We start from the raw sequence: 72,089 nt of genomic DNA, 5'->3' as shown, positions 1-72,089 counted from the left end.
GTAAGGCCAGCGCCTCTGCAGCGCTTTATGAAACGCTTAATAAACGCTCGCCTGGCTCGTGGTCCGACGGCGGCGGCGTCCGGCCCCCGCAAAAAAAAAGAAAAAAAACCCCGTCCTTTTACGATTTTTCGAAGGCGGAAAGTTGGGCTCGGAGTTGAAAACTGCGAGGGTCTGCGGTCTGTCTCTTCCTCTCTCCCTCTCTCCCTCTCTCCCTCTCCCTCCCTCCGTCCACAATTGGCTTATTTAGCAGCCCTTAATGAATTCTGCCCATATGCCCTGAGCAGCTGCCGTGGTGCCCCTTCCTCCCACCCCCTCCCGCCGAGCTGTGAAGTGCCCATCCATGTAGAGACAACCTCTAGCTGTCTCTCCCGAGATGGCAGCGCTCGCCTCGCCACTCCCGCGCTGGCACCCGTCGCCGGGGTTCCTGTCCCCCGGTTTCGAGGACGGCGGTTTCGGGGGCGGCGGTTCAGATTAAGCCTCTGTGATCTCGGGTAATGGCAGGCCTCAGACGGTTGGCCACAGCGGCCGCGCGTCTTAGTGGGGATTACAGAGAGAGAGAGAGAGAGAGAGAGAGAGAGGGGGGAGAAACCCTGCTCTCTGCTTGGCATATGCCCACATCCAGCTCCTCAAAGTGACCTCTCTCTCCCTCACGCACGCACACACACGCGCGTACACATATAGACACACTGGCACACACATACACACACACATACACACACACACACACACACACATACACACATACTCAAGCTCTCTCTGCGTATCTTGCGCTCGTAGGGAGAGAGGCTGCGGAGTTTGAATGACCTTTCACTAGCGGGTCACACAGGATTTATTCACATGGAAGCAGTTTAATACATGCACCCTGCCTGCTGGAGGCCTCTGCATTCTGGATAACCACAATTCCCCAAAATCACTAACGTCACTACAGCTGGTTTGACACTCCTTTTCAACCTTTAAATTAAAATACCTGCAATACCACTCCCGCCATTTTGGGAGACTATCAAGTATTCTCTAAAAATGCTACCCAGTGACAAGCTGAAAAATATTTGAACATATTGGGACTCATTCACAAAAACGTGTATGATCACATTTGATCGCAAAGTGCGCATAAGAACGTTTCCAAGAACATTTCGGCATTTGTTATTTAAAAAGAAATCTATTTGTTCATGGCTGTTTCCTTATGCAAATCACATGAACATGATTGCGCAAAAAATGTACAGCCAGCATTCATCATCCCATAGACCTGGGATATGCACAACAACAACAAAGGTCTGCACATTAATCTCATATTGTTTTTTCATAGGAATTTAAGAAATGTTTTGTGAATGAGGCCCATTGTCTTTTTTTCATTAAAAATAAAACACTTCTTGAATATTACAGCTTGAAGGAAGAAGACATTTTGAGAGTAGTATATCATTTAGGTATGTTTTTGGAACAATAGAGTGTAAAATTAAGCAATTAAATGTCTATGGTAAAGCCTGTTTGATGTTGTTTTCATTTTGGGATGCATGCATCGCTCCCAGTGACTTTTACATACCTCTCCTGCATTTTTCTGAAGATTTTCTCTTTAACAGTTATAGTATGATAACATTTCATTTTTTTGGTATGATTTTATTTATTAGTCTGGATTTATTGTAACTATTTGACTTATGAACCACTTTTGTTGTTTGGAAAATCAAAGTTGTTGAAACACAGGAGTGCAGACATTTTGTAATTCAAACACTGTCTGTGCCAGTTCTGACATATTGTAATCAAATAGCATGGCAGGAGTTAAAAGCTTTTAAGGAAAATGTTCCTGTCATGTGTGTCTCGCTGCTTCCTTTTAAAGTTAAGGCTCGCGTCCGCTGAAGTGTGCAGGTGGAATTTTTCACAAATGCAATATGCGCACAACTAAAAAAAAAAAGAGCCTTTCTCACGTGAATCCGTGTCGGTTATTTTTGAATCTGCATTTGAACTCAGAAAAACAAACATGCCTTAAAGCCAATCTGGGTCAGCTGACCGAGGCCCACTCTCGAACCCGAGCGGCCGTGGAGCTGAGACGGCCGTCTGTCCGTGTTTTCACTGGATCCCTGTGTGGAAACGACTTCTCATTTTGCGGCAAGGAAAACAAACGGGGGAAGTAATACATTTTTAATAAAAACATACTCTGGCCTCTCAAAAAGAAATGTCCCCCCCCCCCTTCCCCCCCAGAGGTCGGCGGGCACGTCTTAATGTATTCTGATACGGGGGCACTAATTGGATGGCGGAAAAGAGATAATATGCTTCCAGTGCCTCTAATATGCCGAGGTGCTGACAGAAGTTATATATCTTATCTGGTCCTGATATCTGCCTTCCATATGGCCCAATGGCAATACCACAATGTTTAATTAAAGGCGCAAAAAAAAAAATCCGGAGATCTACAGATACCGGGGCCTGATAGCGGGACGCCGGGGCCAGTCAGTGAAGGGTGAGGAGAGACGTGCCGTGAACCCGCGGGGCACTGGGCCTGCTCGGTCCCGTGCCAGGCCGCGCTAACGTCAGGTCGGGGCTCTGAACCCCTGCCGGGGGGACTGGGGGGACCGAGTGGGTGCCGCGTGCTCAGACGAGTCCGAGGATGAAAGCAGGGAGGAGACCGTCTGCGCGTGCTGTATGAAGAGGAGCCCCCCCCCCACCTTCCCTCAGGAATGCTATTAAGGATTTGTCCGAGATGAAAGGGAATTGTTTTAATGGAAGATTATTAATGTTTAAGATCCTCCTCCAGTTCAGAAGAATCTCTCTCTCTCTCTCTCTCTCTCTCTGTCTGTCTGTCTGTCTGTCTCTGTCTCTGTCTCTCTCTCTCTGTCTGGCACACGCACACACTTACTTTCTCATTCTTAACTTTAATGAGCAATCCATTTCTGGAGCCTCGACACTTGATAGCTGTCATTACTTAATGGTTTTTTATTGCGTGTGAAGTTACTGCACAGATACACAGTACTTTGAAATCAGGATTGTGTTTCCGTGCGACGCACACACTGAAGTGGTCTTACATTTGAAGTTAAATTCTGTGTGCTGAATTCTGGCACTACAAAGGATTAGTGATTAAACTCTTTTGGACATACAAGAGAGTCTTCTGTCAATCACTGTGAAAGTAAGATTTTAGAATGCTTGAGTCATGAGTCACCTCACTTACAATGATGCATTTATCATCTTCAAAGTTTAACTGACATTTCAGAAGAAATGATACAAAAAATTGGAATGCTCTGACTGCATAATCAGTTCAAATGATTATCTAAGTCTGATTTGCTCATACTAAAGGACAAAATTTTAAATATATTATATGTAATGGTTGTGGTTGCCGTTTATATATATTAAACAAATTATAAAGGCAGTTCAGACTTCTAAAATGTTTTTAGAATGAATAAAGTGATTTCTAAGTTGCAGTATCATTTTGCATTTGCCTGGATGATGGTGTATGTTCTTTTACATATTCATTGAAATGTAATAGGTGTACGCACAAGCATTTATTCAGCCTCTACATCAAATTGAAGAAATACAAGTATTTAAATGTATTTGAATGCGCTTTGAAACGGACTTGAATGAGAACAGGGAGAGCTGTTTAGCCCTATATTGATTTATTACTCTGCCTTTGTCTTTGTCAAATTTTGAGTTTGAAAGAAAAATCCCTGTTGTAGCTCAAAGCACAGAGATCAATATCATTCTTTGATCAAGTGGAGAGTTGGTTTTGAAATGTGCAGATAAAACAGATGTTTTTTTCCTAATTAAAATGAACCTTTTTAGCATTACAGAGAAACACAAAGCAATTAGAAGAAAGTACGTCAGGGAAAAGGGGAATGGTTCTGACTACCTTATAAACAAAGCGCACTGTTTTAAGAGCCGAAAGTTGCGAGCGGAGAAGTGTTTTCAGTTTGGCAGTGCTTTTTTTGTTAGTATCTCCTGGCTCTTCATCTTCACTTTTTTTTTTTAGTCTTCCCCAGGTGGGCCGGGACATTAAATGACTGGGAAAGTGGCAGCTCGGAATGCCCCTGGGCATCTTACCGGTGTCAGGTTGTCAAAGGCCTGGGAGAGAAGCGGAAAAAGAGGGGGGCGGGGTGTATGCGGTTGGGGGGGTGGGGTGTTGGGGGGGTGGGGGAGCGTCGATGAGCCGTTTTTTGAGTACAAACGAAACGGGGTAGAGAAAAAAAGCCTCTTTCTGTTTGTAACGCAGACATCCGCTGAATTCATTATTATTATTTTTCCTCTATCCCCCTCTGCTTTTTTCTTTCTCTTTTTTTTTGGAACGGGGGGGGTGGTGCGGGGGGAGGGGGTTTGAACATGAAATACGGGCGGCGTCCGCATTTGTCATGTATTTTATTATTTCCCCTTTTCTCCCCTCAGTTCCGGGAGCGGGGCCCTTCATTTTTCACATGAGTGGTTTTCTTATCACTGCGGCCCCTCTCCACCGGCCCGCGCGTGACTTAAGGGCCATAAAACACAAAACATTCTGTAAAACACGGCCGGCTCCCGCGTCGCCGAGGCCCCGCCGTGCCTCCCCGGGAAATTATGATAATAACTCAGCCGCGGTGGGCGGCGGGGCCGGGGGGCCCGGGCTGGGGGGCCGGGTTCAGGGAGCCGGCGTGGAGAGGGACAGGTCAAGGTGGCCTCCCGGGCCAACGCCGCTCCCCCCATAAACCCTCTCCATCACCGAGGCCGGTCGCAGCCGAGCGTGCAAGAGCACCTGTTTGTCTTATTGCCGGAGGCGATAAACAAGGGGGTGATGGGAAAACGGTCACGCGGGCCCCGCCGCTGCGGCGAGGTCAGGCGCTGGAGCTGACCGTTGCCGAGAGCGCGCCGGAAAAAAAAAAAAAAGGGCGAGAACCCCGAGGCGCGAGACCTTGGTGCGTTCGTCAAGGTTACCGATGTCCCGCGTCGGGGTGGACATTGGGGCAGTAGGACATTACTCCCTCCTGCTCGTCCAGCTCTTTGAATTTTTCACCGGGTCTTTTTGAACAAGCAGATGCTGAGTCTTCCAGTGGCTTCAGCTGCAGGTTTAGCCAGCAGCGCTACAGGGAGGAAAAGAGTTGTGTAGTCGGAGATGGGATGGATGACCGTCTGGCTCGCTGGGCAAACTGGAGGTTGGGCAGTAGGGTAAAGGACGCTAAAGGGGTGTGTGGTGCCTTGGAGCCCAGGTGCAAGATTTTTGGAAGGGGGATAGTTGACAGGCAGGAAGAAGGGGGACGAGGCTGACGCTGAGGCTTTGAAAGGGGTGAGGTGGGGGCGGGTTGGGGGTGCGGTGGGGGGGTGGTTGGTCGGAGCTCACAGCTGCTGCGGTCCAGCGTCTCCCAGCAGGGCTCTCCTGGAGACCTCCGCTTCTTCTGGCATCTGTGACGGGGTTACTTCGACTCCTGCTCCCGACTCTCTCGGCCCGTCTTCCTCCTCCTCCTCGCCTTCCTGTGGAAAATGTACCAAAAAAAAAAGAAAAAAAGAAAAGAGAGTCAACCGGCTCCATCTGCCGCGAGCCGGCGGTGGTCTCGCCGGCCGGCCGGGGGGAAGGGGCCCGGGGCTTGATGACGGTGCCACGGGGGTCTCGCAGCGGCAAGCCGGACCACTCGTCACACGCCAGCTGTCTCCCCTCATTTGCATCCAGCCGCAGAAATTAATGAACCCTCCTTTACCGCCACCTCGCCCACCCTCCTGCCCCCCCCCTCCCCAAATGGCCAGGCAGCACCTTTCGCGGGATGCAGGAGGGAGCCTACAATCATGGGAAAGGATGTAGGCTCAGATGGAGTGGGTCGGATGGAGTGGCCAGTTGGGTTCAGGTTCATTGGGTGGACGAGGATGAAGTCTCCCTTTGCTTTTGTTCATGTCAGCGGGGTCCTGTTGATGGAGCCACTTGACATTTGTTACAGTTATTTGATAAGCAGAGAACAAAGACCAAAATGTAGCTTTAGCCCCCAGTTTGACCTGGGGTAGCTGAAAAGAGAACCCACTTCACCATGTTGGATACATGTACCCATGCCTGACCACTTCGCCTCTTCCCATCCACCACTGTACTCCCAAAGTTTCTGAACTAACCCAACTCAGTCCAGAAATTCTGAGAGAAAGAGGGAACCAGAGCTTCTCCTCGTTCTCCTCCTGTGCCATTGCTTTGAAGGCCACGGGACCCTCTGAGACACTTTTCATGGCTCATGCTCTACGCAACGGCCCAGATCAGTGAGTATTATGTCAAATCCAGGCAGGCAGCAAAGATTTTGCTATAACATGTGGCAATCAAGAAGATGCCAAAGAAACCGAGACTTTGGGGATTGGCTTGATGATGGTGGACTAGAAGAATGGCATTATGGGTCCTACCAGGCCTGTGTTCCAGCCCCTGACTGCAGTTGCAGATGAGGCAAGAGTTGGGTGTAATTGACTGATTTTGACTATGTACTATAACAGCCCCTGGACTGGCTACCCTCTTCCTTTGTTGGAGATATTAAATGTGGACATATTACTGAAAAGGAAACTGATTGGTACAAGGAGACACCGACTGAGATGCAGAGATAGGAGGGGTCAAGGGTCAAATTGATCCTTTGGGGGTACAAGAGCCTGCTGAGATCAGAGTGAAGCACACACTACGGAGAGGTCCCCTGCCGAAATAATGGCGAGGAGAACGCGGCTCTTGGAAATGATGAGAACAGTATGATTTTCCTCAGTATGTCTGAAATTTAATCATAATATACTTAACCAACAGATGATTAATTCCGCCTCCCCGTTAATGGTTTGCTATGTACCTTTTTATGCTTCAGTATGTTCAGTGTGATATGGTCATATAGTCTGCACTGCTCCGTTCGCTGTCCTCTGTGTATTACTTTTATAACGTAATGTAGGCCCCGGCGCCAATAAACAGCTATAAATATTGGCCAGGAGCTATAAATATTTATTCACACCTCAGTATGCTGAGGCTAAAATAAGACTCCTATTATAGGGGCAGTGTTGGATTGCTGTCAAGAAAATGTGCTGTGTGTTCTTGTCAGCGTGGGCTGATGTGATACTGCTGTCCTCAAGGGCAAAGAGAGCTGCATGTGCAGCCAGTGTGTTGAGGTGGGGCTCTGCACTACAGAATACACTCAGAACCACGCCAGGGTCAAACTGGGCATGCTCAGACTCACACTGGGCTTCCGCTAACAGTCTTCAGTCCAATAGTGGTAGCTACCAGAACATGCTCAGCAGTGGCTTATGGAGCGTGATCGATCCTGCTGTGGGCACTCTGCTCTTGAACCCCTTTCGTCACTGTATGAGCAGTGGTTTACTTTGTGGACATTGCAGTGACATCCTGTGCGTTCTCCATTTCCTTGTCCCTCCCACATGCTCTTGACCGATGAAAGCATTATTTGGATTTGATGTCATGTAAATTGTATTCATTGATTGTGTCTTCTGAAACACAACAGAGCAGAATTCACCCATAACATCCTGGAAAACCTCTTTAAAACCTCAGGTGTTCCAGAATGTGGTGCTAGGCTGAATTTAGCCTGTACACAACTGAAGAATCTGTGTGGAACCAGGGGATGTGTGTGTGTGTGTGTGTGTGTATGTGTGTGCACGTGTGTGTGTGTGTGTGCATGTTTGTGTGTGTGGGCCTGTGTGTTTCTGTGTGTGTGCGTGCGTGCGTGTGTGCATGTGTGTGTGCACATGTGTGTGTGTGTGTATGTGTGTGTGTAGCTAGCTTTCAGCTGAGGTTTTCAAAATTCCCTGTTGGAACACTTCCTGCTCTAAAATCTCTGATGAACATGGACATTGGGTGAGCTGGATTCCATCTGAGGTCAACAGGACATTGTACATGGTGCAGGTGTGTGGAATGGGTCCAAGTACAGTTACAGCATCAAGCTAAAATTAAAGCAAAAGGCTGCAGTGATGTCCCTCTCGGGTCTGGACATCACTGATTGTTCTCTGACCAGCAGCTGGGGTTAAGTACATCAGTGCCCTGGTCACTGTCCCCAGAGATAGCGATTCCCTAGACAGAGGGGTTTGAAAGAGACGCATAATACCAAGTCCTTTCTACTCTGCTCAAAAGTGACCAGTACGAGTGTCTGAAAATACCAAAGGGAAAAGTCCTCATGAATGCGCCTGTCCCAGCAGACATTTTGGAAAGTCTCATGGTCGTTCAGTAAACAGGGCTGCATTTGTCAGGTGACGTTGGGGCTTCACACATCTCTCCATACGTGCGCAAGGACGACGTGAAGGAAACTCTTCTCCTCGTGTCCCCGCTCTTCAATTTGGATCTCCTTGTTCTCCAGCTGCCCCGTGCTGTCTCTGAAGCTTACATTTCCCCCGAAATTATATATATTTTTCTGTTCTATCAAATTACGAATATTTTTAGTATATCCCCCCCCCGTACCAGATAATTTCATATTTCTTGCCGCCGCGCCGGGCGTCTCCCCCTTCCATGTCCACAACATACGCGTTTATATATATATGAACCTGAGGGACGAGATATGTGACATTGAGAAACAGGGAAAAAAGAGCCAACGGGTCAAGAGCTGCTGCTGAAAGGACTGGAAGAGGGCCCCACTGGCCCCACGGAGTGACTTAGCTTCATCTACAAACTCGCAATAAATATCTGGCCATCATTTATTTTAATTCACCACTTTCTTGTTCAGACGGAATGGATTCTTAACCTTGTAGGACAAGGACGCCCGCGTGCTGCCTGCCTAGCCTTCGCCGCTAAATTATTCTTCATTCTTCTGGGGGGAATAAAAAATAAAAAAAAAGAACTCCCGACATGAATATCGCAAACTGTCAGCTCCAATGAAAAGCTAGCTTGAGAACGTTGTCACTGAAACTCCGGACATGGGAAAGAGGGGGAGAGAAATGGAGTAAGAGAGAGCAAAAGGGAAAGAGAGTGAGCGAGAGAGGGAAAGAGAGAGAGAGAGAGAGAGGGAGAGGGAGAGAAAAAGAGAGAGAGGGAGAGAGAGAGAGAGAGGAAGAGGGGGGAAGAAAAAAAAAGAAAAGCCTCCAGAGTGATTTATTTGCCAAATCAGGACACAATGAGTCGATTATGAGTCCTCTAATAAGAGAGAGTGTTTGGGGACTCGCTAATTGGGCATGATTGAGTTGCAGGCTGGGAGCTGGGCGAAAAGGGAACCTGGTCGGCTGCTGTCATGCAATCATCAGCTAATCAGGGCTCTGAAATTAAAACTGCGTGGCTGGGGTGGAAGAGGGGATAAAGGCAGTGGAACGCTATGTACCCAGCCTCGCTGCGGAGAGTTCATAGACCTGTTCGTGTCCGTGCGTGTTTGGGTTGGAGGTAGCAAATAACCATGTGCGGGTTGCAAAGCCAGTTCAGGTGAACTTGCGTGATGGGGCGGCTGCTGGGCTCTGGTTCTTGGCCTGTTGTTGCTTCGCTCGCTGCAGCTCCCGATGAGAAGGACCAAAGACCTACAGTCAAGTCGCTCCCTGAGCCAGCTAATCAGAAGGGCTGTTGGCCCTAGTGCCCTGTCTCTCTCCAGAGAGTGCCTGTATATGGCTAATGGTGGGGGGGAGGGAGCAATGGGCAAACTGGATTTTTTTTTGTTCCTGTTTAATGCTGTCTGCAGTGCAATATGCTGCCTCATAAAGTTTAACCACACAAATGCGATGCAAAAATTTGAATTTAAACCTAACCTTAATTGAAGTTTCTCAGCTACTCCATGAAGGTTAATCAATACTTTGTTGTAGATGTATCTTTTGCAATGTATGCTGATATGGTCATAACTATTTTTAAAGAGCACCATTTTCTCAAGGAAGAGAATGTAGGGTGTCACACAACTGGACTTGGCCTGATAGAAGACTCGTGAGATTTAATTCTTGATCAGAGCTAATGAAGACCCATGATAAGCTCCTTAAATATATCGGACAACGAAACCGAAGATTAGGGATTGGTTAGACGTCCCAAACATGTAAGCACTGGCTGCAGATAATCTGTGAACGGAAATACTGCTCCAAATATCTAGTCACTTCAATTCAATTGATTCTCAGTCTTTACCATAGTGCTTATATGAGATGCTTGCCAACTTCTCGACAGACCTCCTCAAACTATACTTTTTGCCTTCCCCCCCCCCAATTCTGTAATTTCTTCTAATATTCTAGCCTCATTTGAAACCTTAAGTTTACTCCTGAGTCACTCTGTTTGACCTTTATTGCCTTAGCATCACTTTATTCTTAATCTAGTCTTTAGAAATGCTTCCTTGTTCATCATGATCACCCAAACATTATCATTTATTCTTAGATTGCATATTAATAACCTTTTGTTTTATTCCATCTGGACTATCATCTGATAGTTTGGTGTTTATTATTGTGGTTAGAACAATGTGCATTGTACATTCCTCTAATGTTTCTCATGACCACGTGGTCCCCTATTGGAATAAACTCCCAAATCCCTTTATCTCTTATAGATGATCTCTATCAGCAGTTGGAATAGCTCTGCTCATTCTGTTTAGATCCCAAGGTGGTGCCAGATTCTAATTAAAGGGTTGATAGTAACAAAGAACATTTTACTGTCAGTCAATATAAGTTTTACTTGACAGGAACATGTATTGCAGCCTTTCTGAATCAAAATTTGCAATGAATTTGTTGCCATTTTATTAAAGTGTCTATATTTTCATTGTACACAGCCACGTATGTACATGGTTGTGTGTGTGCACATGCATGTGTGAGCACAGGTACATGTGCGTGTTTGTATGTACTGTCAGTGCTTTGTGTGTGTGTGTGTGTGTGTGTGTGTCGCCACATGCATATGTGCCTCTGAATGCTTGTGTGTACATGCTTGAATACCTGAAGCATATGTGTGGGTCAGTGTGCACGTGTAAGTACATGTGTGATTGTGTCTGTGAGTATGTGTATGTATGCATTCTTGTGTGTGTGTGTGTGTGTGTGTGTGTGTTTGTGTGCTCATGCCATGTGCATTTCCACATGTTTGTGTATGCACACATGTGTTTGTGTGCATGTGTTTGAGTGTGTGTATGTATGCGTGTGTGTGCGTATATGAGTCTGTTTGTGTGTGCTGGTCACTTCCCTGCATGGATGCGGTGAGGTCAGGCTGTGACATCGTGATACAAACAGACACCTACAGGCAGACTAAATCCAGGTCCTCACAGCAGGGCTGTCATGACATGTCACGATACATGCCTGCAATGGTGAGTGACTCATCGGGCACGCACCAGCTTTGGGAATGACACTGTATGTGTCTAATTACGTTTGATGTATGATAAATGGCCAGCATAGAATTGTTTGCGGTTTTACCAATACTTCAGATTCTATGTGGTCACTACTGAATCGACTTCTTATAGTATCCTCATGCTTCTGGCTGTGCTCAACATTGGCAAAAAACAAGCTACACCTATCAGCTGACCAGCTAATTAATTCATCTATTGTAAGCTTACCACAATTATGACAATATACACAGCTATAAATGAGTGGAAATGTCTGTGTATATTCTTTACATTGAAAAATAAGAGTGAACGAATCATTTCATCTGTTGAAATCTAAAAATGAGTTACAGCAATTATTATGTCTGCTCTGTCGTTTTGACAGTACAGCTGCGGTTACCCATTTTATCACTAGGGGGCAGTGTTTATCTGTAATGCAGAACCTGGATTACAACGTTCAGTTCAAAGACGTTGTGGTTATTTGATCTGTTTCCTTTCCAAATAAACTTAGAACTCCGGTAAGTTTATTTCTGCCGTATTATTACGATACAAAATACGTGGAGAATGTTTCAGGTGCATTATATCTTAATCTGAGATTGTTTCATTCATTGGAACAATCGCTAAATATTCCGTTGGTTTTATTTTTGATGCAAAATGCATAATTACGCCATGTTTTGATCCTTAAATCGTTTTAATTGGATTTACGTTGAATATGTTGAGACATTGACACAAACCTTTTTTGAAAATAAATACTCTTCCCAAAAAGAGTGAATTAAAATATTCTTAAGTTATAAATGTTTGTTATATATGTTCATCGACAGTAACACAATTTCTATTGAATACTAACCTATAAATTAACTTTTTGAAAAATATTTGTGTCATTATTGTTTTTGTTGCATTTGAAATTCAGTTTCTGGCAAGTAGGATTATAAATGTGCTTCAGAGGATATCATGGATTTAAGAAATAACAAAATTCAATTGTAGTGTTTAAATATTGAATGAAATTATAGTAGGTTTTTCATTATCACAACATCATGTATATTCTTTGTGCTGAATAAACATTTGAATGTTACAAATTATGATCCAGAATAATTGAAAAACTTTCAGTAACATGCTCACTGTCATTTAATTCCAACGTATAAATACTGTTAACTGAGAATTATCTAAGCAGGTTTTAATTTATTTATATTTGCAATATTAAAGTTTTAGTCACAAAATAACATAGTTACAATGCTGGTTCTAGATACTCAGTAAGAAGTATAATTACTAGATGCCCTCATAATTCCACTTTAAGAAAGATGTTGTATCTTAATGATATTTACTTATAGTATAAAACCAGTTCCATCTCTTCAAACTTTCTATTTCCCTTGATGTTACCCTCGCCCCTTTCAAATATTTTGTGTCAACTTTCCCCGCACACAGAACTCTCGAAACCATGTGCAGATAATTGTAAATGCATCGTACATCTCATGAGTGCCTCGCCATAGAAATTTGGAGTGAGTTTCGGCATAAATGGGATTAATTCCCAAAGACTGCCCTTTGCTTTTCCTTCCATAATTTCATTTTCAAGGTCTACAAAATGAATAGCCAAGCAGGCGGAGAAGTGGAGCGGGAGGGCACGGCTGGCCAGACCTGCTTTGTAGCCTTCAGGTTATGTTACCTTGATGATGGCACAGCTTTGGAAGCAATGCCACACATACCACAGGGCACAGAAAATCAATTTACCCACCTTCCCAATGTGTTGGAATTTTATTCTTATGGACACAGGCTCCAGAATTACTCTATACCAGAGAAGAAGACAATTCTGAGGGGTCTCTGTTTAAAAAAGAAAAATTCAGTCCGCAGAGATTTTTTTAGAGGGGAGGGAGTACAATAATTTACTTACTTTGGGCTTTTTAGTAGTAATGGGCTTTGTTTGAAAGAAGACATTGTATTATGGTCAGTGCAGCATTAAATTGATAATACATTTGAAAAAAATATGCTTTTGTATAGCATAATGAAACAGAATATTGCAACCCACTCATGACAATCACACAAAAAAGCAAAAAACACTAGAATTATTTACATTACATTTCCCTTCAACATTTTGGGACAAACCAATATGAGCCTACTTGCAAAAATTAGATTCTTACTAGAGCTTAAAAAAATATAACTATCCATAACTTCATAAACTCCTGATGAAATTTTGATTAAATCTATATGTATTCATTGTAGATTTATTTTCTTAGTTGTCACATCCTAAACTTCCCACGGTTGTCTTTATTGTATACAAATAACAACTGAAACTATGTCTTTCACTGTCGTCAATTACTTGGATATGACGACAGATCGCTTCTATCGGAATATTAAAATCGGAATATAAGAAATATATTATACAAAAGAAAAATATTGATACACATTCACCTCACTCCTCAGCATTTTTTCCCCCTAAATTTGAATTTTAAAAAACGCTGGTATTTCTACACGAAAATCGAAAAGAGCATCTAAAACGTAACACTTTTAAAACTGCTGTCAAAGAAAATGAGCAATGCCGAGAGACGTGGAGAGAAATGAGAAGGAGCGTTTCGCCGTCGAAGGATCCCTACGGGCGGCCTTTTGAGGCTCCTTTGCAACAGAGCGCTCTACCTTTCGGAGCCCGTGGTGAGAAATCAGCGTGAGTAGAAAAGAGAACGCGGGACACTAACAAACGCCTAACCAAACAATGTCTCCGAGTTTGCGCGTTCTAAACTGCGCCAGTTTTGTCCGAAGTCACATCGTTTTTTGTTAAAGCGGCACGGGCTCGTCCACCCCCTCTCCTCACCCGCTCGCCCCCGACTGTTTTGATTTAATTAAAAGGAAGAGGGTGCATCAATTTCTCCGCTGTTGCGGGGAGATGACAGTACACAAATTGAAAGTGAGCAGCGCAGCAGGGCTGGGAGGGGGCCAGTCCATCATTAACATGGAGCACAATTCTGTGTGCCATGTAACAAGATTAGAAACATTATTATCATTCCACCCCCAGACATAAAGCCCCTGTCATTGAGAGAGAAGAGTGAGAGGAGATCCCCTCTGTAGGCCTTCAGTCCAGGACGACAGGAATACAGGAGGGGGTTTGAACATCATATCTACGTAGAACACCTAAGCATAGCAACAACAAATTCCTCAATTTTATAACGTGTGTCAGATAGTAAGAGCATTGAGATGCTCTTCTTGAAATGGTTGTTTTTTTAAGCATAGGGCTTGTTTTATGATTTGTGAAGCGCTAGTTCAATGGAAATGGAAAGCAGAACGTGTGAAAAAAAGTTGTGAAAAGCTCTAATTCAGAGTGTAACATCTGTATGATTAAGCCATGCGTTAAAAGTGACTGTTGTCTGACTGCATACTCTCAGCCATAGCTTCAGAGTACCTTTCTGCTTTGGCATTCTTCTATCAAAGGGTCAAAGGTCAGAAGGCAGACTGGGCTCTGCTTTGCGATACTTGATCTGAAGTGAAGATTTTGGATTTTGTTTGAATCTGATTGGTCAAACATATGGTGGAATTATAGCCAAGAATTTTATAGACAAAAAACGTCAGCATCGCAACGCAGCTCTGGGGATGGGGTTGAGGGAGCGGCTGTATTTCACACCGGGCTGTTCCGCCCCAGTCAGACACGCTAGACTCGCAGCGGCGCGCGCACGTCTGAGACGGAAGTCGCCGTGGAGACGTGCCTGCGATTATCAGGATTGGCCCGTTTACAGACGGGCTCCTATCTTGGCGCGGGGCGGAGCGCTGCCGGGGCGTCGGCGGCGATGGCAGGCCGGGATTAGGCCTCCCGCTCCACTCCCGGCGCGATTAAATCGCCTTCCACACGCTTAAACATGGCGCTCGCTCAGAACTCCGCTGATACGCTTGTCACTGTCAGTCTGACTGAAAGATTTCTCCATCGCAGAGATTCTGTAAGGATATTTTTTTTTTTTTGTTTTGTTTGAGAGGCGACTTTGTCAGCCCGGGTCCTGAGGAGCACATCATTCAGGAAAAATGACCTCACTCACCTGAACCTTCGAAGAAGGTGCATCGATTTCAATTCATTGTGTAAAAATATGGATTTGTTACCATGTTTTGACATTCGTGACTTACAGTCAAATTTACATGAGGCTGACGTGAAATGTGGGGTTTGGAATTTTAAATAAGTCTATAAACAAATCTTAAGAATAGTTTGAGTCCCCTGGGGCTCTGTTTCTGAACAGTTAAGGCAAATTATTTAAATGATTGGAAGTGGGCAGTTTTTCTGCAGAAGACACAAGTCTACCTTATATATAATACCCAGTGTGAATGAGCGATTGTTCAAATCTTACCGTAGAAGCATGTGCAGTTTTGAGCATTTAAACGCTTGCATGGCAGAGCACTGGGGTAAAGTGATCATGCCATAAGAAGTCTGCAGCAAAGACAATGCAGTTTGTCAAGACTTGTCATGCTTAAGCAGCAGAAGGATTTGGCAGTTGGAGCGTTTGCCCTGGTGTGGCGGCAGGACCCGCTCTGATTGAAAAGCCCATATCGTGCGCTTAGCAGGCTGACGTAATGTTTAGCATCAGAGCCGCGCGGGGCCCCCAGCGGAGTGTGGGGGGCCCCCCTGTGCTGCCCCATTCTGCAAATTGACAGACATGGAAATTCTTCCTGGGATATTATTAATCAAACGGGAGCCCAGCAAGTGGTTTGGAGAAGAGAAGGCGCATGATAGATATAAAAGGTTGTGATGTATTGGAGCAGATGAGAATCGTCTCTGGCTGACAGATGACTGACACCTCATTTGACAGCCCCAGGAAAGTATACTTGTAACTTTCAATCTCATTTAATGTAAAAAAAAAAGAAAAAAAGAAATCTGATTTCGCTGAGAGATTTTGCTTTTCTTGAATATTCCGCCTTTTAATAAAAATAGTAACGGCTAATAAAATGACTGAAAATGGCGGCATTAAAAAAGGTTTATTGACTATCTGGTTCTACATTCTGTTCCCCACATTAGGTAAGTTATTGAACCTGATTCTTTGTCTGTTGGAGCGGGTCTGTACTTATCTACTGCTGAAATCAAAAGTTTAATTACGAGCAAATCCGGACAATTAACAGTACAAAAATACAGATGTAACATTTCTATTTGCATTCAATCTGTGTCATATATAATCAATTTAATTGCCCATAGAGTGCTCACCAGACAGACTGTGATATTCAATAGCTGCTGAGTAAGGATAAGGCCCACTTGAAAGGGGATAGCCGCAAAAACAAACATAAATATTAAGTGTGCGGTATCAGTGATCACTGGCACTTCAGGGCTAACGTCTATCCAACTCTCTCTCTCACTCTCTATCTGGACAGTCTATCTGCCTCTGTCTAGTCACCGTCCATCTTCTTGCCTCTCTGGCCTTCTGGGAAATACGGATGTTATAATACAGTGAATGAATTTATATTTATTACTGCATGTAGAAAGAGTAGACTCATTTCACCCCGCTCCGGTATTTGGCGTCAGCTTAGGATTCACAGCACCCAGTCATAACTGGCCTTAATTATCCGGCCCTAAATATAGGCTGCAGTCCAGAGAGATTTTAAGGCTAGGCGTTAAGAATGAGTTTGATTAAAATTTCAATAAACATGTAAACCTGTTATGTATATGTCATACTCTGTAACTTTAAGTGTCCTGTGTGACAAGCCATCTCAAAGATTTAGGTAATAAAAAAAAAAACTATGTTTGTCTTGGTTGAAAGACATAGCCCCCTTTTAATTGTGAGAATAAAATAAGAGAGAAAGATTTTCCCTCTCACTGTTCCGTTAATATTATATGGATACCATTATATAAATATCTATTATGCTGTAGTCCACCTTAATCAGAGTACTGTAGGTGTTCATTTCGAGCTTGGCTTCTGCTGGTGTTGGTTGGAGCAGAGGGTCAATGACTGCACCCCCCCCCCCAAGCTTGCCAAGCCCCTCCCCCACCCCCAAACACATACACATCCTCTGAATGAGGTCAGCGCGGCCGCGGGGCGTAGAATGTCAGCGGCTGTTTTTCCGTGCTTGATCCACCAGCTCCGGTTCCCGGCCCTCTGTTTACACTCCTGACAGCCCCGACACCGGGATGTCACTCCCCGGCGAGCCTTGTGACCACAGCCCGAACCCGATCCCGGCCGCGCGGGGGGACGCGTCCGCCGCGTCGGCCCGCGTCTCTCTTCCCGTGGACGCCTGTCCCTCCATCTCTTCTTTCCCTCTCTCCCTCTCTCTCTCTCTCCCTTCTTCTTGGGCGTAATCGTTTGTGGAAACCGGACTGCATGTCCTCCATATTTTTTTTTTTTTTTTTTTGCGTTAATGCAATTGAAGCTGTGCGAATGTCATTATCGTCTAAGTGATCATTAAAATTTATGGTGAGCTGACTTCATCCAGCTTGCTAGGCCGGGTTGGTATAAGTCATAATTATGCAGTGACAGTCTGTGACAGCGGCCGCACTGGCCCCTCGTCCAGGCCAGTTAAATGATATAATTAGCCCAGTAAGAGGTGAGAGCTCCAGATTGGATAAGTTATTAAATGTTTGGATGAACCTGATTTCCATTTTCCTAACTAGCTCTCTCTCAGCCCATTAACAGTCATGTGACTCTGTACTGTATACTGAAACAGGAGTGGGGATTGAAATTGGGTGAATTGAATAAAAGCCACATAACCGTATATGGGATCTTTGTCTCCTAATAGATTACACTACGATATGTATGTAAAGATAAGAAAATCCAAATGATTCACCATTCAAACCAAGGTTATTATAGTTTCGTATTTTCCATTAATTTTAATTTCCATGCTATTTTCAAATTTCATTTTCAATTCAATTTAGTTTCAGTTCAAATTGAACTATTTTTATGTTTTTATTTTAGATTCATTTTGAAGATCCATGCCTATTTATTATATTTCATTTATTAGGTTTAAATTTAACTTTCAGTTTAAGGAGAATGCATGTTTAAATTATCATGCTGTTGGAATTGAGAACCATTGCATTAACATAAATAAAGGAGAAAGCTAAATAGAAAATGTACTTGTAAGACATTTTTCTGATTTAAATTGTATGGTGTATATATACAGTATTTTCTGAAAGTACTAACATTTCTTTAAAACGATTGCTATATTTCACAGACAAAAAATGACCAACCTCAATTTAAAAGAGGTATTGAATGGCTAGATTTTCATTTTAATTTCAGTTTTCATTTAAAAAAATAACGTTGATTTATACAACCAAAAACAAGCTGAATAAAAGTCTGTGCCTCATCTTCTTTGTAATGCAATTTATTTGTTTCACTGTATTATGGATATGATGTGATTGCTACCACTGTAAAAATACTGATCTTATACCTATAGCTTACACACAGTATCTTAATCCTGTTTTTGTCCACTTCACTGTCTCTGGGAAACAGTCAAGAAAAACCATGTTGCTTTAAAAAAAAAATGAGAATGAAAATGTGTTTGTTAACGGACACAATTAATTTGTCTTATTCTTTATTTTGTTGCATGTAAATATAGTGTATGCAACAAAATATGTACATGGATATATAATAACACAATGCATAACAATTTATTGTATATTGTGGTCCCATCTTGGTGCTGTGTTGTGAGGAAGCTTGTCTTTTACCTGTCTGAAATAGACAGAGCTGGGAGGTTTAATTATGATAAGAAGATATAAGAAGATGGGAAGCGTCTCAGTAAACCTAAACTGTTTGAAAAGAAGGAAACAGGTTTTTGTGCTCAGGATTTATACATACTTAAATTACAAAAAGTAAAAAAAAAGTCATAACGTGTTTTTGTTTCTCTGATGTGTGTACTGTGCCATGCTATTCCATTAGACCTTTCATGCATCAAAATTAGGACATATACTATTCCCCACAGAAGCTGCGCTATGACCTGAAGGCCAGTGACGGCAGCAGCAGCGCCACACCTTTCTCATGCAGGGGGAGGGAGTTGTGGCTCCAGGCGGAAGGACTTTGGCCCCGTCCAATGAGGACACCTGTATTCCAGTCGTCCCCGCTCCGCTGGTGGTGACGGAGGCTCAATTTGTCCCTGGTTACAGGCTAATGGAAGCGTCGGGAGCACGGCTGACACGCTTCATTCCGCCTGCCGCCAGGCTCCCCGGGCCCCGCGACACGCGCGCGCACGCAGACGGAGAGGGGGGCAGCGAGCGTGACTGTGCCTTATTCACACTGACGAGTTTCGCTGTTCACTGTCACCTCTCATTTTCAAAGTAAATAAGCCCCAGGAAGGAGCGCCGGGCGGGACGAGGGGAGGAGGGGAGCCGGCGAAGCCCAGGCCCCGCGGCGCGGAGTAGCGTACCCCGCCGGGGGCCGGGGGGCCGGGGGCCGGGGGGCCGCGGGATCGACCGGGGGCCGCTCAGAGATGGGGTCCCGGCAGAGAGCTGGCCCGCTTTGGGACGGAGAGGAGGGCGGAGCAGAAGCGGCCGGGCTGCCCCAGGATGAACCCCGCGTGTTCGGGGACAATAGATCCATTCTATCGACAGCAGCTGCAGGCTGTGGCCCGACTCATCTCCAGCCTCCTCTCATTGAAGTGGGGCCAACTGGACTTTGCGCGGACATCCAGCTCCGTAATGTGAGTTGAGCTGATGCAACTGTTGCGTCTCGCGGTTTATTTGCTTTCCATCGCTCCTAATAAACGCGCTTTGTTTTTAATTGGAGCGGTATTGTTGTGTCTGCTAGCAGAGTCTCGCTGAGAGGCAGCCAATCGACACAATAGGGTAGTTGGGGGCTTTGTGGCATTTTGTCGGGTGTGAAGATTGCCCAGCAGGGGAAACGCCCTGCCCTGTGGGGTGCCCCTCACACCACAAACCTTCGACACCGTCCTTCCTGCTGGGGGGCCTTGCGCGTGGCAGTGCCAGCAGACCCCCCCCCCCCGCCCACGCCGCACGGTCTGCGCCGCAACCGCGGTACGGCTGAGGTCACCGGGCGGCGAAGCTCCACTCCGCCAGCCCCTCCGCCTCAGAAATAATCTCGCTTGCTTTATTTTTGTGCTCTCGCTCAGACAAGTGGACTGGACTTCGAACAAAGGAAGACGCTCAAGATCATGCCGCCCTAAAGAGTATCCTGGGCCGGGGGCCGGTGATTGGAAAATTACGGGGCTTCTTCCCAAGTGCTGTCAGTCTCCGGCGCGCATAAAGTTGATGAGAGTAAAGTCCTGCTGGGCTCCTGCCTGTTCATGCTGAAAGATATCAGCTGAAGGGCCTCCACATGCTTTTTAACACCAGCGCACATCAGCCCGCGAGCGGTAATTGTTTTCGGTCGTTTGCGGAGATGTTTGCCGTTGAACACCTGGCAGTCGTAACGAGTCTTCTTTCGTGCACCAATTGTCTCTGAGACAATCTGCTCCGCGGCAATTTACTGTGGGCAGGTATTACCGGCAATTACTGTATTGAAAAGTGCACGGCCAGCCCTAATGGGTTTCAGCACTCGATCGGTGGACAGCTCCCTTTAGAGGGAGAGACCCTGCCGTCCAGAAGTTGAAATCCTGCTTCCTGTGCACATTATATATATTTCATCATATTTCACTTCAATTATTGACAGGTGTATTTGGAAGCCCATTTATTTACTGGTGCTCAAGTTATAAAAAAAAAATCGAGTGTGTATTATTCTTCAATCGAGAGCCATTCGACGCTATGGCAACAGAGCCCTGTAGTCGCGAGCGGAAATTTGGAATTTTTAGCGCACTTAGTAACATCAGGCCGACGCGGCCCCTTAATGAAAGCGGCTTGAGGCACAGCAGTGGGAGAGAGCCTGGGCGTTCTGTAAAAATACCTGTTGCGTGGCCGGCGCGGGATGATGATAATGACAGCACCCCTGCCTCCTGCTCCGGTGGAGTGGTGTTGTCTGTGTGATTAAGGCTGAGAGGAGGCAGGCTGAAGCGCGGCCCTGACAGTGCCAGCCCTCCAGCGGGTTTTGAAGTCAATTACAGCTTGATTGCTTGTCTGTTCGTTTCAGCTGCGCCGGAGTCGTCGGAGCCGTCATCACGGTGGTGATCACAAGCGGGCACTGCCCCCACCCCCGCGTGCACTCGCACACACACACACACACACACACACACACACATAAACATACTCACACACACACACACACACACACACACATAAAAACTCGCACACACACACACACAACACACACACACACACACACACAACACTCACACACACACATACATACAACCACACACACACACACACACACACAAACATACTCGCACAACACACACACACACACATACACATAAACATACTCGCACACACACACACACACACACACATAAACATACTCGCACACACACACACATAAACATACTCGCACACACACATACACACACACATAAACATACTCTCACACAACACACTACCTACCACACACACACACATAACACACACCACACATCGCACACAACACACAACACACACACACACACACATCCACACACACCACATAACATACTACACACAAGCACACACACAAACATCCACACCACCTTCTCATTTTCTATTCCCTTCATTTTGTTTTTTTGCCTTTCTCTCTATCTCTGTTCCTTCCCTCTATCTTTCCTCTCTCTCTTTCCTCCCCCCTCCCTCTCTCTCTCCTCTCTCTCTCTCTCTCTCTCTCCTCCTCTCCCCCCTCTTTCTCTCCGCCGCTCTCTGTCCTGGCCCTCTGCCTGCTCTTCCGCTCGCCCCCATGTTCGCAAATCACTTCTTCCCGTGTCAGCAGGTAAATTGTTTTGTCCTCCCATTCCCTGCTTTCATTACCTTGTGTAAATTAAGCGATATGTCGTCCGCCGGTGCGAGCCGGGGCGCCCACCGCAGCGACGCCAAAATCATGAGATTTGGCATAATAAATGAAGACAAACTGGCGGTAGCACTGCTCCTTCTCCGCGCCGACTTGCCTTCATTATTCGCTTAACTTGCCGGAGAAAATGACTTAACCCTGACCCGCGTATTACGTCCCATATTCACTCCAGATAAAAGCCTTTTTATAGTGCAGAACAATTTATATTCCGGCAAAGAGGCTGCTTTTCTCTGTCAGTTTTCCAATCTCAGCTCCTGAACACACGTCATTAAACTTGTCTTGCCTTCCTGTATTTGTCCATCAGTCCTTCTTTTTACATAAAATCTGGCAGCATTACTCCGGGATTTGATGGCTCCCACTCATTTTTTCCCCTTGGAATGTTTGATTGGAAGAAATATAGCTGGGCTGGGGCTATCTCCTCTCCTCTGTGGAATCATGCACTTGATGAAATAGCATTCCCCTGCAAGAATAATAAAAACAGACTTGTGCATTACAGGGGGCCCTCAATCTGCCAGCTAAGCCAGGGTGCGGGTGCGTGGGGTGGGGGGGGTGAGGAGGGGGGGGGGGCAGAGGAGGGAAAAAACTCCCTCCTCTGGCCTTTGACAGATTTTTATTGTTATCCCGCCAGATAAATGGAGAGTGGCCGCGGCGTGGCGGACGGCGCGGCGAGCGGGGCGGGCTCCATTACCGCGCCCGGCCGGTCGCGGGGAGCCCGGGAGCCGCTGATGGAGAACCGCGCTCCTCTCCCTCGTCCTTCAGCTCCGGCGCGGGGAGATCCCCCTCTCCCAGATGGATTGGGAGGTGAAACGGGGGGCCCCCCTCGCTCCCCGCATGCATAGGAAAGCCGGGAAGCAAGGGCACTCTGAGAAAAATGGCACCTTGGCATATTGATATGCTAAACCAGAATGAATGGACGTACCCTTCATTGTGTTTTTGAATTGTTCTCTTTTATGGGGGGCTCGGCCTCACAAATTATACTGAAACTTGTGCTGGCCAGGTGCGCTGTGGGAAAGGAGAGCTTGTTCATCAATGCCAATCTCTACCCCATTGAGTCTGGGGAAAAGTCATGGCTGTTCCCCTTTGCGCTGCCAGAATCATCACTCATATTCATCAATCACGGCGGAAAATAACAGTGTTCTGACTGTTCGTAGCCGTGATGTGTTTACTCTGAATGCCCCGCATTATCAGCTCATAACTGACAGATGAATAAAATGTTTTGAGGGAGGCTCTTGCACGTGCCTTATGTTTATGCAATGTACAGTCACATAAGTGGCTCGTTTGAGGACAGCTCAAGACTGCTGGCTGACTTAATGTCTGGAGACACTGAGAACGTGAACTGTTATAGTGAAACTGACAAAAAAAATCAATTCAAGAATGGTCTTTGTTTGCTATGAAATAGGTTACCAACCAGAAATTATTTAATCAAATAAATACATATTGTAAAAAGACTATATGTACACTCACACTCACATTTTCTAGTTTTGCCACACATTTATTGGTTGCAATCTGAGATGGTACATGGACGAATATCTTAACCTGTATTTCCTTTGAGGGGCCTACCCGACCCACTTTTGTGTGTCCATCCATCTGCTTTACACACTCGCAAAGGCTTCTTCAGCGTCAGGCCTGGAACGCGCCGCTAACCGAACGCGAAGGCAGCCGGCACATCAAGAGAGGGAATATCAAAAGTGCCGGCCGCCCCTGGGCCCGCCTCGGTGCTGAATAAACATGTTAACCTGCCATCTTCACGCGAAGCTGACATCACTTAGCCGCGGCGGCAAAACAATGTGCCGGGAGTCTCCAGGTGCCGGGCCTCGGCAAACACAGTTATTATGCTTTCAGAGGCGCGGAGAAACAATGGCGCAGTTTGTGGGCCAGCTTGTTTGCAAATAATTGTGTCATTATTAGCCTCTGTCGTCTGGGAGCCGATAAACAACCCGTTTGAATCCTAATGAGAGAAGAGTTTGTGTTTGTGTGCGGTTTATTTTTTCATCTCGCGTTTTTCATGTTTTCGGTCTGTTGTGGTTTTTATGCTTTTTGAATTGATAAAAAAAAAGAATCTTGCTCCTGCTAAATTGTATTCATTAATCTTTATCAAAAGTGGTCATACTCTGCTTGCTGCCATTCTCTTACGCGAGTTAAGGGGCATTGGGGTGTGGTTGCGGCAGAACGGTTGAAGGAAAAAGCAGTGTTTTTCTTGAGAAAATATTTAATGGTGTGTAAGCGGTTGGATCATTTACTTCAGAATAAATTATTTTACAGGCCAAAAGATGCCAAAAATGTATTTCCATTTGAAAGAAATGGTAAATGGCAGAACATTGTTTGATGGATGAAAACTGCTTTGACCCTGATGTTGATTTTCCATGGGACCATACTACAAAAGGACCATACCATGTGAGGAATGCTCCCCCTCTAAAGCATAGCAGTGGTACATCTCACTCTTTGGAAGGCAATATTGCAGAGGCTGCTTGGAATAATGGACTCATAAAAGAATGGAATTTTGTCCAGAAGGTTTTTTTTTGAGGAATGTATTCTGAGGAACACAGTACACCACGTCCCTTTGAAATGGCTCCCCATGTCACAAATAATACTGTTTAAGGAGTAACATTATTATACTGCTATATTGTAAATTTGTGATAACTGGCGCCCATGCAAAGGACATGTCTGGCCAATGGAGCCGTTGCGGTTCTCTTCATGCTTCTGGTAATGCGTCCGATTAGCCTAAGTCTCTCTGCTGGAAAAGCACAGGACGCCAGGCCATATGCTGCCAGTGAAAGGAGGAGTCTGTGGCGTTCCGTGCAAGCTGGCAGGGACGACGGTGAAAAATGAGGGAAACGGCAAATAAAACAGCAACACGTTTGCTGCATTTATTACAGTGTAAAAGTTGTGCAAGGTCATTCAAGGGGACGTGTTAAGGCAGTACCCGATTACAGATTTGTTTCTCTGTTATTCGACTCAAGAAGCCGGGTCTTTAAGCGATCATTATTACCATACAAATAGACAGATCTATTTAACAACCTTCCCTTTATCACAGAACACTTATTCTTTAGTGTTGCGCCTTGAAAGGCATTGAAATGCGGCTCCCTTTTTTTGTGCGGGTGCGTCTGAGGGTTGATAAAGGCCGGGAGCAATAGACGAAGCAAGGCTGACATCTTCTTAAGAGATGATAGGAGAACCAAATCAAATAGGATGGAGCAGTCACTCTCTCCACAGATAGGTAGCTCATTTCTGGTGTCTGCGAGTTTGCATCCCCTGTGACACTCTGCCCGGGAAAGATAGCTCCCTCGGACTCCATTCATTATTTCCCTTCCCTTCCCCCGTAATATTAACATTTTTCCTTTTTGTTTTAAACGGAGCCCTAATTTTTCCTGTTTTGATGAAAATCTTGGGAATTTTAGTTTTGAGAGCTAAAGCCTTAATGACATTTCTTTCTCATTAACGCCAGGCAAGTAAAAATCAATTATTTTCATTGTGAGGCAAAAACGTTGGATTGCAAATGAACAGACGGGGTGTTGCCTTTTGAAACAAAGATGCCTTGGCTGTGGCAGATAAGTGTTTTTTTTCTTTGCTTTTTAGATAAGACAAAGAGACGTGAGGTTAGAATAATACACTTTTCCACCTAAAACTTCCTTAAAAACAAACACTTTCTCACAAAACTCTAATGGTGCAAGCAATGGAGTTGTGTCTGGAAAGGGATTCTGCCAAATGTGGATGATAAAAATGGATATTTGTGAGCACGTCATGCTCCAAACCCACCTTGCTGTCCATCTTCCTTTTATAATTGTAATTATATTTATGGTTAATTGCCACTAGTTTGTTCCTGTCATGCCTCTCTGTGCCTGCACTGGACAGGTGGCTCAATGTGCACGCTATAATGGGACTCCTCACTAAGATAATGAAATATGCAGTATGGAGCTCGTTAGCCCACCCTGAAAGCATATTCAGTTTAGGTGCCATTCTGTATACATGAGCTCAAATTAAAATGAATCAAACAAATATAATGTTATCAACTGAAACCTACCCACATGGCAGATGCATGGATGCCCTTTCAAAACATTAATAATTTCCAAAACATGCCATATGGTTCCAATTGGAGAACCTCTTAATTACTGATTCCTACTAAGTTCTGAAAACATTCTCAACTGCAAGTCAAAACACTGCAAAAAAACATTTCCCATATCACACTTGGAAGAAGAAGTAGTAGAAGAAGAAGAAAACAATAAGACAAATGTATGCATGTAAGAAGCTTCAGTTGATGATGGATGCAGTTTCATCCCAACAGCTTGCTAATTGCGTCATTTTTGGAGAACTTGTTGGTTGGAGATTTGAAGTGTAGCCTACCTGTGCAGCAGCACATTACAGACACCACAGCTAGGTGTATGGCACCATGGAAATCAGTGCTTCACTGAGATTTTAAGTTCTAATTATCTTTTAAACATTTGCTAATTTTATTCAATTTAACAACCGTCCACGATGAGCAATTATATTAATTCTGGTGATTTCTTTGTGGATTACACAAGTCCTGCCATGCCTTTTTCAAGGGCCACCAATAGCAGATCACTAGTGACAGACATATCCCTGCTCTTCTAGAAGGAGCCACAAGAGACCTGGACCGGCCATATGTCAATTACTTTCACAGCTACCCCTGTCTTCTATCTCTCACCATACTATTCAACACTCAAATCACAAGTGTGAAGGAGATACGAGCTTTACTGGAAGAAACCACACACAAGCCGGCACTACAAAAACACATGAAATAGCCCAAATGACTAAGCAAAGTGGAATCCATTTTCAACACGTGTCTAGAATCCCTGATGGACTGCCAAAGCCCCAACAGGACAACGCACTGACAAGGTGGCATCCCGTTAATGCAAGTTGCTGGAGGTGAAGCGTTTTCATGAGTGCCCTCAGTCCTCATCATTAAGGGAGGATTAGGCTGCTGGTGTTGCTTTGTTCTTTTCTGAAGAGATTATTTACACTTCTTAATTAGAAGGCCCACATGTCATAGGGGAAAATAACCTCCATCACCATTTCAAAAACGCGGGCGCCACTTCTCTAATTCCTGGAGATTTTTCTAATTAATCTCTCTTCATAATTAGGGCTGCTGGCTAATTGCCTGGCAATGTCCTTAAATGCCAAGCCTGGGCAGCACAGGCCTACAGTGGCTGGTGAAATGCAGGCCTTCGTCACCTCAATTGGTTCTATGTGCTATTAATGTGACAAAGCTCAGGCAATGGCATGTGGTTATTTATATTAGCGTCCTCTGCTTTCATTATCCAAACACATTGCTGGCAATATTATTGTTAAGGTTCATCTGTTCAGATGGCTGATGAAATGAACTTTCTGGGACCATTCACCTTGTTTACACGCACATTTTATATAAAACTGCTCTGATTAAACTGATGTTAGGTTTTACAGGAGTTTGGGGCATCGGCATTCGACCTCTTTGTGGGTTTTATTGATGTCTGTTTTTGTTTTTTAAAGATACATGTTTTTTTAATAGGAAACATAAACGGCGGGCAGTTTCTGCACATTAAATAAATACTTGGAGTCTGGAAAGTTCCAGTGCAAGACTTGCTTCCCCTACATAAAAATGGTCTTCTTTCCTGTTTAAGAACCTTAATGCTGAAGCAGGCTATGCAAGCCTCGAGTGACACTTCTGATAGATGTCCAACTTGAACTACTTGAAGAGCACTTTGCTATAATGCCCTGTGCATTCTTAACAAATCCCTTTGAAAATTATTTATAAAAATTAACTTCTCTTGCAAAGGGCTCATTGAAAGGAAGAATTACACGAAAGATAAAACACTTTATCGTCAGAGAAAGGCCGGACAATGCTTCTCGAGAACTTGGGGAGATGGAAGAAACAATGAATATTAAGTGCTTTGGAATCTAAAGCCATCCTGCTGGCTAAATTGAAACTGTATATCCTGGGGGGAAAAGGTTTCCAAATTGCTAATTATTGCCCCTGAAAAGGGTCTGTTTCTGATATGTTTGCTTCTGAAAGGCTGGCACTTAATGAAGCAGTGGCTGCTTTTTTATTTTTTTTTATTCCACCAGCTTTCAGTTCTCTCCCCGGACTCCCTCACAGGCCTTGAACAATGAGGGCCCAGGAGCCGTCCTCTCCCAGAGGCCCCAGAAAGAGGAGGCCGGGGGCAGGGTACTGAGGGAGCCGAGCGGAGCACAGAAATATGGAGAGGACAGATAAGGTGGCGGCGGCACGGAGAGCCCCTCTCCCAGGGGCTGAGGGGGAAATTTGCAGTTATTAAGAGGAAGATGAGAGAGATTAAATGGCTTTTGTGCTCGTTTCACTGGGCCTCTTTTTATTTGGCCTGGCTTCATCTCAGAGATGAAAGAAGTTATAAATGACTTTTCTCTCAATACTACCAAGCACCCGCTTTATGGAAACTGCCATTATTTGTGTGTTCAGTTAAATGTGAACACTTATGTGATATCTTTGTTTACGTGCTATGCAGAAACATAACAGGATCGAACTTACATAAAGAATGCAAATATAATCACTTGGTCATCAAAGCCAAACATGAAAGTTGTATTTAATATATCAGAGTGTGTACACACTTGATCCTTTCATCTAGTGGCTACAGTGGATATGTTACCAATTTAATTCATTTTTATTTCAGTCAACATATGTGTATATGTATTAATGTACACTTTAATACTTTATTAATATTAATTGAACTCATAGTTGCATTATCTGGGCTGAATAATTTATAATATCTGTGATAAGCAGAGCATATTGTTACCTAACCTGCTGGGATACACATTTTTTGCTTCATATTCAGTAAACAAAAAATAAACAAATTAAAGCCGCAAGCGGCGTTGGAAGGGGTCCAAGCAGTGGCAGCATCGCGCCCCCTATGGAGCGATTTTAAAATGGCTTTGTCCTCACGATCATACGCCTTCACCCAACATATCTACTGAATATCACGATGATCTTATGATATATTGATGACTTATGGCCATTTTTGAGCTAAGAGACTCTGTCGGATGACTTAGTTACGTCACCATGGATGTGTCCTGGCCGCTTCCCGTCAAGGCCTTTAATATGTCGTAACACTTAGATGGCATGTCGTAACACTTCGATGGTCCGGCGTGTGTGCGTAGCTGCAGTGTTTCTGCGCCGCAACTATAAAAAGCGTCATACTAGTGTTGTCACGATACCGAAATTGTTACTTTGATACTGATACCAGGTTTAGTATTACGATGCTCAATACTGAAATGATACTTGAAATTTAAACGATGCTAAAGCGATACTCGGTACCTAACGATACTGAAATTACCTTAATAGATCAGAAACGTAATGTCCACAAGGGTTGACCTCATTTTCAAATTCATGGTTTATTAACAACCTGGTTCATTAACAACCTTTAAGTTGAAGAGTCTTCAACATATTAATATGCATAGGCCTATAGTGTTACGACACTGAACAATGGAGAAATATGTTAAATATATTTCTGAAATTGAACAGTTGTAAACGAAATAATCTTTAAAACAGGTCTTTCACCTTTAAATAGATTTAAAAACAGCATATTGTAATAACAATACAGCATCTATCTATAATGAAATATTTCCAAATTGGAACACCTATTGCTACTGAAGTGAACTGAATCAAAGCTTGCGCTGTATCAGGGAAGAGAATGCACAAGCGCAGGTCACCTCACTTGGCAACCTTAGTTGCTACTGCCATCTAGCGAAAATTCTGACAAACCACACTTTTCATCCTCTAAATCAGTAATGCGGGAGACACATTTCCCTGGCTTTTACATTTGACGCAGAACTACCGAACGTCGGAAAATTCAAATACGAAACCGTTTTTTTTTTTTTTTTTTTTTTTTTTAAGTACCGAGAAAGTGCTGAAGTTTTGGTATACCGTGCAACACTACGTCAGACACATATTCCAATCCATTGCTCAGCTTAGCAGAGAATGGACATTTCAGAGCGCCACAGAGACAGATAGAATAATAACACATAAATACACATTTCAAATAATAAATACTACATTGAGAAAAAACGAAAAAAAAGAAGACAAATATCAACTCGCGATCTGCGTATTGGGCGCAAAGTAGCCTACCGTTTTATTTATTTAGACATTGGCAGATAAGAAAAAATTCGGTTATGCTGACCTATAAAACGCTATCCCAAAAGCAAAATCAGACATGTTATACATCGTTAGAAAGCTTATACTCTCACCTACTGAATAAATGAATTGTCAAATAGCCAAATCGCACTGGCCCTAAGCAACAGGTGTGGTATTACGCACAGCTGTTTTTGAAGATAGTCGACCCAGTCGTCACATATGCGCATATTTTTCACAAACGGATTGTGCAAGACAATATATGACCACTCAGTCGCAAAAGGGACATCTCTACGCGTAAAACCAATGGTAAGATTCTATATATATTCAATGTTTAGTCCCAGATATTGACTGTAGAATGACGTGGTATTTTTTTTTAAAACTTTGTCTCGTTTATTTCGTTATTCAGTGAGCAGCGTTTTTACTGCTGTATTGGCATATTTTAGGGCTAATGTCGGGTTTATCTTGTTGCTACGGAATATTGCATTACATGACATTACATTACAGGCATTTGGCAGACGCTCTTATCCAGAGCGACGTCCAACAAAATGTATAACCATAACCAGGAATAAGTGTGCCGAAAACCCTAGAGAGAAATAGCGTTCCAAGTGCAGGAAACAACCGCATAGTTCAACTTGGACCCAGTAGGTTAAACTGATTAACGCTAACACAAACAAGAACAGCAACAACGCAGTCTATGAGAACATTCAAGCAATAGTTAAGACGAGTTAAGACTAAGTCACCTACGGAACAACTACCTAGTTACAACCCTAAGCTTACAGTCAATTTAGAGATTAAATTGAGAATACGATTTCTCAGCACAATGACGGATTTAAAGACTAAACGAACTCACCCGATGTTGTCTTCAAATGGACCGTATTATTTATTTAGACATTGGCAGGCTACAGCGTAAAATGCGTCTTTTGTTTATATTCAATATTAGTAATTGCAGCGAGAAACTGCAGCTGTAGGTCGTTATGTTATGGTAGCAACGGAACGAAGCGGACTATATATGTATTAGGCTACCGTCATTGTTTCATAATACCAGCGTGTTTTCGCGCGTTTGCACAGAAACTCAGAACCTATCAATAAAATGGTTTAGCTGTTTCTCAGCATAATGACAGATTCAAAGACTAAACGAACTCACCCGGTACTGTCTTCCAATGCTTCCGACGGTCAGACCGTCCCCTCACTGATAAAAACTAGACCCTATGGCAATAGTTAAGACGAGTTAAATCACCTACGAAACAACTACCTAGTTACAACCCTAAATTTACAGTCGATTTAGAGATTAAATTGAGGATACGATTTACAGCATAAATTGCGTCTTTTGTTTATATTCAATATTAGTAAATGCAGCGAGAAACTGCAGCTGTAGGTCATTATGTTATGATAGCAACGGAACGAAGCGGACAATATATGTATTAGGCTACCGTCATTGTTTCATTAGACCAGCGTGTTTTCGCGCGTTTTCACAGAAACTCACAACCAATAAATAAAATGGTTTAGCTGTTTCTCAGCATAATGACAGATTCAAAGACTAAACGAACTGACCCGATACTGTCTTCAAATGGATCCATGCCAAATAAAAGTAATTATTCATCCTCTCAGAAAGCTTTTACTAAGAAACTTTGGGTAGCCGATCTTAGCATGCACGCTAGGTGGCAGTGTCAGACCGTGCTTTCACTGATAAAAACTAGCGTCGCCATGGTTGTCGCTTGCCGTAAAGAAGTTTACTCGATGTCGTAGTCGTTTGGATTTGGAGCTCCAGCTTTTCCGCACCCCACCTAATGAAAAAGTCCAAATGGTGTGCAAACCATATGGCGGACATAGGTGCTCCCAATAGGAAAGTTGTAGAGCACATTCAGATGCATCAGTCGATTAAGTTTTGTGTTGATCTGACTTACGGTGTGGGAGTTATGACCTTTTAAACTATGATCCTTTGTTATAGCGCCACCATCTGGCCGACATAGGTGATTTTTAGTGCCTGGGTAGTGGGGTGCCATAGGAACCCACCTACCAAATTTGGTTGGTCTACAGCTTATGGTTGCTGAGCCTCAGACATTTTTGAGGAGAAAACTGCCACGCCCCAACTAAAAAGTCTAAATGGCGGGCAAACAATATGGCGGACATAGGTGGGGCCAATGGCAAAGTTGTAGAGCACGTTCAGATGCATAGGTCGATGAAGTTTTGTGTTCATCTAACTTATGGTGTGGGCGTTATGGGCTTTTACGCGTTACCCTTTGTTATAGCGCCACCATCTGGCTGACTTGCGTGCTTTTTAGTGCCTGAGTAGTGGGGGGCCATAGGAACCCACCTGCCAAATTTGGTTGCTCCAGGACTTATGGGTGCTGAGCCTCAGACACTTTTAGCGGAGAAAAATAAGAATAATAATCCTAACAGATACAATAGGGTTCCACCAGCTTCGCTGCTTGGACCCCTAATAATAAATGGTAAAATATAAGATATGGACAAAATCATGAACATTAATAAAACAGTAGTGGAGCTTGCATTCCGTTTAGAAATGTGTAATTGCGAAAAAAAACATACTTATCTCATCTGTATATCAAAGTAATGGCCTTGTACCGCTACGTCCATTTCAAAAGGCAAATCATAAAGAAGCTGTCCGCGGCTGCTGCCAGAGGGGCGGAAATACATAAATTATTTTCACTGCGGGGCGGAAATACGTAAGGTCTTCAGCTACGAAAACAAAACAAGCAGGAACTGCGGCTGGTGAGTTTTGAAATAACAGTAGCAAACGTGGATAACGTTGGTTATTTGGCAGACGGAGGTAGCTAGATGGATCGACGGATTAACTATCCAAGATAGGGCGAGTAATATAAAACGTTATTAGACTGCATGAAATGCAGATGACCAGTGGCTAGAGTAAGTGCTTCCTTATGTTTCGCAAAGCTAACTAGCTTGCTAGCTTACTAGCGAGAATACATCATGTCACTTGAGGTCAGAGAGGATGGAGAAAGATATTAGAACTAATTTGAAATTCAGTTTGTTAACTGATAGCTTGTTTTATCAATTAAATCTACACCGGGTAATACCGCATAGTCTGTAGACTTCAATAATAACGCTAGCCAACGTCAGACTGAAGTGATAACAATGACCCTTACAATCGATAGTGCATTTTCCAAACAGTCCATCTATTATTGTTTATTGGCTCTGCCCAGCAAATGACGTTCTTATTTAAAAAAAAATAACTATTGATTTAGGTGGTAACTGTAGAACGAGAGCCTTATAGATTGTCAATGAGATTGTGTTGTTTTTGGGCCGTTCTTTTAACCCTTCGCTGTGTTGTGTCACTGAAAACAAACACGCCTGACAACATTGTATAAAGCGGCGCCATTGACATAACAGAATCATGGTTAACACCATATTAACTGGCTGGCTATAAACCTAGTATATTCGCTCACTCTCTTTTGCATGATGAAGTATTTCATTATTTCATGCTAAACCGGTTGCAAACTTGCTTAGCTACCGTGAGAGATGCGTGGTAGAGATTGATTGTGAATCGATATTAAAAAAATAACAAGCGACATGTTAATGAAGGTGTCTACCAAAAGATAGAATAGTTAGCGATATCGTGGACAAATATAAAATTATTGCACATTTGTTATGAGGTGGTAGTTTGCACATAGAGTAATGTGTCTTCTGGTGTGAGTTTATCATCTTTAACCAGTTCTCCCTCTTTCAGTGCTGAAAAACATTGGTAAATATGATTGAATCACATTGGGTTTTGTGTGTTCATCACTAACAAAGAGTTTTTTCAAGAAGTATGCTTAATTTTCATTCTCTCCTGTGGCACCCAACACACCTGTCCTCTTTTTTGGCGCACAGTACAATAGTGAGGACACGGAAGTGTCATTCCAGCAGACAGGCCGCACTTATCTGCCTAAACGTGGTCCTGCTCCACATCTCCCCCTGCAGGTGGGCGGGCGGCAGCGCGATGGACGAGTTGGTGCATGACCTGGCGTCGGCGCTGGAGCAGACCTCGGAGCAGAACAAGCTGGAGGAGCTGTGGGAGGAGATGGTGCTGAGCCCGCTGCAGCAGCGCCGGCAGATCCGCCGCAGGCGGGGACGCAAGCGCCGCTGCGACTCCTCCCTCCACCCGCTGGAGCACGGGCGCTGCCTGAGCGAGGCGTCCGAGTCCAGCCTGGACGAGGCGGCCAAGGACTGCCGCGAGAACGCCGCCGCCGCCGCCAACTTCAGCGACTCGGACGACATGATGGTGGCCAAGCGCCGGCCCTCCTTCACCTCCGGCACCGCCTCCCTCAAGACCAAGCAGCACTCGTGGCCCGAGTCGGACTCCTTCACCGAGAACACGCCGGGGCGGCCGCTCCGCCGGCGCCGCAAGGTCAAGCGCATGACCTCGGACGTGATGGTCAGCCTGCAGCAGAAGCTCAAGGTGTCCGAGCTGGACGGCGAGCGCGTGGGCAAGTCGGCCAAGAAGCAGCGGCTGTCCAAGCTGAAGAAGGGGGCGGGGCCCTGGGCGGGCGCCGGCCGCGACGCGGGGGCCGGCGGCGCGGGGCTCATGTCCGAGGAGTGCTGGAAGGACAAGATCATGTTCGAAGCCAAGGACCAGAGAGAGGCCTCGGATGAGAACATGTCCGAATGGTAACGTTGCCTTTTCATCTACTGCGCCGGGGTTTCAGGCAAACCAGCATCCTCCAGTGAACGCACACGATTTTGAGATTAGTTTTGCTACAGTCTTATCTTGGCTTCAAATGAAAAAAGTTGGCAAAGTCCCATGAAAACATTACCTACTTGATATCTACATGTTCTAGTCTTCCAAAAAAAGTGACAAACCCTGAATTCAGTTTAGTTATTCAAACTTGGTGTGCTGTCAGACTAATATGATATGTAAGGAGGCATGCATTTACGTGAAACTGGCATACACAAGACATGGCAATGTGATTGATATATGGTGCCAATTTTCTTTAAACTATCAATGCAAGAGTCTGGCTGCACTCTGAAGTCTTTCGGTTGTCATTATAATAGCACTGCTTCTATGTCTAATAATAATAGAATTCTAATTTCAATTCAGTACTGCAGTATCTTTCATGGATGTCAAAGCACTTGGATTAAAGGGTCGTGACCTGACCTGCACCAATCTGTAGGACTGATGTATTGATGGCTCACAGCTGTTTTGCTCTGGAATGTTTGCTAGGCATCAGGTGAGGTGGAGCAGGAAGAATCTGTTTAAATCAATTACCCTGGCAGATGATTCTGACTAGATTGAGAATTTGGACCAAGGGAAACTCTCTACTGTGATGAGGGTCAAAGGGTCTTTGAATATCAAAATAGAGCAGGACCTCAGTTTAAAATGTCATGAAAAAATAAAAATGGCATCTCAATCAAAAAACCCAAAACAAGCAAAAAAAAAAAAAAAAAAGTCACATTTGCTATGCAGAGGTGTTGTGCAGCGAGCAACAAGGGCTGTATCTATTTTTGGTTTTCATGCCAATATCTGGTTTTAATTACTTAATTAGCCCTAAAATTTGTGCCACCTGACATTTTAGCTACATTTCTTGATACGCACATGAATGACAGCCGAAGACTTCTTGTGTCCCTGTATGAAAACATTTCACTGTGATCTAATCTAAGAGAGAACCAGTGTTGGTGTATACAGCCAATTATCTCATTTAGCCAGAGTAATTGGTGGAAACAAAAACCTGCATACACACCAGCAGCCCTCCTGGACCAGAATTGCCCACCCCTGGGCTAGAGGGAAGACTGCCCCCTACTGGTCCTTCAGTACACCTGCCAGGAGTTTTCCTCAGAGATCTCCCATTTATCAGTGCATACTGGGCTTCACCCCAAATCTGCTGACTGCAGCTCCAGCCAAAAGTAGTCACAAGTTCTGCCTCCAGTGTGCACAACTGAGCCAAGAAACCATTTCCCCTCTCTCTGTTGTGTTTGAGCAACACATTATCTAAGACTGAGCCACAGGTTGTAACCTGGCATGCATCATTACTTGACATGAATCATCAATATCTTGGGCGCTCTCTTAAATGCTAATTAATTTCTGATGCTCGGTTAACTACTTAGAAACCCCCCTGTCTGTTTAAGTTACCCAGTCGGCTCAGCCCCTGGTATAAAAGTCATGGACATAACCAGACATGTACTGAGGCAATTAAACAAGAAGGCATGAAATTATCTACACAGGCCACCTAAATCTTATTGTCAATATGCAATATGGCTCCATTTATTACAAGGCATATAACATTGGCTCTACTTACCTCGTAGCATCTGACTGACATTAAAAATGAATGATTTTATCTTCTTGTATTCATCTTCTCAGCGGAGCTATTCAATAAGAAGGAAAATATAAAAGAATGGCCTTAAGGCACCAGTCGGTCTCATTATTTCCTTTTCAGAGACATTGTGATAAATAATCACTTTTTGAGCCTTATTGATTGGTTCTGAAATGAAGTTCAGTTTCGCACGTCCCGGATAATTAGGGTTTTGCGCTCCGCGAATCGGTGCGCGTCTGTTCCTGGCGTCCTGGTAGCCAGCGGGGGACGCATTCCGCGCGACGGTCGCCACGTTAGCGGGAAAGACCACTTGTCCTTAGCGCACCGCGGATCTGTGTATCCCGCTCCAAGGGGGTACGCCGCAGTCACTGTTCATCACTAGAACGAGGTGTCACCGTAATTGCAATGGTAATTACCTCTGTGCTAAATGGGGATGTATAGTGTGTTTTTTATTACAACACGCTGCAGTGCTGTTCATTTAATGCTGTATATCCAGCTTTGTTAGGGGAAATCGGAAAGATACGGACGTTTAATAATACGAGAAGCTGTGATGATCGTAATCACAGTTGGCTTCTGGGAACTAAATGAACCGTACACGTTGGTCCAGTGCACGTTAGCATTGGACCAATGAGTTCTTTTGTAGGAGCTACACTTCCTAATCGACCTCCAGAAGAGAATGCCTTGAGCCATTAATCCATTCCATTTCTGATGACAATGGAAAGTTCCATTTTTTCTTTATAAAAAATACCTAATTTGTTATTTATTTATTTCTATGTCATTTTAGTTTGTGGGGTTTTTTGTTCAAAGGAAGAGTGGTACACTCCTACCTGATACAACCTCAGAAGTTTATGTAATTTAGTGTGTTTTATGAGGGCAGAACCTCTGAAGGCCATGCCAAGTTTTCTTGCAGGTGGCACGACGTCTTGCCACATTAGGAAACATCTGGCAACCTGAAACAACTTTTCCATTGTGTGTTTCGTGTGTCAAAAGGCTGGAGTTCCCTCTACAGAGCGTGGTACAATCCTTGGTCCCAGATCCCCCCCTCCCCCCCCCCCGACATCCCCCCTCTACATACCTTCCGGTGCTGTGGCATGTTCTCCTTGATGATCTTATTATCTCTCGGACCATTTAAGGAACAAAAGCGGGGGGAAAAAAGAGAAAGAAAACCGGTCTACTGTAACCAACGATGGGGAGACAGAAGGCTGTACATCTTCTGGTTTAATTTGTGCTGACCTCTGTGGCCCCTCAACGACACTTGTTTTCTTATTTTATGGAAAAATCAATACCCGTTCTGACAGAAAAGAGCTCCAGAGAAGAAATAAATGGAAACGGCGTAGCGCGCTGTCAATCATTTTTCACTTACAAAACGCTACATTTTAAATGCTCCCCGGCCCGCGCGGCCGCCGCCGCAGAATCACTGGGTTAAGTCCTCGCGGAGCTAAAAAAGAAATAGTGCGCTAAAGCAGAGGGGGGGGGGGGGGGGCTGTTGACGTGGTAATGTAGTTGTGTTTAGACTTCAGGAATGCTGTGATCGGTTCGGCCTTTCCCGCTTTGAAGCCGATCGGTCTGCGTTTCTTTCTTAGAACGCCTCCTAATCGCCGAAATGCAAACGGCCCCCGTTCCTTCCGTTAACCCCCGCCTATTATGCGGCTAACCTTTTAAACGCCTCTGGCCTCAAGGTCGAGGTGCGTGCGCGGACGGGCCTCCCTTCGTGCCAAGCCAAGTGCGCAGCGAGCAGATGCTGGCGGCTCCAGCTGGGCTCCGCGTCCTTGATTGGGCCCGCGCAGGCCCGGCGGCGGCCTGCCGTTCGGCTCGGGTACGAGCGGGGGGCTCACCTGTGGCGGAGACACAGAGAGAGCAGGTCCTCTCCCCCTCCGCGTCGCCGTGGGCGACGACGGCCCTTCCAACCCCGAAAAAGCCGCTCTGCTCGTACACCTTTCTCCCTGTCTCCCTGCCAACTCCCGTTTTTTTCTTCCGCCCCTTACTCCCCCCCTCTCCCCTGCACTCTTTACTTTGTAATTTGGAAACTATGTTAGTTTGGGGAAAATCTGAGTGCTGAAGTTCATTTAGTAAAGCTCTGAGACTAATCCAATTACCGGAGCTCGGGGAGGGTTGGAATAGCCTTTTAATCAGGGGCACCCATGGAAGTGGGCCTGGATTTCGGCTGGGCTGGCTTGTTTGAAGAAAACTGCATCTCCTTTGTTATCGGCGCCTTGCCACCCCCCGTCCCGTCCCGTCCCGTCCCCCCCCCCCCCTCGGTTCCCCGCGACCTCTTTATTCTGAGGCTCGAATGAGCGGAGGTTCGGTAAATCGCCCGATAATCCTGCCGTGGCTTAATCTCGCTCCCAGGGGCGCGGGATTATATTCCCGCCGAGCGGTCGTCATCCGGGCCCGGCGTGCGGTTCACCTCTCGGGCTCGGACCGCGCCGCCGCCCGCTCGCTCGGATAATCGCCAATCGCAGGGAGGTCTGTCTCCTGTCAGCTGGGATGCCGTCCTGTTTGCTCAAGCCCAGATCAGCCCGCTGAATTCACCGATGAATTTCTCATCAGTGGGGTAATGTTTAATATGGTCTGTGGCATGGTTACACTATTATAGCCGGTCCAAAAATAGCACAGGTTGTCAAAAGCAATTAAGTATTTAGGCTTGCACTCAAAAAGTAATTGCAGTCTTATTTATTTGATATGACATGAATACAGCATTTTTTATGCAACAGAATAGCTGTATTATATATGTCAGATAAAAGCAAATCTTAAAAGCAAGTATTTTTCTAAAAAATTCTATCTCTGCATGATTATCTTTGTCATCTGTATTAGGCTTTATAAAAATAGGATGTAGGTGGTTTATTCAATTTAATTTTTATTAAAAAAAATTTTTTGCTTAATTTTAGTTTGCAAGAAACGATTTAAATTCCATTGAATGTATTTATAGCATCAAACAACACTTTTTAGTGTCATGTAATGCATGCCAGTTCGGGAAAATTGGCTGCCAGGCTTTCAAAGAGAGGTTCAGGCAGACAAAGAGAAAAGTTTATCGACTGTTAAAGACTCACAGGAAAATTGCTTGTTTCAATTATTCACCGCATTCATTAGACCGAGCTTAATGGAATCGGTTTCACGTTGGCAGAGAGTCGCTGTCACCAGCATCACGCTGCACCTTTAAGATGGATTAATAATTCATTTGTGTCTCTAATTAATTGTTTATACCTATTATTCGTTTTCAAACATAGCGCAAGCGCTCCCTAAGAGATCCGCACACATTTCTCAACAAAGAAACACCTCGGGAAAGCTGTAGGGTAGGTTGTACGTGTGCGCTGGCTAGTCTCTCCCCAGAAAGCAGTGCATCAGATTCCATGTTACTTGACGTTACTTGTTACTTCTTTTGACTAACAGTAACATTGCGCAGAAAGTATATTGTGGCAGTAGTTTTTACATGGAAAAAACTGAATTCTGAATGTGTCTAGAAGCCCCCCCCCCCAAAAAAAAAAAAATATAATAAATAAAATACACAAAACGCAAAACCAATTTGAGCAAGAGAAATGCGGGCTTGAGGCAGGAACAGCAGTGTGTAGCGGGGGCGATTAGCGCTCGTCGTATGAAGCGTGTGTGCTGGGCGGCGTGTTGGACGCTCTCTTCCTGCCTAATAGGGCTTTATAAAGGGAGCGGTGTGTTAGCGAGCCTCCAGACAAGCCGCCCCCCGCTTCCAGAGGTGGGCGGACAGCTGAGCGGTGTCCGGGGGGCGGGGCAGCGGGAAGGGAGTGGGAGGGAGGGGGGTGGGGTGGGGGGTGGGGGCGTCTCCCAGCTGACTCCCTGGAGACTTGCTGTGCCTGTCTTAGCCCTTTTCACATCTGCTTCTCAGGGGCAAGGGGGGCGACAGCGTGGAACCATCTGGCGGGGGGGGGGGGTGGGGTTCGGAGGTGGTGGTGGTGGCGGCGGTATGGGGGGTGGGGGGTTAACGCAGGCTGGCGGTCTGAGCCTCACGTCACCAGCATGCTCGGGCAATATGGCGATGCAACGCGTTAGCGCACATCTGACCTATCAGATGCGCTCTTGTTTTTTTTCCATCGCGGTCAACAAGGTCAGTACCATAAACCAGGAGGCGGGCTGCAGTGTGTCCAGGAATGTACATACAGTTGCATCGCAACAAGATGATAAACACTGAACACTCAGCTGTAATCTGAGGGCAAGTTCTTAATGCGCTAGAAATCGGATGCAGTTGTCCAGCTAAATTAAATTTGCAGAATTTAAGGGATATTAAATCAGTAAATGAGCGGCTATTGCTAATTCTTCAAGCAAATGTGCATGACAGCAGAAATATAACAATCTGAAGTCGCTAAGTGGCTTGAAAAGTAATTTAAACCACTTGACAGCAGACTCTTGTAAAAATTACTGTTTTGTTGCTCGATGATGGTTATCAATGCAAAACTGGCTTCTGTGAATGCTTTGTGGCACTGCTACCTCGCTACATTGAACATTAATGATGCGATGTACAGGTCGGTAGAATCTTAACACAGGTTCTGATTTACAATGCAAATCTTAGCGCGACTTCTGATTTACAATGCTAACAGTGTTAGAGTGCTGTCCTACAAGTGTTTTGGAGCAGCTTCATTAAAGGTGGATTTAGTTCGCAGGTGAGAGTATATAATCTAAAGTATAACATATTGTAGTATTCACATAAGTTATATAAATGATATAGTTTTTCACCTCTTTTTCTTCTGATTCCTTGGGAATGGTGGTTTCCTCCAGTATGGTACAGCATTGGTGTTGCTGTACAAGCTTTTAAAAGTATAGTGGATTGAATGAACTTGGTTAATTCTGAACATAGAAAGTATTTAAAAAAATTTAATTCACATTCATTTCCAGTACTTTTGCTTCTATAGTTTGACTCCCACTGCTGTGCGGATATTTTAAAATTCATGGGCTTTTACTTGACTAAGTTAAGTTGGCGTACTCATATTGTGCTGAATTATGGGTTACAAACTGGGCGTGCATAAAAAATGCTGCTGGAATCAAATCTGTGCATTAACAACATAAAAATATTACAAATATTAACTGAATAATTTCATAAAGTAGGGATCGCTTATGAAAGACCTATAAACTCCCTTTTGAAATAAAGTTTTACAGAGGAAGTGAGGATAACAGACCTCCCTCAGATTCTTGCAAGCTCTGGCATGAAAATAAGTTTTCTAATACCCATCTCTCCTGGTGTAGAGAAGTCATCCTCTCTGCTTCTCTACTTGTGAGTGAAGTTGACTTTTTTGAAAAGTCCTCCTGGAGCAGATACACTTCAGTTTGTTTTGTCCCAGAAGCCCCCTTTTTTCTCCCTCTGTGCGTGGGGGGGGGGGGAACACACTTTTCTCTTTTGCCAGTATGGCTGGTGTGCGCTCTGGTAACTGTTAACTTGCAGTTTGTCGCGGCTTCTCAATACCGTCCTAAACTACCTCAGTACTATAGAGGAAGCACCCAGGGGAAAGTCACTCTCTCTTATTCTCATTCACCCAGCAGGCAGGGGATCCTCAAACGTCTCCGCTCCGCCAAGCGGTGTGTCCATCAAAAGCGCGCGCGACGTCAGCCGTCGATCGCCTCAGAACGCGATCCGCGTGCGCCAGGGACAAAAACCCTGATGCAAGAATGTCGGAGGAGGAAGCTTATTTGCCTTATTTTTAAAAGTCTCGCTGTGTGTTAGGTAGATGGTTCCCCCTCCCCAACCTCAGTTGTGGGGTAGTATTTGCCATTGAGCGAGTGTAAGCAGGGAGCCTGGTGTCACTGTGAGGCTCCCCCCCCCCCCCAGGCAGAGAGAGGGTGGAGGATGGGGGACAGGGGATGGGGGGATGGGGGTGGTGGGGTTGCCAGCTTGAAACATCCTCTGGAACAGATGCTGTCCAGTTGTCGTGTGGTGGGGACCGGGGCGGGGGGCACGTCCGCGGGCCCCCGCTCAGCGGCCGGCTCGCAGCAGCATAAGGAGGGACGGCGAAGGAAATCTGTCTCGCCCCTGACGTCTGCCGAAACAGGACGTGGATTAGATTGGACCTGACAGCAGCGGAGATTCAATTAGGCCTGGGAACGTCGCTCGGAAGCTTCGATCCCAGCTCCATTCATGCTCCTGTGTTTGTGTCTGAGACCTGCGTGCTGCGGCCCGTGCCTAGTCCGTTATCTGTACTTGAGTCTGCTGAACACGTCCTTTGGCAGAAAGACGTCTGGCCAAGAAGCACAAATGTCTGTTTTTTTCCCCCGCAGTAGAGCGGTTTTTATGGAGTGAAAAGATGGGCGTTTTATTGAGTTATTTCTTACCCATATTCCCACAAATTATCCACTCTGCCTCCTTTGTAGATCACGGTACCAGAAATTGCTCTCTAACCTTTATTTTTTGCATGCTTTTGAAAAGGTCACAGCCATGAAACTGTAATTTTGTGTCATGTGAAGGTGTAAATCATTTGACCGATAATTGACGGGGCTGAAATGTATTTCAAAATACTTTTTTTTTTTTTTTTTGCTTTGAGAGAAAGACTTGTGGTCTGAATTCAGGAGGATCCTAACCAGAAATGAAAAGACTAATTTTATTTTTTCTTATTTTAGTGAAACCAGCAGTGTATGTAGCAGTGATCCCGGGCTTTTCACAAACGACGAGGGGAGGCAAGGTAACTATGACTGAATAGTTTCGTACAAGAAATCAAAGTCCCATCTCATACTGTATGATAATAAGTAATTTTAGGGTACTAAATGAGTGTAGACTTTAGTTCATTTTTCATTCAAATGTAATTATTTCTGCTGAGCATTACATTGTGCTACACTTACATTACATGCAATCTACAGAACATGATGTATCAGTGAACATAAATGGCAAAAATATATCACTGGAATTTTCTACATGTTTGTTTTTGATTTCATTGATATGTTTTTTTTTTTAGATTTTAAGTATACCATACACAGATGTTAAAATAGAGCATGGGTAACAGAAAAGAAGACATTGCGTGGCTTTTGTGAGAAAGAAAAAACAGATAATGGATAACATGTAATATGCTCCCTAATTTGAAAACAGAATTCAATTAGCTGATCCGTGAAACCATTTTAAATGCAAAAAATGCAAATGAACACAATTCAATTATAGTGTTAAACAGTCTGATCCCTGTGTTTTTTTCCTAATGTGTTCTCAATGAAGACTGCTAACGAGCTAACACTTTGTAAATAATAAGCCACTACACCAGTCATCACAGTTGAGAATGACAGTTATTGGGGGGTGGGGGGGTCGGAGGAGGGGGGGGGGGCGTGCTTCTGCAGGGCGCTCTGTGTTCTCGGGATAGAGGGCCGGTGGGCGCCGCTCTCTGAAAGGGGCGAGGCGCGGAGGTTTTTTGGTACAATGGGAGGGTGTAAGCGGGATCCAGACGGCCCTAATGAGGGGTTGTCAGGTTGTGTTAATGAGCGCTGAAGGCTCGGCTAATCTCATTAGCCGTAGCGGCGCCAGGCAAGCTCTGATTTAACAGTTGTCACTACACCTTGACTGTGAGAGGCATGGCCTGCCCGCCCGGGTGACTGACAGGTCTGCGGAGAGGACGTCTTCGGGGAACGGGGGGCGTGCGGTGGCAAAGCGGGGGGTGGGGTAGGGGTGTGGCGGGACAGAGGAGGCTTTTCGTTGGGTCTCGGTAACGCCGCAGAGCCAGATACAGCTACGAGCCTCCGTTTCAGAACTGCAGTAGTATACACTTTGGGGAGATTGAATGTACCTTTTTGGTCCGTGCTGGTCCGTGCTGTACAGCACAGGAAATTCAGCCTTCTTTTGACAGGTTGCTGTATGGCTGGAGCAGCCTTCCCTTCGGTGTGGAAGGCCTCCGAACGCGACCCCGCTGGCATCTAGGAGCCTTCCGCGTGACCTCGGAGGTGCTCTGCGTCTCCGAGCTGGCAGCTGCGCATGTAAATAGAGCTTACTTTCTAAAAATCGCTGGCTTTTTACGACCCGGGTAGTGGCGCGTTAAATGATGCATCACGGATAACAGATGGCCTCGCCGAGGAGCTGAGAAATGTGCGCGCTCACCCGGCCTCCGATGGCGCTCCTTTGTGTGGATGAAGCGCTCTTAGCAGTAGCAGCGCGGAGATACTCCGCTTGTCCACAGGCATCGTTTAAAAGCGCACGCTGCAAGCCCATTGGTCTAAATAATACACGGATGGGCCAATCTTATCGTAGGTGTCTACTACAAGCCTGCTCAGATTATATATAAAAATTAGTGTGTCTGTCTGTGTCCAGACCGATTACGCGGACTCTCTGGACACAATAAAAGAATCGAGATTTGAATGCACAGATTTACATGGCAGTGAGTAAAACCAGGTTTGGGGTCAGCGGGGTCCCAGAATGTTTGGTGTTATTTGAGGTCCGTCACCTTCATGTGGCCTTTGTGTTGTACAAAGTAGCTCAGACAGAAACTGAAGGAGACGCAGTTGAATGGCTTTTTCAGTTACTGCCGTTTGTGCCGTTGGAAGCCAGTCCCATTTGGAGCTGTAAATCTTAACGGTCGGCGGAGGTCTTGTAACTCGCTCTTTTGGGGAAGCGTTAATTCACAGGGCCCCCGCTCCTGCGTTCATAAACGCTCTGCCCTCTGTGGGAGGCCTGTGGTCTGCTGGGACAGAGGGAGGTTGGGGCGGGGTGGGTTTTGGGGGGGGTGGGGGGTGGGGGGGAAGTGTCTCGCTCACGTTTGGGCTGTGTCTGATCGCAGGCGACGACGAGCAGAGCGACTGGTTCTTCGAGGGCGAGTGCGGCCCGGGCATGGGGGTCCCCGGCCTGCTCTCGGGCTGGGACGCCGACGCTCAGCCCGAGCTGGAGGTGCTGGAGTCGGGCCTGGACAAGCTCTCCTCCCCCACCTTCCTGCAGCCGGCCCGGCCCTCCCAGAGAGGTGAGCTCTCCCCCGCCGAGAAAAAACCCCGACTCCATACTCGCCACTTCAACTCATGTCCGCGGCAGTTTTGTGATTAACAATCAGCATACTGAAGCCCTCCCACACAAAAGGTTATGATTCCAGCGACAGCAAACTTCCAGTCTCACTGACTGCCTGATTGGTGGTAATTTTGAAGTTGTCTGTAATGTAGGCAACCAAATATAGCATTAATCAGCATCTGGAGACCTGGCCCCTAAATGTTTGCAATCAAAACCCTCACCTCGGTGCGTTTCGGAGAGAACATTTCACTTGCTTGCAAAAGCAAAAACTGAAAGCGTTGTTGCCCGATTGGTCAATGTAAGGTAACTGGTCACAGTATATCATAAGTACAGTAAATCCAGTGCAAAATAGAAGCTAGTCATATTTAACTGTGGTGGCTATTGGTGTAATTTGCGTGGGAAGCCTTCCTTTGGCCTCCACATGCATTGTCTCTGTTACAGTAACTGAGCGCCGTCTCCCCTTCACAGGGTACCACGCCCGTCTGAACCGCCTGCCCGGAGTGGCCGCCCGCTGCATCAGGAAGGGCAGGAGGAGGCTACCTGGCAAGGTGAGGGGGCACAGCGGGTACTCGCCAGCCTTCACCCACCTCAGACCCCAGTGACTGTGCCAGTCAAACCAAATCTGAACCTGTGCCCTGGGTTTCCCTTTCGTATTAGACAGTACACCTGTCTGATCCACCCAGCATGTACTGACCTGACTATGTCCTGTACAAACTAAGTGACCAAAGACATCCGTGACAAAACCTGCCTTATAGCTTCATATTGAACATAGCACAAATTAAAAGTTTCTATTTAATTTGAATTTATTTGATTTAATTTTTATTCAAAAGTTAACTTTTTGCTAGTTCTGAACAGTATTGCTGCATTTTTTCCATTTAGAGTGCATTGAAACAGAACTCTAAAATGTTTGCTGTCTTCACTGGTGTACTTGCTGCCTGTCAGGCGGGTGTGTGTATGCAGTCCATAGGGCGAGACTCAAACCTTGTGCAAATCGCTTTGGTTTAATTCCACACCACGGCCCTTTAAGCACCGTCATCCTTTCTCTGTCTGTCGCCCTCTGATTTCTCCCATCTGAATAAAGCAAAGAATACAAAAAGGGGATCGTCCGCTCTCCTGTAAAATATAGAATTCAAGAGTGAATCGTTATTGATATGAATTCGGTGCGGCCTTTCTCAAGGGAAACCGGTCAGCTGTAAATGAAAATGAACTTTACAGATTTCCGACTGCTTTCACAGACCTGTGAAGCAGGCCTGTGCCTTTTCGACATCCAGTGATAGTCTCTGAAACCTGTTCCGCTATATCGATCGTCCATTGAAGCGCATTGTTTTTCAGGACAGTAGCATGGCGTCCATGTCTGTGGAGAGGATGAAGCATTTCTCCCAGGACCCCTACCAGAAAGAGTAAGAGCTCCTGTCCCTCTCTTACTGTGCTGCATCAGTTTTAACTATGTGGGACCATGTTACCTTATGTAGTCCTGAAAATGCTTTTTCAAAATATCACTCCTGTTTAATTTAATGTTGAGCTGAATGTGTTTTGTGTGCTGTGCACGGCATTCAGATGTCAATAGAGGAATGAGTTCAGATGGGCCTCGGCCGGCATTCAGGTTTTGGGGCTGATGGGAAAAAACTTTTATTGATTTTCTCAGTTTTTGGCTGCCATCAATCGGGAAACGAGACTGGCATCAGGTAAGATACCTATCGGTCGACCACTGACACCACATTACTGAAAAAATGAGCCCAGATATCGGTTTGGGTTTTGAGTACTATCTGTGGGGGGATACATTTGTTTCTACACAGAGCAATATCTATCAAACCGTATTTAGCGTTTGCAGTTGTTAACTAGCTTTCTGAATCACAACTTGCGTTTTTGACTGATCAAGTTTAGTTTTACCAGAGCTTCTTGGTCAGTGTGAAATCAAGCCCGTTTTGACTTGACCCTTTCTGGTTTTCTTGAACCCACTGAATATGTGCAAATCTGGATCAGATTTGCACACAAAAAAAAATATATATATATTTTATTTAGTTTTTATGTATGGAATTAGTTGCCTCTTGCCATTTAGATCTGTCCCAGCTTCCTTTAAAGTCTGCATCAGTGAACTTAATTTAAGGTATAAAGTAAAATCGTGACTTGCAGGTAGCCTCAAAGAGCTAGAATGTACGATGCAGAAAATCTTTGGGTCAGGTCACAAGGGGTCAGATTTTACAAATGGTGCGGCTTTCCTTTGACCTCTGTGTGTGTCTTCCAGTTCAACCCCCTGTCTCCTCTCTACCCGATGGACATGGTGTGCGACAGCTCCCATCGAAGGTGCTCGTCCTCCATCTGCAAAAACAGGTACATGTGTGGTGCTGTCGGACTTTTGGATAGAAGCACAGACACACACACACACGCACACACACACAGACTCATGCACACACACCTGCGGTGCCCTCCGCCATTTCGTATGGAGCGCGCTAGGCTCCCCTGTGTCACCGATTCAATTGCCTGCGTCACGTGACTCCTCCAGAACATCATGCATGGCGAAGGACGTTTGAAATTGTTTATATGGGGAGCCGTCCTTCAGGAGGAGTCGAGGTCACGCGTCTGGCCACCGGCGTCGTCAGTTTCCCTCCGAAAAAAGGGACAGAGCTCAACATTTCCTTTGTTGATATTCCGCGGAACTCCTTGCGTCTGTCGCCACTTACTCCCGTTCTCTTTTCGCCTGTCTTCTGACCTGGCCGGCCGGCTGTGCCTAGGGTTCGGGTTAGGTTGCTAGGGAACCTAGCTTGTAATCAGAATGTTACAGAATACCATCGTAGGTTGGGTTTCTGCTGGTGTTCACTTGAGCTGGGTATATCCCCTGAAATCTGTTGAGTAAATAATCTACTGTATAAATTTTATGTTAAATATGCTCGCCTAATATTATCTGTTCATAATTCATGTTACTAATGTCAGATTTTTTTGTCACTGAATTAGAGCGATATGTAACAAAATATATTTTGTTAGAACATCAGTGATCCTTATGTATTTTACAAAATCTTTAAATCTGGAGAAGATGCTTGCTTCCAAACTTTAGTCTCCAACTTTAGGGTAAATTCTTATAAATGCCACATAAACTGTTTTTGTCTATTATTATGTTCTTTCTTTCCAGTTTAAATATATTTTAGTAACTACATACTGGATCATTGTTGGCTAGAGTGTGCATCAGATATAATTTTTAGGTTTCCAAAAAAATTTTTTGCTACCATTTTCCTGTGTTAAAAAGCCAAGTATCTGGCTATGTTTTTTTTTAAGCTGGTGCATTTTTTTGTGCCCTTTTCACTTATAAGACGTCACTCACAGTATACAGAAGCATACAGTTTGGCGCTGACTGAGCTAATCAAAGCTGGTCTCAGCTTCATTTGTCTTGCTATTGAAGCTCAATATATTGACGCAAGACCTCATTGTAAAACCTACTCATCGGACCGCTCGTGGTGCTTGAGTTCCTGTCCTCCAAGCGACATGTCACTCAAAAAGGTTTTCACCAGCAGGCCGAACGATTCAGGGCGAGAAAGGTGCCTTGTTCCTTCAGGTGGCGGGGATTCAAAAACGTCTCCCCGTTGTTCTGCATAGCATGTACCCATGACAGATGTGACCTAGCCCCATGGGTACTCGGGTACTGTGGAGCTAGACTGGACCATCTACATCGGCTCCATCTTGGGGCTGGTCTTTGATTCCAAGAGAGATGATGTCACAGAAGGTTCCAATAAGGAGGTGGGCACAGGGCTGTTGCCGGGATACCTGCTTAGTCTCCATCGCTGCCCTCTGAGCTCACGCACGCAGTAGCTCTTCCGCACCACGAGGAACCAACCTCATATCAAACTGTCGGATGTCTGGACTCATTAAACCAAAATGATATCTTGTTTGAATCTTAGTTAATGAAAATAGAGTTGTTTGCTCCCACCTTCACTGTTACATGACTTTATGTGTTACAGTTTTCATTATAGTTTCTGCATTTTAATCATTTTCTTTTTTTTTTTTTTTTGAAAATGTTGAGCTCCCTTCCCGTTGAAAAGTTGGCAGTTGGCCAGCACCCATTTTTGTCAAAGGCATCCCTGTCAGCCACTGTGCAATCTGAATGGCACCTCCGCGCGTTCCAGCTTCATTACGCTGTGCCCACGGAACATATTTATGGTACATCCGTAATTTAATTTCAGGCTCTCTTGGGCTGTTTCAGAAAGCCTCCTCCTTTCCTCCTTTCCTTGATGAGGGGCAAAAAAAAAAAAAAAAACACAACAGAAACGAAAAGACCAAACTTCTTAGAGCCATCTTTTTTAAACGGCCCTTTCTTCTCCACCTGAAAGGTTCCTTCAGATTTAAATTTGAAGCATTGTGAATGCTAATTTATATCTATTAACAGGGTCTCATATCCTTGCCATGGTCTCATTTAAATGCAGGGCTCAGGGGAACCCTCTTAATTCCTTTATAGAGGAATTCAAGACCCTTTACATCAAAAAGTATAAATCATACTCCCAAATGAAGGGAGGGTGGGGGCGGTGGAGGAAGGGGGGGTTGGGGGTTGGGGGGTGGGGGGGGGATTGACGACCGGTGCTTCTGATGTGTCCCATTGGAAGCGCGAGCTGAATTTATCTCCCAGAGCTGCACAAATCCATACTCCATCGCACCGGCCTATTCCTCCTGCCCCAGGCCTCTAACTGCCACTAATGCTCCCGCTGCACACGCGTGCACACACCAACACACACACACACGCACACACACACACACACACACACACACACACACACACACACACACACACACACAACACACACACACACACACACACACACACACACACACACACAAATGCATGGCAGTGACATGCACATACACACACAAACACACACACACACACATAATGCATGACAGTGACATGCACATACAGGCACACGCACAAACACACACACACACACATAATGCATGGCAGTGGCATGCACATACTCACACAAACACACACACACACAATGCATGACAGTGACATGCACATACACGCACAGGCACACACACACACACGCACACGCACACACACACACACTCATAATGCATGACAGTGACATGCACATACACACGCACACACACAAACAATGCATGACAGTGACATGCAGATACACGCATACTGTGTCTGTGTGTGTGGGGGGGGTATGGGTGACAGTGTCACGCACAAACGCACATAAATATACCAAGTGTGTGACAGTGACACATGAATACAGGCAGTGACTCACACGGAGTGCGTGTGGGACTGAGGTGTGCGTGCACACGGATTGTACATTTTAGTGACATGTACACTTACACGTGCACACAGACTGTGCATGACAATGACATGTGCACGTGCATTTACAAATGTTCAGGCATCTGAAATACAAACAAACACACAGTTTCAAGGACAGTGGCACTTACTCACAGACATAAACACAGTGTTTGCACACATACATTCACACACACACACACACACACAGACGAGAGTCAAGAGGATTGTTATTCACATGTTCCCAGCAATCAGTTTAGGACCCTGATTCTCATTTGGACTTGTTGACAGGGCATAGCAATTTTGAATCTAAAAAGATAAAAGTCGCCATCATAAGAGATCAAATTAGCGGCAATCATTGTACAAAACAAATTAATTCGGTGCGTTTGCTCTTTTTTTTTTTTTTTTTGGTGAGTTTTGACATTTTGATGCGTTTAGAAATCAAATTACCCTTCAAAACTCTGCTCTCCTCAAAAGGAAAACAAAACAAATAGTCGTTCTCCCGGCCTGTGGAGGTTGAGCGTAAATAAATAAAAAGTGCCAGGGGCTGTTTTGTGGAAGGTGATGGAAACAATCAAAGCTTTTGGTGTTAAGTGGTGAAGGCGGCATGGGGGTTACATGCTATTTATCTGCGTGACGCCATGTGAATAAGGAGAATGTTCTCCGGGCTTTGAGTCTAATGCTCGGGGATAGTTGAGATGTTAAAATGCGTGACTGGCTCCCTTCTGAGCCTGCCACGCTCAAGTTTTTCTATTGACTTATTTATTTCTAAATGACATTTGTGCCGGCGAGATAAATCATAGTCTTACGCCACTCCTCTCCCAGTTTTCATTTTAATTGTGAGATCTGGGTGTCAGCAGTTAGTATATTGGTGTGAGTGGCCTATTGATTATTGATTTGCCGCCATTGATTGAGCTCCCCGCGGGCCCTAATCCTTTCTGATTCATTTGAATACCTCTATTCATCTTGGGATCCCGCTCTCGGGGCGAGGCGCCCTGTACCCTAATGAAAATAGATGGCCGCTTGGTAACGGGCGCGTTTCTCTCTCTTTTTGATTTATTATTTTTAATTGATATATCTGCTTTCGGGCGCGGGCGCCAGGATTACACGTGACCCCGTGTCACAGCGCCGTTTCTCTCGGCACCTGGGGGACTTTTGCGGCGGTGCGTTTTTTTGCGGTGCCTTGCGAACGGTGCGCTGTATGGTGTGTCGCTTTAATGAAGCGACGGTCTTGTCTGGGACAGTCGTCCGCATTTATCTTGGTTACTTTGTCAGATTCCGCGCAAGGGCTCTGTTGTGAAGGAGTTGGTGGCGAAAGCACGGTGGTGGGAGTGATGTCGCCTCTCGGGCCTTTTTAGCCTGGCTTCTTTTTTCAGCCGTCTGTTGAAGTCTCGGTAAAAGGCAGTTTAAAGGTCACACTTGTTGCAGGTGCATAAACGGAAATAATTACCAGTACTTTAGTTAAGTTTGGTGAAGTCTGCCACCACTGCAGTAACAGAAACAGCTAGCTACATACCGTAGCTCTAAAGGTAATCTAAAGGTGTGCATTTCCTTTTGCTTGGAGAGATTCCATGTTAATTATACCCTCTGCAAAAAGCTAAAGATTAGACCGTGTCCTTGACGAAAATTAGGGTAAAAGTAGAATTACAACTCCAATTTGACTTATCAGCACCTTGGTAATGATTCCAAATTTATCAAAGTAGTCAGACTATTTTGTCTGACTCGTATTTTATACTGATTGTCATCAGTAATCAAACAAATGAATGTGACTCCTGTTATGAATAAATTGTCAATCCAGCATATCTTTATTCATTTTCGGCAGAAACGCAACTGCGTATAATATGATGGTACTTTGAATGTTACACATTAATAAACAAAATCATTGTTGTGTCAGAGGATGGTATTGGATAATTCCATTTTTGAACAAAACTGTTTCAATATCTAGTGTATCCTCAATGTTACACAAGTCATAAGCAAAGTTTTTCATGTCCGAGAAATTAATTGCCAAGACATTACGCCTATGATTTTCTATTTATATATATTTTCTATGTATTATATTTGACACATACATTTGTATGGGGAAATATGGTAGCCACATTAGTTAATTAATTTTGCATAATTAATGTGTCTTAGTAGATGGGTGATTGCGGAGGGGGTAGACCAGAATGCCCCCTCGACTGCCCTCCCCCCCATCCCCCCATCCCCCCCATCACACCAGGCTGGCTGCTGTGTCTGCCTGCCTGTCTCTCCTCCCCTGGCCGTCCCCATGCAGGGCTGGCCCTTCCTGGCTGTGGGATGTGCAGCGTATACCCTATGGACAGCCAGGAGTATATTGCAGGTTACTGAGTTGGGGGCCGGTTTGGATCCCGGCCAGGGAAGGCACCACTGTCCTTGATCATTTCCCGTCAGGTGTACCCCAGCCTTATCGTCTGCGGCCGACTCTGCGGGGGCCGCCGTCGAACCCGGGGGGAGGGAATTTACCGAAATGGAATCGCGGAAAAAAACAACGGCGACAGTCGCTACCGATCGTGAGCTCCGGACCTGACGTAGTCAGGGAGAGGGGGCGCTGTTTCGCACCCCTAGACCTAGCCTGGTGCTACCGGGTCTCTGTAGGCAAATGGGTCAAAGCCCGATCCGGGTCCCGTCTAAATTATAAAACATTTGACGGCTACCCGGGGGTCCGGGCGCCGCCCCGAACGGAGCGGGCGTCCGCGGGGATCCTCCGCCGGGGCCACGCCGTCTTAATGAGGGAGGAAGCGGGGAGGGATGGAACCCCGCGCATTAAGAGCGGGCGCATCAGGGTATTGCTTTTAATCCTGCCGCCGCACCTCGTGAAATAATGTGCTGTTTAAACGCCCATCGATTTTGGAATTAAAAAGTTAGTTTGTGAAGATTTACTGTGGGGAGTTCAATGTCTGAGCTCTTTATCAGCCGCGCAAATGGCTGGTTATGTGCTGTCCGACAGAGGTACGATTGAGGGATCGATAGGCGCGTGATTTACTAACTGGAGTACAGGTAATCAATAAGTATAAAAGTAAATGAAATATGCATTACTGGGATTTTATTAGAGAGGGGTAGCAGGGAGAGAATAACGGTCAAGCCATTTATTTTTATACCTATTGATTATACAACATAGAGACTTCACTCAAAGCCCTCCCCTCCCCCGCTCGACTACATCCTCCCCAACGTTGTCTGATTTACGGGTTTTGAGGTCACGGAAAACGCAGCCTGTTAAGAGACATCGGGCCCTATCTCTGCACGCGTGCGGCGTGAGGTTTATATCTCAGCCTAAGATGACCCGCGTGGAAGCGCACGTCTGAAATTTTCAAGCGTTTAGTTCTTAGTTTTTTTTGGATATTAATTTTTGAAGGTCCAAAACTTGTCAATAACATGAAATGTAGTTTATGTTTGAAAAAAATACTGGCTATCTTGATTTAATTCTTTTTTTCATACCAGTGGAAAATTTATTGTTCACTTTATATAGTCCAAATGGGCTTCCAAATTGATGAAGCCCATTACCTAGCAGTGAGCATGTATACATAAACATGCACACACACACACACACACACACAGAGCACCGTAAACCCATCTGGCGAGCTGCCTACTCTTGCCACTGCCGGTCCCTCCCCCAGCTACGTAGAGAACCTTGACCTTAACTTTACATCGCAGCAATCAAGGCTGTGCCGGGGCCCCTCCCTCAATCTGGGCTCCTGACACGCGACCCCGGGGGTCAGCGGCAAAGGTAATTTGTACATCTGCGCCCAGCAGCGACAGAGATGCACGATCCCCCCCCGCACCTCCCGTTCACCCCTCCTGATATTTCTGTTAAACGTGAGGAAAAAACTCCATCAGCACCACCCAGCCGGTCCTCGCCATTAAACAGCAGGAGATTTCTCCGAGCGCTCCCGGTGTCAGCGGTGGGATATTGCTGCCCGGCTCCCTCGAGGGTTTCCCCGTCGCGACGCCTGGAGTCCGCCGGCCTCTTTACGGTGGCGAGTACGTCCGGCTTTTCTCTTCCGTTGTCCTCCTTCAGTAGGACGGGGGACACAAAGACGCCACGGGCGCTTTTGAAGGTCGCGCGTTGTGATCTTTGAATTCCGTGCGGTTTTTTTTTCCGTTTGAGAGACGTCTCCATGCCAGGGCTCCCCTCTCTCACTCGCTCTCTCTCTCTGATGCGGAGCGGCTGACTCATGCGTTTATGACTGCCCGATTAGGCTATTCTGGTGGCCTCCTTTATGTTCACAAGCTCCAAGTACACTTCAAATGGTTCAGAACTTGTAGCCTGAACCCTTATCCGTTCACAATCCATGCAACATGCAGTGTCACGCCTAATAGAACTCCGTTGGTTATCTGTGATGGACTACAAAGTGCCGGGTCTCGCCTACAAACCCCATCTGACCTACCGCATCCGCATGTACCCTCACGGCAGTCACGGCTGTTCAGCTCTTCTGATGCTGGCCAGTTAAATTAAAGGAAAAGCAAAGCTATTGGGTACGGTCCTTTCTCTAGTGGTCCTCTCAGGTCTCTGGGAGGCCTGCCCTAAGCTGGTTTGAGTCATTGGTATGATTTGTATAATCTGAGCCTCAGTATATGTTTTCCTTGTATTTTATATCAAATGCACTGTATAATAATAACAATAATACTAGTAATAATAATATAACAACAACAATTGTAATAAATATAATAATAATAATAACAGCACTAGATATTATTTAGTATAATTCTTTATTAATACTTGTGTCTGTGGCTTTCTCTCCCACCCACGCAGACAGACGAGCGTTCATCTGGGATTGCTGTGCACAGGTGACATTAAGAGGAGGAGGAAGACCACGGCTGTTCCCAGCACAGCAGGAGGTACTGTTCTCATGCGCTCTGTCCCTGTTGGTGAGGTGTACGAGGCGCGTGACTGCCCGATACAACATGGACATTTGATTAGGTAAAGCTTCCCCACCCCAGTGCTGGGTGTAGGAGACTGCTGGCTCTGTCCCTCTAGAGGTGCCATTGAATGAAATGTTAAAGTACGAAATAAAATCAAACATTACGCGTGAAAAAGAATCAAAATCTTCTCTATTCGCTTTTGTCATTAAAAAAAAAAGAAAATGTCATCAGTCGTGCAGTTTCGCAAGTATCTTCCGCGGCTAAATCAGTCGAGTGCTGTTGAGGCTTGCACCGCGTCTGTTGCGGACCCTCCATTTTAACAAGTGTTCAAGCACTCGTGCGAATGCGGCTTTCCAGCCTGTTTGTGTCCCGGAATGGGGGCTCTTGTGGAAAGAAACTCAGCCTCTATCTGCTCCTCATCTGCATATTTATGTACCTCTCAGCGAGGCTGCGTTTCACCAGACACCCGGTCTCTTCAGGGCCAACACGTGCGCACAACTGTTCCAACAAAGTACCTCTGCTCATTTGAGGGAACCGTGATGTATTTAGATTCTTCGCAGTCAATCAGTCATCGCGAGCGCAACGACGGGTCAGTTCATTAAGCGGTTTGCGATCCATCACGCTCCTCAAGACTGATTTGCATACGTTTTGTGCATTTCTCACTTCTTAGAAAAAGTTTAAAGAGCCCTAGCCCGCTCTAAGCCACTAACCCTAGCCCGGTGTTAAGTGCTAACCGTAGCCCGCTCTAAGCCACTAACCCTAGCCCGGTGTTAAGCGCTAACCGTAGCCCGCTTTTAGCCGCTAACCCTAGCCCGCTCTTAGCCAATAACCCTAGCCCGCTCTTAGCCGCTAACCCTAGCCCGCTCTTAGCCGCTAACCCTAGCTCGCTCTTAGCCGCTAACCCTAGCCCGCTTTTAGCCGCTAACCCTAGCCCGCTCTTAGCCGATAACCCTAGCTCGCTCTTAGCCGCTAACCCTAGCCCGCTTTTAGCCGCTAACCCTAGCCCGCTCTTAGCCGCTAGCCGCTCAAACGCGACCCGCCGCTAACCGAGCCCGTCCTGAAGGTTCGCTAGTTTTTGGCTCTCGAGCTCTTGTCACGTCACGACCGGCGCTCAGGAAGTCGGGTGCGAGACGGGCGTCCGGGATGCGGTTGGGGAGGGGGGGCGGGGCGTGACGGGAAGGGGCCCGCGTCGGAGGTGGCACCGCCGGGCGAGCCGCGCTCCCGTTTGGGCCGGCGCGGCCGGCGTTTTTTCATTAGCCTGATGGCTCCTCTCGGCGCGTCTTTGCGGGATTGAAATCTGAATTGGTTTGTCCACCTCATTGCTAAAAGTCCCCTCTGCCTGCGCCGCGCGCCCGGCCGCTGCGTGTCATTTAAATAACAAATGCTGGTGGTTTCCTGATTTAGTGCGGGGCGCTGGCCTCTGATGTATATTAATATCGCCGTGCAGTGCACTGTACTGGGGTCCATCATTCATTTGGATAAAAGAGGTGGAATTTAAAAACAGCCTATGTTTTACTGGGATACAGATCGCATTCATTTATTGTACTGAGTGATGGAGCGGCCCGTAACTCCGTCCTTCACCTCTCTGCGCCATGCCGGTTCCCATAAAACTAAAAAAAGATCCACCCGTGGCCCCTCAACACCCCTCCCTCCACCACCATCCCCCCCCCCCCCCTCCCGTGCACACACTGTGGGGATGGGGGAACCGGGAACAGGGTGGCCCTTCCTACCACCTGCCCCCTTAAAACTATGGCGCCTCCGGGGATTCACAAGCGCAAATTTCAATTTTTCACTGTGATTTTTGTTAGTCTGAAACCCCCCTTCCCCTTCCCCCCCCCACGCCAATAACGCTACGCTTGGCCTATTTAACGTTAAATAGCATGTAATGAATCTGTAGTCTTGCATCACCCTCCTTTTCGAAAAAGAAAAATGCCCAAGTTTATTTTCACTCTGTTTTTCTCCCTCTGTCTGTGCCGGGGTGTGTTTTTTCTGCTTCGGGAGTCTGGAGTGATTTATCATGTAGAGGATGTCATCCAATGTCAGTTTCTGTGGCTGCAGGGGCGCTGTATAAATCTTGAGTTTGTTGCTACACCGTTCCCTGCCTTGTCTTGGCAATATTCAGAGAGCGAGGGGATGCACCATTTTCTTTTCTTTTTTTTTAAGGTTTCACAATTTATTTGTACCAATGCGTATTTGTAGTAGGTTGTCCTGTTTTCTCTGAGTTCTTTATCTCTAGTAGTGAATATTTTGCTGCAATATATGTACTTATGCAAAGATCTTTATTTGAATGCGTTTGTTTTATTTGAATTAGAATTTGAATGATTGAGAGCTGGTTCTGAGCTTGTTAGTAAGAAATACTATTTTTGTTGGTACTGTGTGTGTGTGTGTGCTTGTCTATGGCCCAGTATATCTTAGTGCCTGGAATATTGTGAAGTCTGCACTGAATATGGTGGTGTTGTGTGTTGTGTGTCGTGATCGTGTGTATCTGGTGTGTGTGTGGTTGTGATGTGTGTTGTGTTGTGTGTTTGTGTGTGTGTGATCAGTGTGTTGTACTGTGTGTGTGTGTGTGTGTGAGTCAGTGACTTGGTTAATACCTGCATGTGTGTCTCTGTGTGTGTGAGTGAGTCAGTGACTCGGGTAATACCCTCGTGTGTGTGTGTGTGTGTGTGAGTCAGTGAATCGGTTAATACCTGCGTGTGTGTGTGTGTGTGTGTGTGTGAGTGGTCAGAGTGACATCGGGTAAATACCCTGTGTGTGGTGTTGTGTGGTCAGTGACTCGGTATACTCTGTGTCGCGCAGCTTTGTGAGTGTGAAGCTGTGCTTGCGTATGTGTGACTGGCTGAAGGGCCACTTTCAGCCCTGTGATGAGGAGTGAAGGTGGGTGGTAGCAGGTAGCATCCCCGAGGGCTCCTCAGGGCAGTGCTGGAATTGTACCCAGCTGCGGTTTAGCCTTCCAGCTGCACATCATTAGCACCTAGCAGCTGTGGTGTTGCAGTTGACTGTGAAGAACCCATCCACCCAGACGTCTGCTGTAATGGCAGCCCTCTCCCTTCTGCCGGGCTAAGCCTCCTGCACCGTTCATCACCGCAAGCATCTGTGTGACAGAAAACGCAAAGTTCTGCATTCACGTTCAGCTATGATGAGCTTCACCCTAAGTCTACTGTACTAAATATTGATTGAGTAGTGGTTAGGGGACATGCCATTATGTTTTTGTTATTTTAACTTGGCAGGTGTTTGTGTTCAGGCAACAGATACTTTCAGGCATCTGTTCGGGTAAAAAGACCTATTGTTAACATTGTTACGAACATTGCTTTTTTAAGCTAGAGATAACAGGTATCAGAGCTAATTAATGCTAATAATAATTTTTAACATTTCATTATTATTAAGTGTCAGAAAATGTATAACAAATCATTTAAAATGATTATTATCATATGCAAAAGCAAGTGCAATAAAACTGTCTAATTAGTTAAAAAAAAAAAAAAATGTATTGTATGAAATTGGTTTGTTTTTGAGCCAGATTCTCTTTAGGGCCTGTTTACTCCATTTATAACAGATACATCAGATGTAAGTAGTAATTTAGTGACATCTAAAGGCCTTGCCTGATGCCATGTCTGAATTTTCCATGTCTGGGTGTCTGGGATATGGCTAAACCTTCGGTCACACCCGACTCCAGCGTTAGATGTGCCTGGTACGGAGTTTTAAATAGTTCAGTCCAGGTGAACTCTCAGCAGGATCCTTCAGAGAGGTAAAAGAACACCCAGCACCAGACCGCTGTTCTCCAGCAAGTTGGCTGTACCTGTTTTTATTTGGGGCATGAACGCTCCCATGGAGAAGCCCCGCCCTCCCGCGCAGGCCATCCTTTAGCCCCCCCATGCGAGCTCCTCTCCTTGCTGGAAGAGGGCTGGGTCGTTGACAGATCACCTGCGTCTGGGGCCCGAGCGTTCCTCCCCGGGCGGGCCGGCCCCCTCTCATTAATGCCCGCGCCAGAGCGAGGGCCACATGGCAGCACATGACGAATAACGCCACCACTCAGCCATCACTTCTGCTGACAGAATTGCAGCCCACCGCACTATTTCGCCCTCGCCCGTTTGCCTCCTGCGTCCTTCAGAGCCCACCTCCTCCTCCTCCACCACGCCACGCGCCGCTCCCCTCTCCTCTGCTCTCCCGCCGACGCCGCCACCGCCGCCGCAACTCCTGCCGTGGAAAAAGAAGAAGAAGAAAAAAAAGAAAAGTTTCGCCCGTCGAACTCGGCCGAGGCCTCGGGGCGCGTTCCGCGCGAGTTCCGCGCCACGCTTCGGCTACGTGACGCTGCTCTTCGGCCCTCCTTTGGCGCCGTCGGACCGTGCGAACGCTCCCCCCCACCCCCCCCTCTTTGCGCGCGATATTCCTGAACGCGTAGAAGGCGCCCCTCCCCCCCGCGCTGCGCCCCCCCTCGTCTTTTGAGGAGCGGGGACCCAGATGGGCGTTCATGCACACTCGGGTTTTATTTTTAGGTGGGGGGTGTGTTTCTTTGAGCGTTCGAGGTCGCGCCGAACGTGCGGTTCAGAAGCAGTAATAAATGTTCTTCCCTCGCGCCGTGAAGTAGAGGCTGGCGGCTGGTCAGCTCGCGCTGGCTAATTATTAAACGCTCCTTCAGTTGTGTTCATTTAACCGTTCGAATCAGCCGAGCCATTACTGGCAATGTATAATTAGCTGATTAAGAAACAGAGGGTGGGAGCTGCCAAAAGGAGCAGTGAAGTGATTGTTTTTTAGAGAGCTGGTGCAGTTAAGATGTTTTCATTTTCCAGTTCATTATTGCACAAAACAAACGCGAGAGCACATTAATTATAGTCCAGATATTGTCAAATCTGGTTGTATCTCTGAAAGTGTGTTGCATTGTTTGATCCTTTTTACGGTTCAGAAATAATACAGTTGTAACAATTATACTTGGCTTCAGTAATGTTTTTTTGTACTTTGTTTGGTAGTAGCCTTATGCCGGAGAAGTCCAGAATTTCTGTACTCACAAATTACAAGGGATAGGACTTCTGATAAGACAAAAACATGCTTAATTTTAAGACATAAATAATTGGCATCAGCCTTTGTGTTCTGTTTAACCCCTTTTGGGTACCCAAATGCTATAAATGACCCCTTAATATTTCCAGTGCAAGGTGCTAATGTACTGTAACACATTAACATTCTTTATATTCTACTGAAGGTACAAGTGGCACTGAATTAACCTACAAAGAGAAAATTCTGCAGACTAAAATGGCATAAAGACACATTCCCAACTGTTGCTTTTCCATTTGAATCTCATTTGAGTGAAAAGATTGAATCAGCACGCTTTGGCTTTGAGGTTAAGTTTATTTTTTTTATAATTTCACTGTACCGTACCGTGACACACAAAAAAAAAAAAAGAATGAAAGGTTTTAATTTTAAGTCAATCTCGGCTGGAACATGCACACTTCTAACCCAGCTGACCTGGTCGATTTGAACGCTGGCCACGGTGATCATGTGCAGATTGGCTTGGTTTTCATAACTTTGACCGTGATTCACCCGAGGTAATTGAGTTTGGGTTTAACAGAAACCAAGGTTAACCATCATTCCCTCAAGAAATATTAATCAATTATTCTCCCTGCCGGATCAGCTCTGAAGGTAACTCATCTGGAAAGAGGCACGGGGAGATATAATGGGAAGTGGCAAAGGCGGTGGTGAGTGAGCGCTGTAATGCCTAATCCTTTGAGACAGCCGAGTGCGGCAGTGTCAGTTTTGGTCCTCCGCCCTGTGTTCTCGGGGCCCGGCGTTCACGCCGTCTGCGCAGCCTGCGCAGACGCTCGCGCAGCCTTGCCCGGGATTGTTTATTAAGAACTGACAGTTGGCGAAGCTCTCGCCTGAAGCTAATGGATGTTCCTGTTCGGGAATGAAGTGCCGTATTGGACAGAGTGGGCTGTGATTAAAATACTCACTTTGACTTTGTGACGTCTTGATAGAGTGGTAGCCGTTAAAAATAAATGATCTCGTCTCTTTTAATATATGCCCTCTTTGTTTCTCTTGGGTTAGCCGTTGAAATTCAGTTATAAGAGCTGTCTTGATGCTGCGTGTAAATTCACAAAGGTTTCGAACGACCCCAGCCATATTTTGGTTCTATAAATAGCGTATTTGAAATGGGGAAAAAAGCAGAAACTATTATATCCAGAGCTGCAGTGGAGTGGAACTTGGCTGGGGAGTGGTATGCTTCAATATGCTCCGAAATGCTATTTCAGTTCAGGTCTCACCAGGTATTGCATATTGTGTCAGTGCCACTTGTGAATTGTGCCTCATACACATTATACATTAGACATCAAACGCATTATGTTTTACAAGCTCCTTTAATTAACCATGCCAGTTTGCAATGACTTTAGCCTGGTTTTTAATGAATTTTGAAGGCACTGAAACTGTGCCTTGGCTCACCTTAGAATCATACACTGTGTCCAGGCCTATGAGCCAGGGTATTTACACTGGCAAACACCTAACAGTTTCTGCAGTTGGACATTTTCCCCCAATTCGTGTTCATGTTTTTTCACCACCAGTGAGTGACTGTCAGCACCCAGTGAAAAATAGCCATTCAGTCACATAGTCAATGGTTTTCTGTAAGCTGGGATGTTTTCTTAGTAGAACCGCTGGAAATAAAGCACTCATGGAAAGAAAGAGGGAAAAGAAAGGAGAAAGATACGATGCAAAATGAGTGAGGGGCAAGCTAAAAATAGTGTTCAGTAACAGAAGATGAGGAATTTATTGAGCAGTGGCTACAGTTTGAGGGCCTTTTTAATCTGTCCACAAACAGCTACCACTGCAAAAAAACCGAAGCACAATAAGTGGAAAGAAATCATGGGCAGGCTTGATACGTTCTGGTAACTGCTTTATAGCCTGATCGTGTGGCCTCTGTGACTAGTGTGTGGCACCAAATGTCTACAAATTTCTTCTAGAGTCCCGAGATGATGCCACTTGTGTGACGGTTTGATTTCAAAATGTGTGTGATAGGTCAACCCTGATTTTGTTGTTGTTGATTACTAATTTGTAATCTTCGAAAGGCACTGTATTTGGTTAATTCATATAAGCCATGTAATTTACTGTAATTTAGGTACAAATATTGCTTTGTAATATTATTTTACTCAATAGATCCAGTCTTTACCGAGATAGTGAGCTATATGCATTTCCTGTCAACAGCCAACAAGATACTGTGTATTTCTATACGTTTCCTGAATATGATATAAAAAATATGATCTAAATTCTAATTATGAAATGGGAAATACCGCCAATAGCACGAATATGGGGTCTTAGGTAATATCACTGAAAAGTATAATGGAATGTTTTAAAGCAGAGCATGGCAGCATGCAATGAACCTACAGCTGTCTCATTTGAAATTTCTCAGTTGGTCAAAGCATCTGAAAACAGAGCTGTCTGGACACAGGGCCATAGTGTGAAGTGAAAGGGGAGAAGAAGAGTGTGAGGTGGAGGTTAAATGGAGACTTTTCCAGTGGGTGAGAGGGTGTGGAAATAGGGATTGAGTCTGGAGTGCAAGCTGGGCGAGTCGTGGTGTTGTCTGCTGTAGAACGAGGGTGAAACTGGGCAGGTGAAACTGGGCAGGGGGAGTGACCAGGACTGACCTCAGTGTTTGTGCTCTCCTCCCTCAGCCTGCATCCCCTTCCAGGAGGACAGTCTGAGCGAGGCGGCGGAAGGTTCCAGAAACGAGAGCCGGCCCCTGGGCATGGAGTCCACCGGAGGAGGCCACATGGCTTCGGAGAAGCAGGACTTCATCAAACCCGGGACATTCTTCAGCATGCAGAGGGAGCAAGAGGAGGACTGAGGGGCCAGGGGGAGAGGCGGGCACTCCCCCATGGCTCCTTCCCTAAACTGGGGGGGTGGGGGGGGGGGTGCTATGCTGGGTGTGTTCAGAGAGAGATCTAAATTACATCTGATAACGGCAAGTTGTTAAACTGATTTTAAGCGGGGGAAAAAAGAAGCGTTCGCAGGGACTCAGATTGCTGCTCCTCTGCACCGTGCTGAAAGGAGCCCTCACGCGCGGCACTTAAAGGATGAAAAAAATGTTAATGCAATCAAGCCTGTTAATCACTTCTCTCTCAGTCATTTCCACGAGCGGCGAGGAGGTTTCAAGGGCCACTAACGAAGTAACCTCGACGCGGCCGCGCCACCCGGGACCCGCGGGGGCCGCCGCGCCGGGCTCCGAGCCGCCCCGCCCCCCCGCCCGCCCAAACAATTATGCCCCGTTCGAGTTGTTATGCATTTGCCTGCAGGGACGCTAAAACGATGGGGGGGGGGAGGGTGTTTTAAAGACCCCCGCGTCAAACCAACAGGTACCGCGGCGCGCTAACAGACAGATACGAGGGCGTCAGAAAGCCGCGGTACCTCCCGCTGGTCGGGTTCAGAGACGCACCTTTCCGAAAGCCAGCCCCACAAAGAACAGGCCTCCTATTAGCATGGATTTGAAAATGTGCGCACACCACAAAGGCTCTCATTTGCACAACAGAGGGAGTCTGTGTTTTGGTCCCTCCCGGGGGTAGTCCTTTTTCCTGTGCGCACCTTCTATATTCAAATTTCCCCCCACATTAAAGTTGGCGACAGCCAAGCCTCAAAAATGAATTTCCAACATTAAAGCGGTGAGTAATGTTTGTTGATGTGTGTGGGTCTGAGCCGAGGAACGCTTCTCCTCACCTCCCAGCCTCATTTGTACTTTGTTTTGGCGCATGTTACATAAATGACAAGAGAGCAGCTCAATTTAGCATGTAATGTCATTTCTCGTTGTCTGTGCCTATTCGAGGGAAAGCAAGTCCCTCTGTTTCAACATGGTAGCGTGAGTTACTTCTGTGCATTTGGAGTCATGTAGAAGCAACGAATAGTTCCGCAAAACTAAAACTCTTCAGTATTCGTGACAAATCTGTATTTTTTTTTTTTTACTAGTGAGCCGGTGACTTATTATTTAAAAAAAAAAAAAAAAAGTGTTCTGGCCAAAAGTTCACTGACGGCCTTAAAATATGGAAATGTGGCCGCCGCGAGTATCTGAGCGCGGCAGACCCCGTCTGAGAGCGAACGGGGGGCCCGGGAGAGGCGCGGAGCCGGGCCGACCGGCCGTCGGCGGGGCGATGAAAGGAGCGGTGATTAAAAAGGGATCCCCGGCCCCGTTTGATGTGGCGCGGGGAACAGCGGTTCCGGCTGTGAGGCCCGGCGCTGGAGAACACAGAGGGGCGAGCGCCCCCCCCGCCCCCCCTCCCGGTTAGGGGCCGGCGTGCTAACGCTCCCGCAGATGAAGGCCGAGGGTGACGCACGCACGCGCTACGCGGGGAAGGATTAGAACCGCGGGACCTGACTGGCTGGCCCGGCTCGACCGCGGGGCGGTCAGCGAACGAGGGCGTCCCCTCGAAACCCCCGCAGCGGTGGGCCTGTGATTGTGTGTGCGCCTGCTGGAGAAACCAGGTGTCTTCTGCACGTCTTCGTTGGGGAAAAAGGCAGGTGTTAACAAAGAGAATGCGGGCTCATGCAGTGCTGGACTGCTGGTGGTCTCCAGTTTGTCTGGATGGGGTCTCTGATCCATTCTTAAGATGCCAAGAGACATGTCCGTGTCATATGTAGTAAACCGGGCTGGGGGGGGGCTGTGCCTTTTGTCCCCCACACACTTGTAATTAGCAGTCACTATGTTGATGACCCCCTGGCTCCACCCTCCTCCCCCCCCCACCCTCTGAATATTGTCCTCAATGGATTTCCAATGGCCAGGAACTTGGAGATAGTCACGTGAACAGAGTCAATTACCCTGTTACAGTTAAGAAATCCACCAGGCTGATACTGCTCATATTTCATCCCCGGTAAGGATTACCTGTCAGGCCCAGAGGAGATGTATTGATCTGTTTTCCTTTTTCCGGCAGCAATCACCTGACAAAGGCACCTAGGACCTGGGTGAATGAGTGATGCCCGCCCCGTCCCCCGCACCCCCCCCACCCCACCCCCCACGGGGGGCTTCCGCTGACCCAGTGACAGGGGGGATAATGTAGTCATAAACTCTGCATGAACTTGAGGGGAGTCGACTCTCTTCCCCCAATCCGACCCCCCGGCCGGCCACCGCTCCCCCCGCCTCGAGCCAACCCGCCTCCCCTCGGTCGGAGCGTCATCGATTATTTATTCATGCTAATTGCGCCATTCGGAGTGGATAACGAGACGGGGTCGGGACACGCCTATGCAAACACGCGGAGAGTTCAGCCTTTCATTCACGGCTGGGCGGCACGTGAACTCCCCCCCTGGTGCTTAGTCTGCAGTCATTTCATCCATTCATAAATGGAGCCCATGTACGATGCTGAAATTCACACCGTTTCTCCCATTGTTGTGAATGGAGGGTAAAATATTCACAGGGCGAGGCTAAGATTAAATATGACAGCATTACCATAGAAGATAGTTATAGTCACCATGCCCATGCCCATGGTATCAGTCCCTAATGACACATGCAGTTTTATATTTTGAAATGTATATTTATGGCAGTGTTTCTGTGTTGTAAAGTAAATTTATATTGCCAACAACAGTGAATCAATAAAATAGATCAATCTCGAAAGATAGACTCCGTAATGTAGAAATTAGGAAGGCGTTCTTTGAATCGGTTTCTTCTTTTATGTGTGTGAAACAAGACTTGGTATAAAGTATTACAAAATATATGGTAAAATAATTGCTCTTTTTAAAGTCTTTCAGAACAGGATTTCCTGTTAAACGTAACACGAAGGTGCTAACATATTACAGTGTAAATTCATTGCTCCTTCAGAAATTTTATGGCAGCTGAGATTTTTTTGGGAAGATTTTTAATTATATTTTTTGCCTTGTTTTACGGGGATAGGGGAAGGAAGTTGACCTATTAAAATAGTAATATCCCAGAACTGCCTATGTTGCACGTAATGTGGATACAGCATATTTCCACAAAGAGATTGAAACCATCCAATATTTAACGTAAACTAGCTGTGTCATCGTTATTACTTTTAGTAAGAAATTGACTACCAGAACTCTATCCGTAAGCTCCTTGTACATTGTCTACTGAGTCAGGGGTTACGAGCGCTCTCTCTCCCTGCATTTTCCAGTAGGCCGAGTTGATGTCAAGGTCCTTAGGCAGCTTTTTCATACGAGCGAGAAATTAGCACAATCTTGTTAGTCGTAACCGTATCTTAATCCTAGCTGTGGACGCATGCATAATTACTATGCCATTGCAGATGATCCAATGAGGAATGTTTCCCGCCTTGAGAGCCTGCTCTGCTTATTATTCAGTGTTAAGTACGTAGTGTGATGTACGTGTAGATATTACACATCTCTTCAGGTTTGTATCCCATTTCTTTAAAGTAGGTACATCATCTGGAATGTGAAATAATCGCAAGGTTAAAAAAGAACGCATCATTATTCCATCTCCACTTTTCTTCAGTGGCGGTAGATTAATAGCCAAATAAGGAATGGAATTAATCTGAATCTCGAGTTGTAATATCAGAAGTACGTAGTATGGCTTTCTGTGGTCCCTGGATGTAGATAACATGTTACTGCAGCAATTGTTTGTCATACTGTGAATACATGTTAATATGAAAAGGCCTGCATGTTCTCTTGGTAAAATTACAGACCTTGTGTGACTTATAAATGATCCTCCTATCACACTGCTTCATTTAAGAACTGTAGAGCATTCATTTGAAGTACCGGATATGTAGATTTGTCAGGGATGTTAATGATTATTTGCTCATCTGTTTATTTTGTGGTGCTATTATTAACAGTACATTTTTACCCTTCTGCTATGTTTTTCATAACTGTTTACTTGGGTAAACCTTTCTCTGTCCCTTCACAAGGAAGGCACTGTATGACCAAAGACTAAAAGGGAATGCATTAGAGTTTGATGCTTAAATACATTTCATAAGAATGTAACTAGTTTGGGGAGATGCTTAAAATGTACAATTGACTTTTACTGTTTTAATTTACTCTAAAATAATTTTCTAGTCTGTACATATATTTTAAACATTGGGTTTTAGTGTATACTTTGGCAGCTATCTAGTATACAGTTACACAAACCAATGAACATTTTTCTTTTTAATGGAAAACATAAATCATGGCAGGAGGCATTATGCACTACAAATGAACATCCACTAGCACAATGGCTGGCCTGATGATGTCATATTTGTTGGAATGGGCATCCAGTTTTTACAGATCAATTCTTTATAGCAGAAAAGGCCAAACTCTAGTGCAGTATAAATTTGTAGCGCAACTGGAGCCACCATTAGAATTAATCAGGCTTTCTTTTCTAAATAATAAAAATAAATAAAAGTTAATTCAGTTGAACACATTTGTTGAAGTGAAGAACATTCTTTTAAGTATCCACAATATTCCTAAGCACAATATGCTGGCTTAAGTTTTCAGTTTAATGTTTGGTAAGGTAAGCTAACAAGATCTGAAAGTGCCAGGCTATAGAAAAATAGCAGGCTACCGAATCTTGTAAAAATAATTTCCATTAAATTACATTTTGGGGCTAGTTCCTTATAAGCAGTGTAATTTCAGTTAAACATTAACATTTATATGGAGTCACCAAATAATATTAAGAAAAAAACCTTACTTTTCTTTTGCTAGACTGGGGGATACCTGCCGCCTACCCAGAATTCCAAGAATCTCCTGAAAAATGACTGTAGGATGAATAGTAATTTGTACAAATTTTTTTTTGGTGACCTGCTAACTGCTATATTTACTCCAACCATATGCTGTAGGTTGGTGTCCTTTGCTACTAGCCATCTAGCTTGCTGGTTGAAAAATTCTGTGGTCCAGCAAAACAAACGAGTGTATGTATTTGAGCTGGATGGCCATGTAGTTTGTTCAGGCAAATTATTTGTTTTGTTTTATGGGACATGTTCTGTTTTGGCTCTATAGGGATACAGATATGCCTGTGAGTCTCTAACTTTTCATTCTCTATGTAGCTAGCTAATGTAACAACATGGTCTCCAATGACAAAGCAAGACATAATGCTCTAAAACAACATAAATTGATGCACTTGGCTGCTTCAGCTAGTTTTAGCTATTGCAGCTGGTATTTTTAAATGTCCTATTATTTTGAAATCTGCCTTCAAAGAATATGTTCGTTAATTAGCTTAACTATTGATTTGATTTGTAGGATGGCAAAAAAGTATTTGCAAGCTTGTCTCCTTCCATAGTTTGCATATATTTAGCTCATGTCCAGTCCATAATTTACTGACAGTAAAATGGATTTAAGGTTGCTAGCTTACTATCAATTCATCTTGGACAAGTATTCACAACTGTGAGGATACAGGTGTGCCTCTGAGCTTTTAAAAAAATATAACATCATATCTGTCAACTGCAAATCACTGGACAGCATAAATAGTTAGCCTTCTAGCTAGCTGCAGATGCCCCCTTAGTAATTTTAAAATGCCATTTATTCATATTCTCTGTCTGATAAAAGTGGAATGATCGTCTCTATCTTTTGTGCGTAATGGCCATAGTTCTGTCTTTCATTTGTTTAATTCTAACGTGGACGTGTCTTTGTTACAAACTTGCAGATTAGCTTTGCATTTACCTGATCATCATGCACCTGCACAGGAAAGCGAAAGTTGGGGGCCTACTGCTTTTCTGGAAAGGTGACTGGTTAGGAATATTGTGGATAAGACTTTCCTGTTGGCTTGCCCTTGCAGTCTAACCTCTCAAACTTTATGGAGTTTTTTAATGACAGACATGTCATATTCTAGCGGTTGTGAATTTGGACCAGATCCACCACATCTGGAAAAAGAATGGAAATATACATATTAATAATAATATTTTGGGCCGATGCTTGGGAAGTGATTAAAAGCCTCTGGTTCTTTATCACCACACTGTTAGTCCAAGTGTATTTATTCCATTTTATTTTGTTATTGAATTATAAAACTGCAAGTGTTCAGGAGGACCCTGTTATGTTTGTGTTGTTTACTCCTTAGGTTAATTGTTTTTGTATGTGTACTCTGCTGGTATACTGTATGTTATGACTTATGACCATTAACTGGAAAAGATTGACATATGTATTATTCCAATAAACAAAAATTCAAAAGCAATCAGGGGGTTGTGTTTATGTGGTCTGTATTCTGAGAATACCTGTCCTCTGTAGGTACTGCGCCTACAGTAGAATGTGGACGTGCTCCTGTGGTGTCTGGTGCTATTCTGTGAGGCAAATAAGGTAAGTGTTGCGGTACTGAGTTAGACGGGCGAAGCGTACACACGGACTAATGATGTCTCCTGTCCCCGCTGTCTAGGTCTGGGGTGAGCGCGTAGGGTATTTTGTTCTCAGCACACCACGGCTCTCCACATCAGTTTTTCCCTCCTTTTTTGGTAAGTAACAGACATTCTCTTTGGATACTTTTCTTCATTATTAGAACTCTTCCGTTCTCACGGCACGTTTAAGTTGACTGTGGTGGCTGTTTACGTCTTTCTGCGTTTAAAACCCCTCAGAAGGGAGTTCTGAGATGCTGTAATATCCAGCTGTGGAATGTGAGCACTTGCACACAGCAAAATTCATTTAAAGTTTTGGTCTTTATGGTTATAATGGTAAAACCTGATTTCGTTCAAGTTCATTGATGTGAGATTCAAGGCAAGATGTGAGCGAGAGAGTACTATTTGGGTAATCAAGTAGACAAAACAGCCCAAACCCTACAAATCCCATGTGCAACTCTTAAGCCAAAGTAAACACAACCAACGTTCCTAAATTGCTTTGGCTGAGAGAAGACTAACGAGGCTTTGGGAGGTAAATCAATAGGTCCCCCACTGTTAATCTTTTGGTCCGACGGAGAAGGAGTCTGCTGCCACTTCGTCGTACGTTGAGAACCAAGCAAATCACTCCGTGCTCCGGCAGTCAAGAGCTACAAATCGCATCTTCTGCTGTCTGTCTTTTTCTACTCCCGCCTTCCTCTTCAGTAGATTGATGGTGAAATGGAAGAAAAATCAATGGCTTCCTCTAGTCAGAAAGAGCAAGCTTTGTCATGTTTAAGAGTTTGATGTGCAGTCACAGAGTCGGTCACAAGGCCGGCACCCACTACAAATCAGTCACTCTCCCCCCCCCCCTCCTCCTCCGTGGCCCTTTGTTTCATGGCTGGCTCCAGGCAGGGAAATGAGCTTATTTCAAACAGTGATTTACATAAGGTTTGCCTTTGCCTGTCTCCCTGGCCTCACCTTTTTTTTCCTGTGGCGGCCGCTGCCCGTCGTCAGGAGGGCGAGCGGCGCGGGGGGCCGGCTTGAAGGGGCCCAGCCTCTGATTTGTGGCAATTACTGAAGTCTGTTTGTCCTCTGCTTCCTCTGTGTGTCCGCAAGAGCCTGGCCTGGAACGGCCCAGGGGAATCGTGTATGGGGAGGTCAGCTATGTAGTCGTGTGTAGATGGTGTAATGGGTGTGGTCTGCGTGCTGGGAGGTCCTGGTTGTCTCTGAGGAGAACCTGGACTGGTCTCTCATCCCTTCTCCTGGAGAACATGGATCAGGTCTGAATAACAGAGCAGCCACCTCCCCGTTCACCCGCACTGGCACAGGGACAGATGAAAAAGAGGCAGAACGGCTCATCTCCCATCATGCCTCATCCCGTTCCTTTAAAGTCGTCATCGGACGGAGTGTAGCACAGTGGGTAAGGAACTGGGCTTGTAACCGAAAGGTCGCAGGTTCGATTCCCGGGTAAGGACACTGCAGTTGTACCCTTGAGCAAGGTACTTAACCGGAATTGCTTCAGTATATATCCAGCTGTATAAATGGATACAATGTAAAAATGCTATGTAAAAGTTGTGTAAGTCGCTCTGGATAAGAGCGTCTGCTAAATGCCTGTAATGTAATGTAATGTTTAGAGCGGTTCCTCTGGCACACTTGGACCCCAGATGCATTTAGAAACTCGTCCCTCTGCTTGTTTGGGCTCAGTGCCTGGCACGGTTCGCGTAGGATAAACAAGTTACCGGAGAGCGGACGCGCGCTCACCCGCGGCCCGAGCGCTGACCGCATTCGTACGCGGCGCCTTGGCGCAGCAGCAGTCTGGCATGCGCGGGTGCTGATTTGTACGCCGAAGGAAGCGCGTCTCCGCGGTCGCGGGTTCGCCCGTTTTATTTATCCTGCACCTGCAGGCCGGACTCCGGGAGCAGCGGCGGCGGCCCCCGGGCGTGATTGCGCCATTTATTGTGCGCCGTGTTTGCGATGATCCGGAGCTGGGCGCCGACGCCTCTCCCCCGCATTAGAACAGCACCATTCCTTTTCATTCTCCTGGCATTTTAATCAGAGCGTTATGAGGTTCAGCGGGTGAGGTACGCCGAAAGTTGTGTTTCCTGACAGCCAATAAAAACCTTATAATCTCTGTGATTCAAGCGGCCCATTTTAAAAATACTAACTAGCGCTATCACTCAGGCCTCCCTCTTCCTTTTAATACCCTTTTTTTATTTAATATACAGCCCATGAAAAATGAGAGACTCCCGGCTTGGCGTGTAGATATTTTGTTGCTGATGATGCGAGACGAATTTCCATCACAGCTTTGTTTCCACTCGGTGAGCGGATAATCTTTTACAGCGCAGGGGGAGAGCGCCGCGCCCATCAATCTCCCGGGCTTATGGCTGCCGTTCAGTCGCATTACCCAACCAGAACGCACACACACACACACGTACACACGCGCGCGCACACACAAGCGCGCACACGGACCGGTGCGGGACGGGAGGTTCTGATGGACTCGGGCGAAGAACCCGAGGGTCCCTCACGTCCATCTTTGCGTAGATTTAAAAC

The 72,089-nt window shown here is 45.6% G+C and overlaps 1 protein-coding gene and 1 long non-coding RNA gene across 3 annotated transcripts; both read left to right on the top strand.

Moving 5' to 3' along the window:
• The first annotated feature begins 32,651 nt into the window (after positions 1–32,651).
• On the top strand, positions 32,652–69,406 carry LOC135251025 (G patch domain-containing protein 2-like). Of its 2 annotated transcripts, none has more exons than XM_064327976.1 (10): positions 32,652–32,753; positions 33,960–34,646; positions 42,860–42,921; positions 44,989–45,165; positions 45,675–45,754; positions 46,539–46,606; positions 46,852–46,891; positions 47,452–47,537; positions 55,235–55,320; positions 62,994–69,406. In XM_064327976.1, the coding sequence occupies exons 2-10, from the start codon at positions 33,979–33,981 to the stop codon at positions 63,164–63,166; spliced, it is 1,440 nt and encodes a 479-aa protein (XP_064184046.1). In that variant the 5' UTR covers positions 32,652–32,753; positions 33,960–33,978; the 3' UTR covers positions 63,167–69,406. The 2 variants fall into 2 exon arrangements, with proteins under 2 accessions (XP_064184046.1, XP_064184055.1); XM_064327985.1 differs by lacking the exon at positions 32,652–32,753 and adding an exon at positions 32,760–32,906.
• On the top strand, positions 57,904–58,827 carry LOC135251033 (uncharacterized). Its single transcript, XR_010329069.1, has 2 exons — positions 57,904–58,008; positions 58,144–58,827. It is a non-coding gene; the product is annotated as an uncharacterized LOC135251033 (long non-coding RNA).
• Positions 69,407–72,089: the final 2,683 nt, after the last annotated feature.

Source organism: Anguilla rostrata, chromosome 1, assembly GCF_018555375.3.
Source record: "Anguilla rostrata isolate EN2019 chromosome 1, ASM1855537v3, whole genome shotgun sequence".
NCBI lineage: Eukaryota > Metazoa > Chordata > Actinopteri > Anguilliformes > Anguillidae > Anguilla > Anguilla rostrata.
This window is presented reverse-complemented; position numbering and strand designations above follow the sequence as displayed.

Excerpts from the sequence above, each read along its gene's own strand:
- LOC135251025 (XM_064327976.1), top strand. The coding sequence starts at position 33,979 with ATGGACGAGTTGGTGCATGACCTGGCGTCGGCGCTGGAGCAGACCTCG. Across the intron at positions 34,647-42,859 it reads GATGAGAACATGTCCGAATG|TGAAACCAGCAGTGTATGTA; the intron begins GTAACGTTGCCT and ends TTCTTATTTTAG. Across the intron at positions 45,755-46,538 it reads GGAGGAGGCTACCTGGCAAG|GACAGTAGCATGGCGTCCAT; the intron begins GTGAGGGGGCAC and ends ATTGTTTTTCAG.